The sequence below is a fragment of the Coffea arabica genome, chromosome 5e (genome assembly GCF_036785885.1).
Source record: "Coffea arabica cultivar ET-39 chromosome 5e, Coffea Arabica ET-39 HiFi, whole genome shotgun sequence".
Lineage (NCBI taxonomy): Eukaryota > Viridiplantae > Streptophyta > Magnoliopsida > Gentianales > Rubiaceae > Coffea > Coffea arabica.
The window spans coordinates 38,766,974-38,839,062 of record NC_092318.1 but is presented as its reverse complement, the minus strand read 5'-3'; the positions used below and the strand labels follow the sequence as shown (position 1 = coordinate 38,839,062).

General features: G+C 34.9%; 2 protein-coding genes, 1 long non-coding RNA gene and 1 other non-coding gene across 18 annotated transcripts; 3 read left to right on the top strand and 1 right to left on the bottom strand.

Moving 5' to 3' along the window:
* Positions 1 to 24,329: 24,329 nt before the first annotated feature.
* On the bottom strand, positions 24,330 to 25,009 carry LOC113687304 (3'-N-debenzoyl-2'-deoxytaxol N-benzoyltransferase-like). Its single transcript, XM_027204944.2, has 2 exons — positions 24,942 to 25,009; positions 24,330 to 24,843 (listed from the first exon to the last, which is right to left on the bottom strand). Exons 1-2 carry the CDS (start codon positions 25,007 to 25,009, stop codon positions 24,330 to 24,332), a joined length of 582 nt encoding a protein of 193 aa, XP_027060745.1.
* A 437-nt stretch (positions 25,010 to 25,446) lies between these two features.
* LOC140003952 (uncharacterized) lies at positions 25,447 to 32,094 on the top strand. 2 transcript variants are annotated; one of them, XM_072048643.1, is made up of 5 exons: positions 25,791 to 25,859; positions 26,548 to 26,611; positions 26,919 to 27,030; positions 28,778 to 28,885; positions 29,595 to 32,094. In XM_072048643.1, the coding sequence occupies exons 3-5, from the start codon at positions 26,977 to 26,979 to the stop codon at positions 31,854 to 31,856; spliced, it is 2,424 nt and encodes an 807-aa protein (XP_071904744.1). In that variant the 5' UTR covers positions 25,791 to 25,859; positions 26,548 to 26,611; positions 26,919 to 26,976; the 3' UTR covers positions 31,857 to 32,094. The 2 variants fall into 2 exon arrangements, with proteins under 2 accessions (XP_071904742.1, XP_071904744.1); XM_072048641.1 differs by lacking the exon at positions 26,548 to 26,611 and having other exon boundaries at positions 25,447 to 25,859.
* Positions 32,095 to 33,656: 1,562 nt separating this feature from the next.
* On the top strand, positions 33,657 to 33,759 carry LOC113719763 (small nucleolar RNA snoR103). The gene has a single exon (XR_003455018.2). It is a non-coding gene; the product is annotated as a small nucleolar RNA snoR103 (small nucleolar RNA).
* A 1,207-nt stretch (positions 33,760 to 34,966) lies between these two features.
* Positions 34,967 to 43,480, top strand: LOC113719704 (uncharacterized). 14 transcript variants are annotated; one of them, XR_011814209.1, is made up of 5 exons: positions 34,967 to 35,242; positions 36,533 to 36,661; positions 36,968 to 37,412; positions 38,194 to 39,055; positions 39,351 to 43,480. It is a non-coding gene; the product is annotated as an uncharacterized lncRNA (long non-coding RNA). The 14 variants fall into 14 exon arrangements; XR_011814208.1 differs by having other exon boundaries at positions 34,967 to 35,284; XR_011814207.1 differs by having other exon boundaries at positions 34,967 to 36,139.
* The last annotated feature ends 28,609 nt before the right edge of the window (positions 43,481 to 72,089 follow it).

Sequence of the window (72,089 nt, the reverse complement as noted above, 5' to 3'; positions counted from 1 at the left end):
TTGTCGTAGTACTATATAGCTGTCAATACTTGGTCAATGACGTTGATCGGTAGTTGATAATAGGAAGAAGATGATCAATACTTGGTCATTTTGAAATAAGTTTTATTAGGTCTAATGGTTGAAATTGACGAAAAAAGTTAAAGGTATTTGCTTTTAGAAGTTGAAAGACTAAAGTATACAATTAAGAGTTAAGATTGCTAACTGAGCAGTTATTATGGATATTCAATGCCCAAAGTCGTCAGTACCTCGGCAGTCATTATGGAGATTCTATGCCGCAAGTCATCAGTCAACAACAGTTAAAAGATTGCTAAAAATGTACAAACTAAAATTTTTTTTTTCTGGCTACTGTTTTCTTCTTCCTGAGCTATTTTAATTGTTTTGTGAACGTGCATTGAAAAGTCATAGCTTCAGAAGAATTCCCGGTCAAAAAAATCAGTAAGTACCGTGACTTGGCTGCTTAACGAAAATGGCTTTGTTCGGCAGACAAGTTTTTTTGCTAAGTTTGTCTGTTACAAGTTTTTTGAAAAAATTTAGGTAGAATAACTTCAAAAAAATTTTAAAAATTTTTAAACTATACGCTTCAAAATATTCAAAAGAAAAGCACAATTCAAAAAAAAAAAATTTTTAAAAAAACTTCTACAGTAAATTACAGTAAAATTTTAGATAAACACCCAAAAAACTCACTTACCAAACGGGCTCGTCAATCATAGTTTTAAAAGAAATTGGCAAAATTTTAGACAAGTGCTACAGAATCTGGAACACATTTATTGTTGCTGTAAATCCTAGTTTTAGCTTTGAATGCCTTGCCAAGCATAGCGCCAAGACTGTAAACCAAGTAAAGCTCAATTGATTACATACATATGTACATGTGTATTTAATTCTTTAATTACTTCGTCAATTACAGCTCAAAATTGTTCTAATTTTCAGTTCTAGTAAATTGTTTGGGTTTTTGATATTCCAGTTTCTGACTTTTCATAATTGCTTTGATGGGTCCAAATTGATAAATGAACATAAACCCAGAGTATAACAATTACAAGGAATATCGATATAGAGGCAAAGGGAAATTTTCTTCTACCATTCAACCATGCTGCAGCAACTTTCTTACGAGAACACCACCATGAACAGAGACTACTGACTTATATATAACACACGGCCCGAGGCTACTAACATAAAGCCCTTATACGACTAACTATTCTGACTTCTATTACAATTACTAATCATTAAGGGAAATAATTCCACGTGACCAAGAATGCAATTCAATCATGCAACCCAAATGTACTAGCCAACCAAATAGCGATGCGTAGCCACTAAACAAAGAAAACAAACCACTAATGCTTGGTTGATATTTTTCTACAGTTCAGTTGAATACTGTTCAAATTCTACATTGGACTGATTGTTCTAGAAGGAGAATCTAATCATCCTTTTTATCTCTCCCATTATTATCTCTAATTTTAGAGGATGAAAAGGAATTTTTTTAGAAAATGTTTGAAGCATAAGACCAACTCGATCATTGGTTCAGTGGGCGAATGCAACTCAGTCCTTTGTCTTCTTATTATTTTTAGTGGTGGTGATTAGAGGAGATTTTAGCTTTGACCTGACTCTTGATGGGTTGCTTCCGGCGTCTTGAAATTATGAAAATTATCCAATGAGTTCTTTTCAATACCAAGAATCTGATTATAAAGGTTTCCACTAGAGGTGGGGTAACATTTAGGAATCAAGGAAAGGGGGTTGATAAACTAGAAAATTTTAGTCATTTTTCACGTTTTCATTAGTTATTCCTGTAATATTATGAAATTTCGCTGAATTCTCGGATTGGTGCCTTTATATCAATAGTGTGAAACCCAACATGGTTCCACTTTTACCTTTGTTTCCGTGTGAGATTTCAAAATGCAGTAGTGGCTCGGATACTAGAAGTGGGAACAAGTGGCGGACCCACAATGATCATGAGCTTCAAAAAGTTCTATCCCAAAAGTTTGGCGTGTCGGATACGACTTGGCAGGGTGCAATTCAATTGAGCAGCTTGACCGGAACTCGCAAGTAACTGGCTAACGTTGAGTTGAGTTTGAGTTATTTAATTGAGGTTTCGAGTTAAGTTCAATCATGTATATCATATACTTGAAAGGTTGTCGAGCTTTATCCATTACTCGATGTAATATTTAATTATTATATTATAAATAATAAAATTACTTTTTTAGCTTGATTTGCAATATTTACGATCCTAACTGTTTATCGTTCAAGCTCGATATCAAGCTCACCAATTTTTCGAGCTCTATTGAGTCGAGTTCGAGCCTTCCTAATAATACGTCGAGTCGAGTTCAAGCCTTTCTAATATTACGTCGAGTGGAATTCGTGCTTTGATCAAACAACTCACTCGAGTTTAAATTCAAGTTCGAGTAGTGGTACTAGGTATAGAGTTTGAGCTATAATATATATATATATGCTTTTAAAAGTTGGAGGATTACAAATACACAAATAATAGTTGTTAAAATATGTAAACATAATAGTTTGAAGGCCAACAAGATATTTTGCTTTGATTAGCCCTTCGTTACTGGTCAATATAGGTTTACCACTTTTATTTATGGATGTAACAAAATGCAAGGAGAGTGGTAACACGCCAGGCCACCGCTAGTGTTTCCGTTAATATCATATCACATCATCGTATCTGATCTATCTAATCCATCTATATTTGCAATCAAAGAAGCCGAATGAATTCGACTGATATTGCAGCCAAAGACCTACTCAAGGCACGAGAACTCGTTGATTATATGTATCCTATTTCCTTCCTTGTATGCCATATGAAATTTCAAGGTTCCTCCTTATCCACTTAGCTATCACCAATGAGAAGCCAGAAAGTTTGGATTGCTATTTTTTGGAGTTTTTATATAAAAAAAAAATGTACTATAGCGATTTGATATATATGAGATAAAAAAATGATTGAAAAATATGTTTGTAAAAAATGTAAAAATTTTTTAGAGAAAAATAACTTTCCAAACGAGCTAGGTTGATCTCGCATTCTAGAATGAAGTAGGTAGGATTACAGTCCCCATGAAAATATCAAAGGTTTCTATGTTATAATCAACAAGTAAAATAGGATTTTTTTTGTACTATAATATGATATCTATAATCAACGAGTTATCATGCCTATAATCAACGAGTAAAATAGGATAAACGAGTTATCATGCCTTCGAGATTTTGACTAATGGGGCAGCATTACTGGGCAGCTTATTATACCCTGAAATGGGATAGATAATATCTACTTAGGGTCAATAACGAACCTTTGTTCTCCCGGGCATCCGACGTCATAAACAAAATCAGATAGGGTAATCTTGGCTTTGGCAGCACAACTAAAAAAGAAAAAAAGTGAATCGTGTTCTTCCGATTTGCAACCTATAGTGCCATTATGGAATGTGCCACAAAATTTAATTCTTCACAAGAAAATAATTAATGCGTGTTGGGATAGAAGATTATTGGAAATAATTTTTTTCAAAAAAAAATACTGCAATAATTTCTTCAATATGATGTATGTGAAATGAAAAAGTGGTTGAAAAAATAAAAAAAAGATTAAAAAATGTGTTTATGATACAATTAAATAACTATCCACACACACGTAATGAATTAGTCTTTTACATATACTCAAGTAACTTGATAATCACCCTCTAATTAGAATTAATTGACAATCATTCAAATCTTCTCTAAGATTTTTGGTAGCACTATGTTAAAAAAAAAGAAAAATTAAGTTAGACAACAAAATTTGTGAGAATAATAACAAAGTAATTTTGGCTACTAGCTTCTTATCTCACCTTTCTTAACAATTACGTGATTGGGAGGGGGGGGGCGGTGGGGAATGGTCGGAAAATGATACACCAAACAAGTCAAGTCCTTGGCAATTTGGTATTGCTGAGAAAGAGTGGTATTTTGATTTTGACTTGTATTATGCTGTAATAGTTTTTGGTGCTATTCCATAGTGAAATAATAAACTATTAACATGAAGATTTTCGATATTCATCACACAAAAATTAACCCCCAAAATCAATATATATATATATATATATATATATATATATATATATATATATATATACATATTTCTAGAAGTTCATGTACGCATTACATATTCTTTCAACTGCTGTAGGAATTGTAGCTGTCACTAATTTTTATTTTAGGGATTTTAGGTATCTTTTCCAGTAGGGTTCCACAGTATGATCCTGTTGGCCTAGACAGAAGCACTAAGATGGATAACGTTTTGCTAACTTTCATACTGGAAGGTTTCCCTCCAACACTAAGAGAAATATAACCTTCTTCTTGTGGCTGGTTTTGATTGTAAGATTTTAAACTTGCTTACAATCAAACTTGGATATTGTCTAATTTTTACCAGCAATATAAACTTGTACCATATATTTCTACCCTTTCTTTTTACGTTTTTTGGGTCAATCGTGCCTAACGTTAGAAGAAAAGATTCTTGTCGTCTGACCTTTTTTCACACAGTGTTACCAGGTTGATGTCTAGCCTCCTTAGCAAGAAAAGTGGATCCAATTGTAGGTGTTGTTCTTTTTTTTTTTTTTTTTTTAAATGTGTTCTTCCTAATTTAGATAATGTTTGGATTTTTAAGCATGTGCCCAAAAACCAAATACTGTGTGATGATAAAAAAAAATGTTATTTATATATGATAATATAATCCTTTTCTTATATTGAAGGTGTTCGTATTGCGTCTCATGTTAGATTTAACAGTGCTGATGATCAATTTATTAATTTCTATTTTTCTATAATATCTAATATTATTGTTTTTAAAATTTCCGTTTCTCATCTTTAAACAGGTCGAAGAAGATGTGGGAAGAGATGGGGCATCAAAAATGAAAAGATTTCACCACGAGAAATAGAAACGTGTGGAACAAAAATTATCAAAAGATGGTCGGTGAGACAGCAGAGAGAGTCAAAAACTCTAAGGCCAAGTTGTACTAAGCTAGTTGAAATTTGAAAATTGATGCATAATTGTTTATGATATTTCTGTTCCAAAGTTTCCTATTGAAACAGTGTTTGTCAACAATAGCCCTGTTTGGCACTTCGAGTTTTTTGCCAAGTTTGTCTGCTACAAGTTTTTTAAAAACTTTAACTACAGTAACCTCAGAAAAACTTTTCAAAGTTTTTAAACTATACACTTTAAAATATTCAAAAATTTACACACTTCGAAAATTTTTTTTTAAAAACTTCTGCAGTAACTTACAGTAAAGTTTTAGACAAATACTCAAAAAACTCACTTGCTGTTGTTGTTTAATAACTTCTGCAGTATATTTTCTGTAAACAATAGTTATTAAATAAATATTTAAAAAAAAGCAGAGGTCACACTTTTGTCCCTTTGAGTCAATATGACATAGATCATTCCGTTCTTGAAAATAGTTGTACTTATTATGATTTTACTCTTTTGCCCTTGAAAATGCTTTATTTATGGTTTGTTTTTAGAAAACTTTGGTCATCTCTTGGTAGGTTTAATCAAATACAATGGAATTTGTTTTTTTTTTTTCTCAAGTATTTGTAAGAAATCACTTTTTGAATGGAATTTAGTTATGTCCAGAGGTAGAGTCTATGTCAAGATGGACAGTTTGTGGTAAGACAAAGAAGTTTGAGTTCCAAGCTCTGGGGTGTTTCTTCTTATAATAAGAAGGATTTTTTTTTTTTTTTTTAGTGAGTTCATCTTTGCTGCTTTTGGTATAAGGACAACTAAATGCGACATTTTACTAAAGGAAGAAAAATTGCTATCTTATATTAATCACTCGAGATGTGTTCTTATGTTTTCTCATTTACGGTAAATAATCGAGAAGGCAACGCTGGTACACTTGAGCTCAGGTTGCCATTAGGCTGATTAAATCAGTTCATTTTATTATTACATGTCATGTATAATTAATTTCATGAACTGTCTTTTGACTTAATATCTAAATGAATGAAATACAAATTAGATTAGATAAAGAAAAGTAATCCATTCCATTCGTCAAAGAAGTATAGGTACGATGAAGGAGAACTTAATTAGAAGATTGGGGACCATAGCCAAGTTGAGAATATAAGGTTTGCATGTTTCAAATACGACTGTTTGGGATTCATTGAACTTGGACTCTAGCTTCTCTGTTTTGCTTCAAAAACTGATTTTTTTTTTTTTTTTGTCAGCAACGATACATTTGTATAACCTACTCTATCCTAATCTATGGGGGAGAGGGAGCCTAAGGAGGCTATGGTAGGGGCTAGTGGGCACAATCCTTCGATTTTTTTCGCTTCAGGTAAGATTTGAACCCTCACCTACAATCCAAGATTAAATCCCTCCCCGGTGACCACTGAGCCATTGGCCCAGTGGTTTGCTTCAAAAACTGATTGATGCGGTCTTTTTCAAGTTTCTCTTGCGTTGGACTCTTGGAGTAAGACTAGGTGCTACTTTGTTCTATTTCTTCTAGATGCGATTTTTTGTTGGCCTCTGACGGTCCAAACAGACGGAAGGATAAGAAAACATATGCTTTTAAAAATTGAAGGATTAAAAATATACAAATAATAGTTGTTGAAAGTATACACACAAATTAATTTGTGGGCCAACAAAATATTTTGCCTTGATTAGCCCATCATTACTAGTCAATATACCTCTCTAAATTTATTTAGAGTAAATCTCATATATACTGACTGTGCATATATTATCACCATTGAATTTATGATATAAATGTAAAAAATTGAATTTTAAAATCAAATTTTACATAATTATTATTCATTCAACGTTGACAGTATATATACTATCAGTATATAAAAAGATTAACCACTTTATTTATGGGATATAATATATTGCAAGGAGAGTATTAACTAGTAAGTAGTAACATGCCAGGCCACCGCTAGTGTTTCCTTTATTAATATCATGTATCACATCATCATATCTGATCTATCTACTCTATCTAGAAGAGCAAAAAGCTGAAATAACAGGTGTGAAACTGGGAATAATGGAGAATAATATTTATCACTTGATGCACACATTCAAGGCTAACTTTTGTCTGGAGCCTTTTTTTCCCTTTTTATTTTAAGGTTCATCCCATCTCATGAATGTGTTCATTTATCATTATACTAATATTTGCAAGCAATGAAGCGGAATAAATTTGATTGATTGTAGCCAAATTCCTTCTCTTTATCGTTGTATTTTGTATTTACCACATCTAGTTAACCCAAAGAAACAAAAAATTGATAGTTAGTTGAGTGCCATTGCTTCCGTCCATCACCTTTCTATCTCAACTAGTCAAATTAATGACCAATTTTTGGTTAATTTGTTGCGTCTGCCAGGATTAATCCAAGAATTGTATAGCAATTTTTTTTATTAAAAGACTAGACATGAGGCGATTTTCTGCTACCAATGGCCGTGATGAAATCATGAGGTGGTTCCAAGTCAAACTGATTGCATTGTCTCGAGTTCTCTGCCACTTGCAACTCAGAAAAAATCCCTTCTAGAGATTCTCGTACCAAATCCAGCCCAAATTATTATATGAGTAAATTACATATAACAACCCTGTGATTTTATATATTGTCACATGACCTTCTTAACATTTCAAAATAAAGTGAAAATTTGACGGAAAATAGCTTATAGAACGTTGTCAATTGAAATATCAATAGTGCTCTTATTAAAATGTTAAATTAATCGATGGCTTTACTACCTTGTATAAAAGTATAGAGAGATTACGTGAATAAATGTAAAAATCATAGAAGAATAAAAGTGAATATTTATACAAATCATAAGGAGGTTACATGAAAATTAAAATTTTATCACACACACTTTTTGAGTGCATTTGGTAGAGACGCTGTAACTAATTATGCATTCCGCCTATTTTTCACTTTACATAAAAGCATAGGAAGGTTATGTGGCTATTTTGAAATCTTAGGGGTCATCCAGCAGTATGTAAAATTACAGAGGGTTATAAGTAATTTACACTTATTATATCTTGTTCTCCGATTTCTGGAAGTTAGAACTCAAAACAATCCCTTCTAGATTCTCACACCAAATCCATCCCAATTTATTGTATCCGGTTCTATGATTTCTTCAATTTTTCGCATTTCAGTGAATCAGAAAATTACGAATACTTGTATTGGTGTCGGAGCTTTTGTACTAAATTCGTCATCTAATAAGCTGTTGTCTTGTACGTATCATTGGTGTTTTGTGACTAAAATGGAACCAGTGAGGTAAACCGTCCAGTTTTAAAAACACCGGTGATTAGAGGAGATTTTGGCATTAGCCTGACTCTTGACGGGTTGCTTCCGCCCAAACGGGTGGGTGAGTTGAAATTATGAAACTATCCAATGAATTCTCTAACAGCACCAAGAATTTGATTATATAGCTCAAAAGCAAGTCTATACGCCAGAAAATTTTTGTCACTTTTCACCTCTTCAGTAATGATATCTACAATTTTATGAACAAGTAACTTAAATTTATTTGCACAAGTAAAAGTAAAACCATAGCTTTCCTTAAAAAAAAAAACATAGCAAGGAAACTTGCTGTACATGTTTGACATGTTCAACCACCATTGCTCCTATGTTCGTCATTCCGCTTACATCATGCTAACATCATTATAATATTTTTTTTTATAAAAACCCAAAAAATAGGACTCTTTTATTGCTAGTTTGGGAGGGAGGAAACGAAAAGAAAAGAAAATTTTTGAAAGGATAATAAACTTTTTTTCCATTGTTTGGAAGCAAAAATGAGAAGGAAAAGAAAAAATTTGGAAAGATTTCACTCTCCTCCATGTTTTTGAAAACTTTTCACCCAAAGTTGGGCAGGAAAGGAAGGAACACATCGAAGTTTTAAGGAAATTTTCATATATGACAATATTACCCTTAAAATCCTGATTCAAAATATTTTAATTTCCAATGAATCCCTCTATTACAAAACCCTCGTCAAAAGACATCCTTTCGATAAGAAAACACATAAAGAGATGGTAATTTTTATTTGACAGAGAAAACACTTAAAGAGATGGTAGTTTATGCCTCCTAGTATTCTATAGTTTTCGTTAGATAGCAGCAAACGACCAAATTTCCATCAACTTTCACATTTGCTTATAAAAAGGGCATATTTGTAAAGTAACTTATTTGGATATCTTTTCTTTTTATTTTTCTTCAACTCCCAAACAAAAGAAAACTACTTACCTTCTTTTCTTTCTTAAAACTACTTAACAACTTAGACAGAAACTTGATTCTTTTCCATCCTTTCTTTTCTTTTCTAACTTATCCTTTCTTTTCTTTTCTTTTCTGTTCTAAACTCCCAAACTAGCTATTAGTATGCTTAGTAGCTAAGAATAAAAAGGACTGAGAGCCAGTGAGATGGCAACACAAGAGAAGTCATAAGATGTCAACGTGGGCTCCCACAATTCACGTGGGGGACTCGAAAGTCGTAGGTATAAAAATTGTGCCGGCGAGGCTTTGGTCTTTGGGTTGACTTCTGAGATTAGGTTTAATTGTTCAAATGTCGTTTCTCGAAAGAAGGAGGCTTCGGTCCTTTGGAAGCTTCTTGTGCAAATATGATACCTTAAACTTGATTAATTTGTTTACAATTCTATAAAAGGCACTTTAATTTGACGATGAAGCCTAGTCTGCATAACAATTAGTATACTTTGTGGCATTTGTTACTAGCAAATAGAAGTAATCGGATCAAAGTCATTGAAGCAAGCAAAAGATAGAGTTGAGGTAAAATATTTATTAAAGATGTTGCTATTATCATATTCATCTTCAAAAATCACTTGTCTTAATTTACGTATGATCGGTTAATGTATGAGTTTTACGTGAAAACAAAATTAAAATATACTTCGTTACTTGAATGTAAATGAAATATGCCACCATGTACGACTTAATCATTCATTATGCTTGTCTCCTCTTTTTTTTTCTTAAGAAACTACCCTTTGAATTTTTTTGTATAAATAAGGAAATTTTATTAATAAGATTGCTAGAAATCATCCAGCACAATTTTCTTAACAAAATTAAAGAGTGAGAATTGCTACAATTGGTAGATTTTGCATAGTTATTTTACTTTTCTTATGCCCATAATGCACAATTTTCAATTTTTGAGATTTTGGGTCATAATTTCGTTTGTTTTTTGTTTGTCTTTCTTAACAGGGGTGTAACAATTCAGACATAATGCTTACAATTAAAACTTAGACCATAGTACACAAAAGTACAAAAATAAACTAGAGTTTCCTAACTACGCATGAGCAAAAAAGCACTATTATATGTGTAAGTGAGTATATTATTCTTAATAAGGTTATTGGGTATGATAGTTATTAAAGCTTTTAACAATTATGGAAAGAGGTTGGTTCATTGTCTATACAATTAATCAACAAATTTGGCAATTAGAAGTATGCACAGATGCTCGTAGAGTTACAATTAGTTTATCTCATATTTTTTTAAAATGTTTTTTGAAACTTTCCAGTGAAATTTTTATATGTTTTTCAGATCTGCAATATCCATTTTTTAGATCTATTCTTTAATATCTGTATATATTTGATGATATAACTTCCGTCATTAGTGCAAATTTTAATGAAATTATGACGTTTTATCAAAAAAAAATTAATGATATGTGTGAGACAATAGCTTATTAGATAATGAATTAACACAAAAGTTCTTACACTAATACAAGTATTGGTAAATTTCTGATTTACAGAAATGCGAAGAATTGAAGAAATCTGGGGAACTAGAAGGGACCCTTTTGAGTTCTAAGTAGATGAGAACTCAAGACAATGCAACCATTTAGACCCGGAACCACCTCATGATTCCAACACAGCTAGCCATTGGTAGCAGGAAATCGCCCCAACAGTGCAATTAATCCTTAATCTTTTTTTTTTTTTGAAAAAATTAATCCTTAATCTTTGCCTTACCAGGCTTGATGTATTTCCAACACTCTTATGGGATGACGTCTGGAGCATGATTGGTAGAAAGATATTGCACTGTTACCAGTATCAAGTAAAATTTGCTGTTTTGCCTACATTTTTTATAGGAGACTTCAATGCTACATTGTGTAAAAACTTGCCGTTGGATTTCTGTGTTACTGCAAAATATTCAACTATGTTGGATCAAGTATTTCGTATTATATTTACTTAACAGTATGGTCCCACTGATTTCTGTGTTACTGAAAAATATTCCACGATATTGATCAAGCATTATGGTATTATATATATATACATATATATATATATATAAGTTTTTAAAATTTAAGTGGGGTCATTTGACCGGAATTGGAGCTCATTCCACACAAAAGTAATTGAACTGAACCCATCTAGAAGCTCGCCCCTCGGGGTCAGCTCGGCTGGTGAGCCTCGGGGTAATCTTCGGGGTGGCACAGGTTCGAGTCTGGCCTCACATACCGCCTGGGTGCTTTTGGGGGGCGGGGTACTTCAGGCGCAGGGGATTAGTCGGGCCGCCTTCGGGTCTTGACCCGGACACCCTGACCAAAAAAAAAAAAAAAAAAAAGAAGAAGCTCATTTGTGGTCCACGAAAATCCACAAGCGTACCATTTTCATTTTTTCTAATCTTTTTGCTTCACGATAAAACCCGAAGCGAGCCAAAACCAAAACGGCGTTCTTCTTTCTTTCTTTCTTTCTATCTTTGTTTAGCTACAAAGTTTCCTTTTCTCTTAGTGACTTGAGTGCTAGCAAATGGCGCTGGCTGCAAACACAAACTTCCTCCAGCAGGTTATTATTTTCCAGAATTGCCTCATTTGGTCTCTCAGATGCTATTATTTTCCAGAATCGCCTGACTTGGTCTCTTCCCAGCAGGTTATTTTTGTCTTCATTGTAGCAACTTTGCTCAACTTCCTCCAGATCATGTATCACCAAAAACCCGAATCGCCTTTCGAAACCCATCCAAAAACAATCTTCTTGGCCATCGGAAGTTTGCTCATGTATTGTTTGTCATATGATGTCAAGCTGAGACTCAGAGTCTCTGAAAATCATCACACGGCCAACTACTTTTTCCGTATATGCATAGCATTCTTTGGTGCCTTATCTGTGGCCTGCTTATTATCAATCCTCTTCCCTGAGTGGCTCAGCTTCCTGCTGTTTACCCTAGCCGTTTTATACACACTCAGTTACTTGCCTGGATTCTTAATTCGAACGATCTGGAACTGGTGGCAAGCAGTTACTCTTCTACTTCGGCGTCAGCAGCAACCAGGAAATTTGCTCCCTATTTGATCATCTGGTTAAATAGACAACCAAGTAAGAATCTTGACTCTCCTATGTGTATAGGAATTTAGCAGTTACAATAATATTCTGGCCATATTTGCTGCTACAATTTGCAGGTTAGCATTTGCTGCTACATTCTACCATATTTGGAGAAAGAACTATGAGTCAGTTTCAAGGAAAGTTACTGTCACGGGATACTGTTTGCAATCTGATCTTGCAAGATTTGAGGAGTTTCATTGCTAGGTGGAAGAATGTTGCTGAGCCTCAAAGCAACAGAGATCTTTGTGCTGAACTTGCTCTGCCAGGGGCCCTTAATTTCTTCTGCATAGTAGTCTATTGACTTGTGTATATATTATCCTGTTTTAGCCTAAGTTATATTTCTCTGTAATTTTTGCTTTGTATATAGGTTGTAAACATCTCTTGCGAGTTCTTGCAAATCAATAAAACGAACGGAGTTTACAAAAAAGAAAAAAAATCTGGCCATATACCCCATTTGAATTTGATTCAGTCAAATATGACTTTGTCATTTATGTATACATTTTTTTTTTTTGGGTTTCAACGTACACTTTTCAGGAGACCGTGAACGATCACTTGTAGGTGCTGTTTCTAATTTAGATCGTGTTTGTAATTTTAGCATGTTCCCAAAAAAAAAAAAAAAAGATAATATGTACGTACGCATTGCATGATAAGATGTACGTATTGCATGATTTGCAGCTCATGTTAGATTTTATATGTACAGATCTAGAAGCATCAATAAGTCAACCGTTCCTGGACAATTCTCGATCAATTTATTAATTTCTATTTTTCTATTATATTATCTAATATTTGTGTTTTTATAATTTCCATTTTGTTAAAATAAGTGCAACATTGACTTTATCTTGATCATTTATGATGAGATGTGATTGTTGAATTCACTTCATTGACAAAAGAATGTTTGCATGCATGGAATACTGAAGCAGTTGGCTTGTCAAGACAATAGACATTACTGATCATGGTAGTATGTTTGACAAGAGAAAATGGACAAATTGCCAAAGTCCAATTTCATTGCATGAACGTGGACAATTTTGACTGGTAATTAAAGATGTAAAGTGAGTGTTTGAGCAAATATGTCAAGAGTGAGGCTCTGAAAAAATTAGAGTCGATATTTTTAGGAGCGAGGCTTAATTTAGTAGTGTCTGGTATAGTTTATTTTGTGAGTGTTGTTATTGTATACATTTTGAGCGTAATAAAATTGTTCGTTTATCTCCTTTATTAATGGATTTAATCCATTAATTTGGTATCAAAGGCCATCACAATCCAAAATGTTTCTCATCTTTAAACAGGTCAAAGAAGATGCGGGGCATAAAAAATGAAAAGATTTCACGAGAAGTAGAACGTATGAAACAAAATTATCAAAAGAAAGTAATTTATAAAAACAGTGAAACGTATGAAAAGATAGTATTGTAAGCTAACAATTCATCGGAGAAATTGTAATCAATTAGTTGAAATTTAAGAATTGATGCGTAATTGTTTATGACATTTCTTTTCCAAAGTTTCCAATAGAAACAGTGTTTGTCACTTTTTCAGAATATTTTCGGTAAACAATAGCTATTAAGTAAATATTAAAAAAAGTGGTGAGAGGTCACACTTTTGTCTCTTTGAATCACAATGGCATAGTTCATTCAGTTCAATAGATATCCATTAATTCATAATAAACGAGTAGTTAGTTGTGACTAAGATAGGATTGAAAAAAAAAACTATCTGAAGTTGTGGATAGCTTTTCTTTTTTGTTTTATTTTTATTTTTGCAATAACTATCTGAAGAATAAAAACTCTCAGAGATTCATTTTTTTACAATTTGCACATGACAAAACATGACTATTTCCAGTAGAAATTTTTTTAAAAAAAAAAATTCATCAAGGGTATCAAATGTATTTTAATATTTTAACGTCAAATTTATTTTCATTCAAAATTGACACAAGGGTAAAAAATTTTCAGCATCCCGTGATTCCCCTTGCATCATGCAGCATGATGTAACTTGATAAAAAGTCTAATTTTATTGGCCAGCTAAATTCCTTGGTGGGCGGCACGGGGTGGGTTGGGGTGCGCCAACTTTATTGCTTTCCACGCTCGCTCCCCAAGGTCTATGCGCGTCCCCCCGCCAACCCGCACGCACGTTTTCAATCATTAGCAAATGATAGAAAAAATTAATACTCCCTCCGTCCCGTTTTGTTAGTCTTTGATTTTTTTTTTCACACAGATTAAGAAAGTGTAATTAATTTGGTTGGAAACATAAATTTAGATTAATAATTTCCTAAAATACCCTTATGCTAATCACGAAAAGTGCCAATTAATATCAGTTACAGCTAATGGGTTTGTATTGGAAAAGCTCAATGTATTCAATGTAGTGGGTTAGTATTTAATAACAATGTATTAATAACAAGATATTTAATAAGGGTATTTTTGACAATTTGAAAGATTACTACATTTCTTAATGGGGAAGTGGACTACAATTTGGGACACACGGAAAAGGAAAACAAAACTATCAAAGTGGGACGGAGGGAGTAATGATTACGACTAATTATCGTATAAAAAAAAAGATTATGACCAACTTACCGATCTTGACTATCTTGTTTGGAAAACTATATGTTTTTATACAAAGTTTTTACGTTGTTCGTAGAAATATTTTTTAATTACTTTTTTATCTCATATACATGAAATTATTATAATATATATTTCTATAAAAATTTCAGAAAATAGCAATTCGAATGGCCTGACGTGGTCAAAGTCGTTGGTAATTTGGCATGGGTGAGAAAGAGACTGGTGAAATAAGCCGTAATATTATCCATACATTTTGACTTGTATCAAGCCGCAATAGCTATTCCATAGTGAAATAATAAACTATTAACTTGAAGTTCATGTACGCATTACCTATTCAAGATGTTCGATTCATCACACAAAAATCAATTTATATTTCTAGAAGTTCGTGTACGCATTACCTATTCTTTCAACTGCTGACTCCAAACTGATTACTTAAACTGTCGGCAGTGTAATGATCAATCTGGAATTAATATACGGTACAATTTTAGAAACCTCCATTGAGGTTTATGACTATTTCATTGGCCTCTCTCTAGGTTTTAAAAATTACGTTAATCTCCCTTAAGATTAATTATCTTGTAGCATTTAGATCCAATCAACAATTAAAAAGTGATATTGAGAGAGAGAAAATAATATGATTTCATCGTTGCCCCTCATCTACTATATTATTTAATTAGTTTAATACCAACCCATACATCAAAGAAAAATACTAAAATTTGCAGTTTTTCACTAGGGATCAAATCATTTATAACATGAAAAAAAATAGTATATCAGTACGTCCATATAACTCCAGCACCCGCTTCTAGCCACAATTGAGCAATTATTTGTTGACCGATATTGAACAATCAACAATGTAAGGAACGGTGATCAATTATTCGCTTGACCATTTTTGGCGAGAAGAATTCGGTTTCCAGGTATTTGGGATTTTTGTCATGGCTTGGACCGCGAACATCCTTCATGATTCTGTTCAAAGACCTCACACATGATAGCATAAAAAAAATTATTCTTCAAACAAATTTTGGCAAAACAGAGATTTTAATTTTCTCAATAGATCCATTTCCACTGTCACCTCCATTGCATCGAGATTTTGATGAAAGGATTTCAATTTCTCTGCTGTTAGGAAAGACAATAAATAACTATGTAAAACTATGCATAAAACTTTACATTTCCTAGGAAGGAGTTTTCGGTCTCTCCTTTTGTGCTTTAAAGTGTTGTACGCTGTTTGATTTCACCTCTTTTTGCTTTGACGGGTTGTTGCCTTTTGTGGTCAGCAAAACCCTTATCCTTATCCTTGTTTCATCCGTTCCATCCCATGCTTTGCTTTGAACAGTTGTACTTTGATGCATGTGCCTCTTTTGTGCTTCTTTTGAATGGAATTTGGTTATGTACGTCCAAAGGTAGAGTCTATGTCAAGATGGACAGTTCGTGCTAAGACAAAGAAGTTTGAGTTCCAAGCTCTGGGGTGTTTCTTATTATAATAAGAAGGATTTTTTTTTTTTTTAGTCAGTTCATCTTTGCTGCTTTTGGTATAAGGACAACTACATTCAAAATTTTACTAAGAGAAGAAAAATTGTTATCTTATATTAATCACTCGAGATGTGTTCTTATGTTTTCTCATTTATGGTAAATAATCGAGAAGGCAACGCTGGTACATTTTATTATTACATGTCATGTATAATTAATTTCATGAACTGTCTTTATGGTATAATTAAATATTTTAACGTCAAATTTATTTTCATTCAAAATTTACACAAGGGTAAAAAAATTTCAGCATGCATCATGCAGCATGATGTAACTCTAAAAAGTCTATTTTCTTTGGCCAGCCAAATTCCTTGGTGGGCGGCATCGGGTGGGGTGCGCCAACTTTATTGCTTTCCACGCTCACTCCCCAAGTTCTACGCACGTCCCCCGGCAACCCGCACGCACGTTTTCAATCATTAGCAAATGACAGAAAAAATAAAAAATGATTATGACTAATTATCGTATAAAAAAAAAGATTATGACCAACTTACCGATCTTGACTATCTTGTTTGGAAAACTATTTTTTTTATACAAAGTTTTTACGTTGTTCGTAAAAATATATTTTAATTATTTTTTTATCTCATATACATGAAATTGCTATAATATATATTTCTATAAAAATTTCAGAAAATAGCGATTCGAATGGCCTGACGTGGCCATAAAGCCCACCAAGCAAATCACATCCTTGACCAATTGGTTATGATGAGAAAGAGTAGTTGATTTGTGTTTGGTGTTATCGCACATTTATTTTAAAATAATTTATTTATATTTAGACACACAGTCACAATAAATTCACTCTCTCTATTTAGGTTTTTTTATTCAAATTAATTACACTTTTCTCAAAAAACAAATATTTGAAACTCCTTTTAACGAGTATTGAATGAATCACTATCTCGTAGAGATGAAGTCACTGTGGTGGCATAAGATCGACCTTAGAGGTGACAAAAAAGCTTCTAGAGATGAGTTAGCCAATCAGTGGTTGGATTGGATTGCCGGCGGCGGGTGAAGTGCACAAATTCTAATGCTTTCTACCCTCACTCCCCACCGGCTTAGTTCAGAAAATACTTGTTATTAAAGATGTTGCCATTATGGGATTCATCTTAACAGTACCACTTGTCTTCACATTAAATCTGTCAGTAAGCACTATGGCCTTGTGTGCTTAAGGGTTTATTTCATCCTCGTATTTTGTCAAAGAAATTGGCAAATTCTTAAGAAGTGTTTAATGAATCTTGTCTTCTAACTCGAAAGTTATTGACAATGAGTGGAGAATCGTCACATTTTTAATACTTAGTTAAGAAGGTTTTGGTTAACATCTAAGGAATAATTTTGTTCAACGCCCAATCTCAAACGTAATTTGGATTGAAGAAACCAAGATTGACCAGGCAGAGATCAAAATTCTGAATCCAAGAACCTCAAATACACAACAAATCAACGACTTATGTTGACTGTGCATATGAAACATGAGCAATCAAATTCACTCCACGGAACCCCACCCCACCGCCCTTTTTTTTTTTTTTTTTTTTTTTAAGAGGAGACAATTCCTTGAACATGACCTTATCCAGTTGCCTGCATATGACAAGAAAATCAACCAAGTTGTACAAAAGCAAAGAAATCTAAGACCTCTAAATTTTTTGTTTGATCTGTGACAGGGACTGATGGAGAGGATTGTACATTAGATTTTGAAGCATCAAGGACCGAGGAGAGGAACCAGCTGCAATGGTTTTTTTTTTTTTTTTTTTTTTGATTGACGCAGGGGATGAAGTAGTAGAAATTCTAGAATAGATGGCAAAAAAGCCTCTAGAGAAAAGTTAGTCAAGCGATGCCCAACACGTTAAAATCTGCAAACCAGTCAGTAGTCCACTTGAATCAAATATCCATGAATTTTTGCCTGTTTTAATTACTTTTTGTTTTTTAAGCGAAAACGAAAAATTAGTAGTTTCTGTTGGACTTAAATTGAGAGGTAAATTTTAAAGTTCGAAATAGAATAGAAGGGAGAAGAAGGTATGGTCAACCGGAAGAAATCTTCCGATCAGGCTTATTGGTACAAAATAAGTGGAAAACGAAGAATCTTCCGATCAAGCTTACTATTTTAGCAAACAAAACTTCCACAAAATTAAATTTGAAAATCACAGCCACCATACTTTTCTTTTCTCTTTTGATAGCAACAGCCTTGACTTGTACGAATTCCATGGCCGGGTTGTAGGGAGTGAGGAAGAAGAGGTGGGAGGCGTAGAGAAAAAAACAACCTAGTCGTACTTCCTCTTTGGCTTGAAAAGGGTAATAATTAGGGATCGATTAAGAAATATGGAAACAACCGGCCATACCAATATGTTATCTATTTGATCAACTAAATTTTGAGGTGTAGAGCACCCATGTTAAACTAGGGAAGTTTTTGGTTCAAAAATCTTCCAGTCCAATAGAAATGTAACGAATAAAGTGAAACACTTAATTTTTCGATCTAAGCTAATGCTAGTAAAACTCTTATCAGTAGTACAAAATTGTTTGTCTTGAAGTTCGTGATAGGACCTCAATAGAACGCGAAAAATAAAATTCAAAACTCTTATCAGTAGTACAAAATAGTTCTTTTCTTGTTTCTTTTTTGATTCTGAAGTTGGTGCAATTTCTTGGATGAACATTTACTTTCATTCAGGTCACAAAAAGATTTTTTTTGCCTCACATAACTCATCTTGACAGTTTGATCTTTTTTTTTTGTGTGCCCTGAACTGCTAATTATTTGCTTAAATCTGCCCTTATATACGACCTATATTCGTTGTTCCTTTTGCATTTAAATACTCTTCATATTTAATTTCAATTTTTCAAAACGGGTCTGTCTAATGGGCACCTATTAGGATGTACTTCAGTTATTAGAATTTTAAAAACGCGACATTAACTAGAAAAAGTACATAAATGTAAGTAAGGATAATAATTATTAGTATATGAATATATGTAATAAATTAGGTGAAATTTGTTAGATGCAGAAGATTTGGATCGAACATCTGATCGAGTGTTGGACACAAAGAATTCATATTAGGCGTCCGATAGTTCCAACGACTAGTTTATCAACAACTAATTTTTTGATTGTTGGAAAGGCTTTTAGGGCAAAATTTCACCACCTACAAATACCCTCAAATATGAGAAGAAGAGGGAATTTTGCCTACACAAAATACAAGCTTTCAAGTGTGATACTTATATAGAAATATACTTTGATTATTGTATAGGTATGAAAAAATTTGAGTTTATAGGTTTTTTCAAAGAGGAGAAGTAAAACCCTTATGAAGGTGACCCTCACTTATAAAGTAGTTCTCAATTAATTGGGGTTTAATTTGCTTATATCTCTTGTTATTATGTGTGCTTGAGTGCTTATTTACTTAAGTTATTTTTGTTGAATAATTGAGTAAAAATTTGGCCTTTACTTGCTTTAATGTTTTCAACCTAATTCACCCCCCTTAGATTGCTTTGGACCTAATATAAGCTATTCAGAATTACCAAATTTGGTTTTCATACAAACTTTTACAAGAATTCTATTGGCCAAATATGTTCATCGTCATTTTTATGATTAACTAGCCACATATTTATAATGAAGATATAAATTCTTGTTCTAAAATTTTATAAATCAACAAAAAGGAAAAAAAAACGAAGAAGATCCTAGGTGGGAGGACTAATTAACCTTCTAGTTCCTAAAAGTCAAAATTTTGATAGCAATAGAAGTTTTAGATTGGAAAAGTGTGATGAATGTTAAAGTATTAGCTCAATGTAGTCTTAGTGTTAGTTCAAAATTTAACCTTTAACATGATACATAAGGTTTAGGGTCTTGTCCTTTGTTGGCATTTTAGACAGTAATTCTAAATAACTAGGTTCACTACATTGTATTTTAGAATTGAGTATTAAAATGCCAATAAAACATAGAACTGTAATTCCAAGAAACTATCTACCTTTCTTTGTAGTTCCTTTGATCCATATCAAGTGAAAGCTTGGTGATTAATTAGATAGTTCAACAGAGCTTTTTCAGTCTCATTCTGCAATAAATGATTCAAAATTGCTCTCATGACTTTATTTGTTAGTTATGTGAGAAGTAACTTATGAAGAGATATTCTTTGTGTATGGCTATGTATGAATGTAAGTTGTTCAAGAATCTTGTCTATCCTCCTCAATTTGGGGTTGATCCAATTGTTAGAGATGCAAGGGAATAAATGTCTAGTTAGAGGGGAATATTTAGACCTCTATGCTACTGAAATATTCCCAAATATACTGTCAATAAGTTACTGTTCAGTTGGGAGATTAGATGCCGAATTATGGATTTCTTTCTAAATCTTGTGTACTTTATAAGGGTTCTCTCCTTCACTTCTATTTGATGATTTTGAGATATAAAGCAAAAAAAAAAAAAAAGAAGAAAAAATTGCATTTGTAAATCAACTAATTACAAATTACCATATAAATCATTTATGAGTTTTGATCTTAACCATCTAATCATCTAAGGGTAGCAAAATTTTTAGTTAAATATTGGGGAATTAACTAAAAATAGCACAAGAAGTATTTTTCCCAAATAAATGAGGAAACTCATAGGGTGAGGACTTATGTTTTTCCAAATAAATAAGGAATTTTTTAAATTTTTTCCCATGAAATTCTTGAATAATTCAAGTCTCTTACAACTTTTGATTCTGGATATACTTGTCTTTAAATCCAAAATCTCCAACTTATAGTTCCGTCCCTCTTATCATTCAACCTAACCCTCATCTGATTATAAATATATACTAATACATATATCACATTTTAGATTTGTGTAACTTCGATGCTGTTAAGAAAAAAAGATTAAGAATTATATCAACCATTCAAAAGTAAATTGGGACAACATATTCTTTTACAATTTTGAGAGAAACGTCAAATACTAGATTTAAAAATTGAATATGATGGTATTTGAGAAGATATATGTAAGTAAAATCAATGATTCCACAGCAATAATTTAAAAGATTCATAATTTGACTATTATGGATAGATTTTCACTTGGAAGGTAAAAAAAAATAGTTTGCCTTTTTTACAAAAAAAAAAAAGTTACTTTTAGAAATCTAGGTACAAAACTATTATTTTTGTTGTTTTCTTTGTGACTACTCCACAATCCACTCTCCAAGTAGCAAATGAGTAGCCTGGACCTTGAAAGTTTCATTCATTTTTTCCTCTAGCCAAATTACCTACAACAAGTAGCATTGAGACCAAACAACTGTTACATTAACAGTTTGCAGTACACATGTAGATCATTTCAATGAACGAACACCACTTCTGCCGAAAAAGTTGAGAAAAAAGAAACCATTAGGAGTCTTAAGTTAGATTGTTATATTTCGTTAAAAAGTATAAAAACATGAAGGAGTTCCAGAAAGAAACAACGCTAGTAAGTTTCCTTACAATTTGGCAACATTGAATCAAATAGGTAGCCTGATGTCTTGATAGATTGACTATTGGAGGGAGAGAGAGAACTTATAGGAGGCTTAGTGGATGGAACATGGGCTTAACGTTCAACATATATTGCAGTCTTTTTTTTTTTTTTTCTAGTGGAAGAGGAGCTAGAGAGATGGTAGTGTGGAGTGACCGGTAGTGATAAAGGAATGGAGATGGTAGAGGTAATTTTGAACTTAAAAAATAATCCAGGAGGATGGTTTAGGATATTCACACCATTTTTTTTGCTTATCTCATTTGAGGTTTTGTTACCTAAAAAGTAAAAGTAAGGGAGATAAATATAATTTTTTAAATTTGAGGAGAGCTACCTGTAATTGTGTAAAGCTTTAGGGGAGGTTTGTGAAATTTACCCTAATTCTATGGATGAAATAAAAGTGAAAACATATGACAAATGACAGTGATGTTGGGTTGGGTGAGCTTGGGTGGGATGGATTTAACCGTTGGGTTTAAGTAAATAGCCATTAGACTATTTAATCATGGGTTATTATCACTTTACCCCCTTAAACTATATAACTACTGTCAATTTACTTCTTAACGTTATCTTTTAGCCACTTCATCCCCATAAATAATTCATCTCAACATGTTAAGAATTTTTGGACAGAAATACCCCTTTATTCTATAGCATTATCACATTGTTATTATCACTTTTTCTCTTGAAATTATAGTGATACAATCGCTTTAATTCCTAACATTATTTTCTAAATATTTTATCTCATCGATAATTTAACTAGTATGGTAAAAATTTTTAAATATATTTTTCTTTTTTATATGTAATTAAAAATAAAAAGTTGGAATGATTATTCTTCCTTATTTTTCACTTTAAGAGATCTTTTTCTCAAAAATTATTTTCACACTTATTAATACTAGAAAAAGAAAAGGAGATAGGAAAGAAGGAGACAGAAAATTAGATTTTGGAAGGAAAGAAAACAAAATAGAGTCTACCATTATCGTATTATTTTAAGATTGTTGGGATTATGATTGGAATTTGATGGTAAATAGAAAAGTGAAATAATTTTAAAATAATAAAAGTATTTAATTCTTTCTTATTTTTATTTTTTTTTAAAAAGAATTGAGTTCTTCTCTCTCTCTCTATCTCTCTCTCCCCCCTCACCCTCCCTCTCCCCATCTTTCTATTTTTTTAATATTAATAAGATTGTCAAGAAAAAAGAGATTAACACTTTGACTTTTTTCTTGATAATAAAAGGAGAAGAGTCACTCTAAATTTTTTTATTATTTTTCTAAAGTTCTTTAACTCGCTAAGTTGGTTTAATGGCGAGGTAAATTGCCTAATACATAACTCCAGGGGGTAAATTGATAACGAGGCTATAGTTTATGAGAGTAAAGAGATAGTAATTTTAAGAGCTAAATATGTCTTTCACTTCAATTAACAAATTTCGTTAAGTTTGATCGTTAATTTTGGAGTAAAACGACTAAAAGATAATAATGTTAAGAGAGAAATTGATAGTGGTACCAAACATTAAAGAGAAATAAAATGATAATAACCTTTAATCAATCCTAGCTCCAGTTGCGGGAAAATATACATGATTAAAGGTCTTTAACTCGTTAAATTGATTTAATGGTACGGTAAAGTAAAGTGATAATAGCTTTTAATCAATTCTGGCTCGAATATACAGGAGTAAGGTCCGTTTAATTGGACGGAAAACATTTTTTCCAAACATTCCACTGTTTGGACGCAATTTAATTTGGGAAAATGATTTCTGATGAAAAATAAGTTACACCGATTCCTTTAGTAAAATCAGACTTCTTTCACAGCCTTCAACGGAAAACCATCGATAAAAGACGATCCCTTCTGCGGCAGCGATAAAAGACGATCTCCAGCGACATCTCATAGGCAAACCAATCCCTTCTTCGGCAAACCATCTCCAGCGACATCTCATCCCCGTTCCTGCAACAGCATCTCCAACAAGGGTGAAGACTCCTTAAGTATTTCCAGAGGTATGATAGTCTCTTATTAGTTTTTTTCCCTCCCTTTTCCTTTGAAAAATTGTCTAGAGTTACTGGTGTAGATTCTTGAAGTTGGATTTGAATGAATTTTTGTGGGTTGCTTTTGTTTTAGTTTGTTCTTACCTGATTAGGGTTACATTTGATTTGATTGATGCCAATGAATTAATTTGGCTGCTGAGTTTTGGGGGTTTTATGATTCTTGGAATCTGATTACTAATTTCTGTGGCTTTTGCCTATTGGGAACTTGAACTTGCAATTCTGACTGTCTTTCTGGTTGTTTGATTGCTTCTCTCAATACTTTACTGACCCAAATCCTGTGTCATCAACACGTTTCTTAATTGGTATGATATCAGGATTTCAGTCCCGTAGCCATACATGCGAGTAGCTTTTACTTGTAAAATTTGCATTATGTTGATCTAATGTCTAATTGCAGAGAGAGTATTTAGCCTGTTGACTTTGATTTTATAACTAGACATACACTAAAAATTGTTCGCCTTCAACTCCCCATTTATTTGCGGGACCAAATGAAAATGTTGAGGCAAAAGGTCATTTGTCCAAAGACCCTTATAAGGTTTGCCAATTTCACCAAGTTGAAACCTCTTCAATTTGACGGGAACATAGACAAAGATAACAAGAAACCCTTCATTCAAAGGAATCCAGGCTCTAAATTCTTCAACTTATTCATGTCTTCTTTGAAACCTGAAACAGCATGTTCTTGCAAACACACAGAAAGTTTACAACCATCCTTTTCCCCTTCATTTGCTGAAGAATAGGGCAAAAAGAAACGGGGCTCAACGCTTCCAAGTAGGTTTCTTGACAGAGGAAAAACTGTAACAGGACCTCCCCAACCAAAGTCCACTGTGGAATGGCCTAAGTGTCTCCAATCAGTAATTCCACTCACCTTTGCTCCTACTGTGGTCCCTTCATGATAATTTAGCTCCTGAAAATCGATAAATGATCGAACATATTCATCAGATACATTGTATTTGCTCTTGTTGATCAATTCTGCTGTTTTATATATCGGTTGATCGACATGGTCTTCAGCCTTGGTCAGAATTCCCCAGTATCCTGCTGGTAGTGGTGGCTTGACTAGCTTTCTTATGTTGATTGCATATGCAAACTTCACTTTCTCATCAGAAGGGATCCCAGAAGCCTTAACTCTGTTTCACGAATTAAAGATCAAGTCAAGGGTAGGGACGGAATCAATTTTTGTGAAAATACATTTATATGGTCATGTAATCATGAAAATCATCCTAACAAAAATTTGTAGCCTTTTGATATAACCTCCAACATCACGTGTGCTTCCAAAATATATTCATTTGCCATTCCTTTCATTATAATTCAAAGTGGAGTGATTCTCTTACTGGTAGTATTCAATTATTTTTCTCTGTCTTTTTTTTTTAATCTGTGCTAGCTTCAAGCTATGTGCCGAATTGCTTGACAAGTCTTGGCCCAGTGATTTTGATGCTATTATTGTTGATCTTCTTAGCATGCAGGTAAACGGGGTTGAAGGTGCAAATGGAAGTTAATATTGCAACTGTAAGGAATGAAACTCCTGTTATAAGCATGTATTTATGAACTCATAATAGTCTATGACAATTGTCATATAGCTTACTATATTAAATCCTTTTCCTGCTGTGATTAATAAATGAATTACTCGTTGATGCTAAGTAACCAAACACCAGAATATTATGGAGAAGGAAGTGATTTTCCAGGAAAATGACTTCGATATGAAAGATATTTTCAGTCCAACCAAACGGACCCTAAGGCTTTTGGCTTTTCCTTTGCAGAGTTCAATTAGCGCTTGGGTGGAGAGCAGAATGGAGGAGGGCGAGGGTGCTGGGGTTGTAGGTAGCAGCAGTGAGTTCCATGCAGATGAGCATCCTATGGAATTGGAATCACAATTGGAAGAAGAACATGAAGTCGATGATGAAGGAGAAGGCACTACTGCTAACACTATGGCTAATATTGAAGGAGAAGAAGAAGATGATGATGATGAGGATGAAGAGGAAGAAGGGTATAAATTCAGGTTCAGTGATGACATGGATCCTCTGGCTTTTACCAAAGAGGACGCATCTGGGCTCCAGCCTTACGAACAATTCCAGCGCCTGGAGCACGACTATGAAGCTTTGGCTGCCAAAAAGCGCAAGGCCCGTCTCCAAGCCATACCCCAAGGGTACCCTCTCTCTCTCCTTCTGACTATTTGCTAATCAAAAGCAACTTGCACTATTTCTTCAAGTCCTTTGAATGAGTATTGCTAATAATACCAGAGGAAAAAGATAGCTCCTCTATTAGCGCGACCAATTCTTCAAATTTTTACAACGTAGGTCGCTCTTATTTAGTTCCGTCTTCTTGTTATTGTGATTTTGATTGAAAATTCATCGTTTGTTTCCTATCAAGAGCTTCATGCAAATTGTGTTCTGTTTGCTTCAATAAGACATGTTTAATAAATTTTGGAAACAATCAAGTCATCCGGCTGTTGATTTTGCTGAGGTTATAGAAGATTGCTTCTCTTGTTGTTGTTGTTGATGGAACTAAATAAGGGCGACCTACATTGTAAAAATTTGAAAGAATTGGTCGCGCTAATAGAGGAGCTATCTTTTTCCTCTGGTTTTATTGAAGATTTTGCTGAGGTTATAGAAGTTTACACACACTGGCATATATATATATTTGCAGTTTGACTTTGTTGTTTCTGTATCTCGTTTCTTTTGAATGTGCTACCTGGTTACTTCTTAACAGCTTCATTTAGCTGTCTTTGATCAGATGATCTAGCCTTTTTCTTCATTGCTTTATTTTTTGGAATCTTGGCGAGTTTCCAATTTTGAGTGGGTGGTAATGGTGATTTAGCTTTCTTTTGTCTCCAGCTAAAACCTGATATTGCCATGGCATTGCTGGGTCTCTTAGATGGCCTACCTAGGGAGGTAGAGAGTAAGTGTGGCTTTGTTTGAGTCTCCTATGTCAATTTTTGGTATCAGTAAGGTGGCATCTACTCACTGAAAACAATTGAACCATTGTGAAACTGTCTGTTCTCATTGTAATTTTTTGCACATAAAGGAATTAATGTTTTCTTATGTACCTAAAGAAGGAAAGAAAAATGAATTTTTTGGCATGTGATTTAATACTTCCCATTGGAATCCCCTTAAAAGTTTTTTCTTTTTCTCAAGTTTCCAACTTTTTTGCTCAATGCTCTGCTGATATTATGTTCTTTTCGTTTCTTTCATTGGTGGTGTGGCAGGGAAGTACCTGCAGCTAAAAAACCACGGCAACGACAAGAGGATGTTTCTGGTGCAACCATGGAAGAAATAATGGAACTCATGAATTATGGCTCTAGAAGAAGATCCAGGAAGGTATGGTATTCATGCATGTTCACTTTTTTCCACCATAGCTTTGTGCTTTCACCAATTTTTGCTCTTGCACTTGTGGCTAAGTTGGAGGATTTCGAGCTTAACTAGTCTAGACAATTTCAAAATCATGTCTTTTTCTTGTAACATTGTGCTGCATTCATGCATCTGCTTTATTATGAATGCATTGACTAAAAAAAAATAATTTCGCATTGAAAATACAACTTATGATTAACTTTTTGCACTAGCCAAGATGCACTGTGAAACCTAAAGGCTTAGTTTTCATGCTTCAATGTGGTAGGTATGACCTTTCAGTTGATGAAAAGGACGTGTCTTTTCATGTTGTTTCACTCTTGTAATGTGTTCAATAAAGTACAACGCCATATCTATGCAACCATGTTTTGGATTCACCCACGTAATTCTCTTTAATATAGTTCCTTTTTTTCATTTTTTTGGGGAAAAAATTACTCTTGTTGGTTCCTTTTCCAGTTTTCATTTTGAGTAAGATTTTTCTTGACCTTGCAACCTCTTTGGTGACAAAGTGATTGGCAATCCTGTGAAATGACCCCCTCCTTTTTGGCTGTTTCTTTGTTCTTTTGGACTTATATTAAAGAGCTTTTACAAGTATATGATAATTGGAGAACAGCTGTTTTAATAGATTGAGTTCAATTTTACCATAGTTGATAATGCTTCCTTTTTTTTGGGTTTCTTTGATCAGATTGTAGACGAATGGAATCTGAGCCATAGATATTCCTTTAACTGTTGAGTGACTTTTGCCGTGGACCTGTGGACTTGTTTTTTTAATTTTTTGCTCATTTTGCTCACCCGTGGCCCAAACATAATCTAGTCCGATTTTGGTAATGCTTAAGATTTTGAGAAACCAGCAAGAATGCGGCCAAGCAGCTTCCCTACATATGCAGTCTGATATCTGTCACCATTATATCAAAAGCAGCAGGAACAAGGCCAGCAGCTTGGCTCTCATGTTCTCCGTCAAGTATTTTAGTTATAAGCATTGCTGCCATCGTGAAAGGAAACTTCTATTGATAAAGATTTCTTAGAATAGTTAGTACCTTAACGTTTATATTCTGGGTGTTTCAGGGGAGCATATTCTGTTTCTGGTGCCACCTCAAACCATTGGTCTTCATATGCTTCATTTATTTATTTTAACTCATGTCTTGAGTGGACATATGTAAGTCTTTTCATAATGCATATATAGGAATTAATCCATGAAAACCTGGGTAAGAGCACACTAGCTAGTACCAAGTCTTTTGGGACTCACTCTAATTCATTATCAACACCTAAAACAAAAATATCACTGGACCTTGTCTCTACCAAATTGAAAGTCACAACTCAGACTAGTGTAAGTAACTTTTTTATCCATCTTTATTTGAGTAATTTGACAGTGTTTCAAGATGGAGATGGTTGCAAAAACCATTTTAATCTGTAGGAGACCTTTCTAAGAAGCTATCTTTCTCTTGTTTTTCCTGCCAAGCAGCCCAACACCTTAGCGAGATACCCAGCTTGAGGCAAAGACTGAGGAAAAGAAATTTGAGAGCCACATTCACATTCCTGATCTTTTTTTTCTCTGTTCATGACATTTTTTTTTGGCTTTGCGGACAAATAAAATTGGTTGGATTCATATTTAAGTTTTTTAAGGTTTTTTTTGTTGCATTATCTTCTGAAGTTTTATGCTACCCTATTTTTTTTTGGTTTTGGGACATTTTGCAAACTGCTTGTTTTTTACCTTGTGCAGTCCAAGAGAAGAGGTCGACGAAAGGGATCAAGGAATAAAGTCAGTCCTGAAGTGACTCGAAAACTTGGTGATGCTACTCTTCATTATGCCCATGGCCGCTATGGAGAGGTATGGCCTTAGCTTGCCTTATTTGTCATTCTGTAGGGCAATCTTTACTTGATTTACCATTTGGTTTTAACTATATCCATGCAAATTACTGCTATGGAAGGCATGGTGGTGACCATTCCTTAATTGTCTCTCTTTTTGGGTAAATTTCAGTTTGTTTACCATTTGCTTTGACTGGATATCTTGCATTTTGTTATTCATGGGCATCTACAATGATGTTGGCTGAAGAACTATTTCTTCATAAGGAATGCAAAATTACAGATCTATTCACTTTGTTAGCCTGCTTTGCAAAGTGTTGGTCCTCTCCTTTGAGTGAATAAGTTTCTTGCAGTTTGAATGCATTGACTTTGTTCTGGATATATGAGAATTAAGTCTTGTGCTAAGTCAGACCTTTTGTATTGAGGATCTAGTTATAATGGTTATAAAAAATAGCATATTTAGTTTTCTTTTAGGCACAGTGAAGTAACTGTACAAGCTCAGTAAAAGCCGAGTTATTTCTTATGAAGTTTTACTCGCACTTTTTGAGAAATTCAATACGATGGTCACTTTTTGTCTTCACATAGCACTTTATGTTAATTAGAACTGGTCGGAATCTCATTTTGACTTGGGCATTTTCTGGTTGTGTGCTTGGAATCTTTAGAAGGGCAATGTCTATAATGGTTGTTTTTGGTTATCAATTTTCTTGTTCATTGTAGATTTTCTGAGCTTGTAGGCCATAGGGATGTTTTATGAAGTGATTCGTCTTTCTCCCAATCTTCCTGATCCATATCATAGGCTTGGGCTCATCTATAATGAGATGGGTGATAAGAAGAGAGCCTTGGATTTCTACATGATTGCTGCCCATTTAACCCCAAAGGATGCATCTCTGTGGAAGCTTCTTGTGACATGGTCCGTAGAACAAGGTGATACAGGACAAGCCAGGTACTGCCTTTCTAAAGCAATAACAGCAGATCCTGAAGATATCAATTTGCGGTTTCACCGTGCATCTCTTTATGTTGAGTTGGGTGATTATTTGAAAGCTGCTGATTCATATGAGCAAATTTCACAGCTCTGTCCCGACAATGTAAAGGTACTACAGACTGCGGCCCAGCTGTATAAAAAATGTGGCCAATCTGAGCGTGCAGTCACTGTACTGGAAAGCTATCTCAGAAATTGTTGCAAGGAACCTGATTTAAATGTGGTTGATATATTGGCTTCACTACACATGGAAGGCAATGCACATCATAAAGCCCTCGAGCATATTGAGCATGCACAGCAGGTTTACTGCTCTGGGAAAGAGATGCCATTATGTCTACGCACAAAAGCTGGAATATGTCATATTCACCTTGGAAACTTGGTAAAAGCAGAAGCTCTTTTCAATGTTTTGAGACATGAGAATTTACATGATCATCCCCAGTTGATTATTCAGATTGGAGATTCACTAATGAATCACGGGCATTATGAATCTGCAGTAGAATACTATATGATGTTGGTAGGAGATGATGTTAAGAACAATGGTTGCCTGTATCTGAAAATTGCTGAGTGTTGCTGTTGTCTGGGGAAACGATTGCAATCAATTGATTACTTCTACAGAGCTTTAGACAAACTTGAGAATAGTGTTGATGCTCGGCTGGCTTTGTCATCACTTCTTCTTGAAGAAAATAAAGATGATGAAGCCATTTCTGTTCTATGTCCTCCTAAAGAATCAGAATCACTATTTAACTTGAACCTAAATGCAGCAAAACCATGGTGGCTTAATGGGAAGATAAAGTTGAAGCTTTCTCAAATCTATAAAGCTAAAGGATTGTTAGAGGCATTTGTAGATGTTTTTTTTCCTGTGGTTCGCGAGACATTGTTTCTTGAGACTATACAACAAAAGGTCAGGCCAAGGAAGAAGCTATCAAAAAGTGTTCTTTCTGAACGGATAAAAATACTTGATCATGTTAGGACTGATACTGTGTTTCATGGATTTAGACCTGTAGCTTCAGCATCAGATCTGTCTAGAGCGTCCAGAGCAAAAAAGTTACTAAAAAAGAAGGAAGCAAAAAGAGCTGCTGCTTTGGCTGCTGGAATTGAGTGGATAAGTGATGATTCAGAGGATGAATCTCCCCAACAAGCGCCAAGAGAGCTTCCTCTTCCAAACCTTATAAGAGATGCAGAACATCATCATCTCATTATAGAATTATGCAAATCACTAGCATCCTTGAAAAAGTATTGGGAAGCATTGGAAATCATCAATTTAACTCTGAAATTGGCCTCCAATGTTTTGTCTGTTGAAAGGAACGAAGAGCTTAGAACTCTGGGAGCCCAAATAGCATACACTATTGCTGATCCTGCTCACGGCTTTGAATATGCACGCTATATTGTTAATCAACGTCCTTATAGCTTTTCTGCATGGAACTGCTATTACAAAGTAATGTCAAAACTGGACAGTCGATATTCAAAGCATAACAAGTTTTTGCACACCATGCGAACCAAGCACAAAAGTTGTGTACCACTCACTCTCATTTTCGGGCACCAGTTTACCATGATCAGCCAGCATCAAGCAGCTGTTCGGGAATATTTGGAAGCTTACAAGCTGATGCCAGATATTCCCTTGGTCAATCTTTGTGCTGGAACTGCATTGATAAACTTGGCCCTAGGTCACAGACTTCAAAACAAACATCAGTCTGTGGCCCAAGGATTGGCATTTCTTTACAATAATTTACAGCTTTGCAGATATAGTCAGGAAGCACTGTATAATATAGCTCGAGCATATCATCATGTCGGTCTTGTTTCTCTTGCTGCTTTAAACTATGAAAAGGTTCTTACAATGCATGAAAGTGATTGCCCCATGCCAAACCTTCCAAATGAGAAACCAGATGGTCTGGCTTCTCCAAAGTCAGGCTACTGTGATCTTCGTCGGGAAGCAGCTTACAACTTGCATCTGATCTACAAGAAAAGTGGAGCAATTGATCTTGCCAGGCAAATCTTGAAAGATCATTGTGTCATATGACTGAATAAAGTATTCCCTGTAATGCAATTTCTTGTTTATGGAAAAGCCACATTTGATATGTCTTGCTTTGATTAGCAACACAGACATTTAACCTTAGAAATGGTAATTGTCTGTGTTTGCAAAGTATGTCTTTTGTTGTCCAAGTGCAGAGAAACACTGAATTCTTGAATCTTGGCAGGAAAGTAAAACGGTTATAGGTAATTTCAGTTAGTTCTTTGGCTACTTGCAACACAAATAAGCGGCTGAAAATCTAAACCTTGCAATTGCAAACTCCCTTCAGCATCTACTTCTAAAATTTTGAATCTTTTTGATTCAAAAAATTTGGACGGCGAAGATTGCTTTTGATTGAGATGTTCAGGCTGATCAGACAGTGATAAGCTATAGACCTGGAGGTGGAAGCTGAGGTGGCAGCAGACTGATTGGTCCTCATTTTGAACCCTCTTCAATCAATAACAACGATGCCAGTTCTTCTAATCTCCTTTTTTCCAGCCTCATGGCAGCGCCCGCTCCACTCTCCTCGTTCATGTCTAATTGTCATCTGTTTAAAAATTACATATCAGGTCTTGGGTTTTGTGGTTTCTGTCCATGTTTACCTCAATTATCTAGCTGTTCATTGCTTCAAGATTGGATTTTTGGTATGTAAAAGTACTGGTTTTTTCGTTTGTTTTTTCTGGGCTTATCGAGTTTTAGTTAGTATGTTAAATTTTTGATGAATTTATGCCTAGTTCTTAGATAATTTGGTGAACAGATTAGAAAATTTTGGGATTTTTATGGTTTGGTGTGTAAGTGAAGCTGTTTGGTGCTGATTCTGTATTTCGTTTTGTAGATTTTAGTTTAGTTTTGGGTTTAGTGCTAATTTTTTGGTTTTGCATTTTTAAGAAAAAGTTTTGCAGCTGATTATGGAAGTTTGAGTCTTGTTCTTGCTGGTTTTGATTGTTAAATTTTTGAATTTTGAGGTTTGGCGGACTTACTAGTGCAGGAAACATGGTAGCAGTTGTGTTATTGGAAATTAACATGGCCAGTTGTACGTGTGAAAAAATGTATAATCACATAGATATGTGCACAATGTATTTGTGGAAATTTGTTTTCTGCTTAATGTTTGGCAGGATATTTGTTTTTAAGAATGTCATTTTTCATTTTCTGCATTATGTTAGGCAAGGTATTTTTTTCCAAGGATGTTGTTTTGTGCATTATGTTCGGCAAGGAATTTGTTTTCCAAGAAGCATGTGTTTTCGCCTCTGTATCAAGTAAAACAGATAATGTGGTTGGATCATGGAAATCTTGTTCATTTATGTGTATGGAACCTTTCTTTTAGCACAGTTGAAGATGTGTTTATACGTAAATGACAGTTCTAAGGTGATTAAAAATTCTTGATTTTTGCAGCAGCACTGGGATGCAAGCCATTTATGTAGCTTATTGGCTTCTCTTCTTGCTTGAGAATAGTCTTGATTTGAGAAAGATGATATTGATTCCTTGATGAAGCTGATATTAATGTGCTTAGCTGGAGTTTTACGGGCCAAAATTTAATTGTTGAGTTCTCAACTTATTTTTTTCATTCCTCAAAATCAGTGTTTTCTCCTCAGACAATTTGGTTTGGGTACTCGATTCTTTTCTGAAAACATTCTTGGGGTGCTAATTATGGTATGCCCCTCTGTAATTCCTCTGCTTTCTTTGCTGGATAAAACCACACAGCTTTTGTTTCTCAACAGCGTGTATTGCTATTGATATCTCATTGTATGTAGTTACCCTTGCCGAGCCTGTGAGGGAACTGATTAAAATGTTCCTAATTCTTGGTAGTGCATTTAAGATGTGTATCTGCTGTAAATATGGAGATAACATGAGTAGGCTTCAGGTGGGTGTTTAACGAGTATCTTGTAGCCCATAAATTGCCCTACATACATGAAAGCTCCAGTAGATTGTTTTAAGGAGTAAAAAATGATGCTCCTTTTGAGGCCTGGCCTCCTCAAAATTGTGGTTTTCGTTTTCCTTATAATGATGAATATTGAGATCGCCGTGCTGTCTATCTAATCGCCACCTGCCACTCTGTATGCACTTGATTTCGTTACGACTTGGTGGTGAACAGCTGTGATCTCACTTTTTTACTTTTGCATCCAAGGATAGTTTGCAAAGGACTCTGCATGCATTTGAATTATTTTCTATTTTAAAATGGGGCAGTTGCATGGAACTTCTGCACCATTGGTTGAATATATAATGATATGTGATGTTTATTTTTTTCCGGTCGAAATGTTAAACCAACTTAATGCCCTAGTTTTTAGGTTGTAATGGACTTAGCAACCATTTTGTTAATTGCATAATCATGTAATACTCAATACTCAATCGTCACCCTTGTTTGTTAGGTCCATATTCTTACTTGTTCCATTGGGCTATTTTTGCTCTAGCTGATTTTTCCAATCTGTTCTTAATTTTCTATTGTATACTGGAGACACTCTCTTTGGGGTAGGGAACATATTCAATATACCAGGGACCAGCTGCTGCAGTTGGGAGAAGTATTCTTACCACATTGTTCCTTTGTTTTATTCTCAGTAATAAATATTCGGTTGGAGTTTGAAATATTTCAAAGTGTTGACAATGGCGAAATAGGTTTTACATTAAATACATCTTGTGTATTTAAGATGAGTATTGATCATTTGTCCCAGTATCAATCTTGATACTTGTGAAAATTGTATGATACAACTCAGTCACTTTCAGGTGAAGTGGTATACAATTTATGTCGTCTGTTGTACACTTGAATAGGATTGGATTTTTTATTTTAGCTAGATTAGATAGTAACTATTCTGTTCATGGTAGGAAGAAGCATAGTTCAGAAATTTGTTCTTTTATTTATCTGGCAGATTATCTACCAGACTAGCATATCTGTTGTTTACTTGATTGTGATTCACGGTTAAGAATCAAGACTCTTTTCTTTTGCTATTGAACTTCTTCATGTGGACTGTCTCGGACTGTGAAAATGTGTGTAGTTAGCCACCAGAAAAGGATGATTTTTGAAACTTCTGTTAAAGCTTTGAATGTATCTGATTGGGCTGTTTATCTTGGGGGTGGTCAGCATTGCAGAAAACATTCTGAAAGTCAAAAGAGAAGTTGAAGCTGAATTTTTTGGTGAAGATCCAAGCTGGAGTCACGTGGGAATCCTCTTGTCCTGTTATTGCCCTGGTTCTTTTTATAAACTCTTGTAGCTGTATTTTTGTTAGAAGTTCTTGTCATCTCTTAAGCTATCTCTCTTTGGAGCAGAAAGCATTAACAGAAGCCAACGATGCAAAAGTTGAAGATAATACATTGTTTAAAGATGGTCAAGATGAAGAGGCATTGTCTAAGTATGATATTGCTTTACCAGCTGTGTCCAGTATATCCAAATCTGTTGAATTACGGTCAGTATGCCATACAAATCATGCTGCATGTTAAATAAACTGGTAAGCTTTCATCTTGCTGAGTTGATACATGGCAAAATTGTACTTTTTGCATGTATTTCTTGAAAAGTTGCTCTTTAACTTTCTCTATATCTATGAGTTGGAATGCAGTTTTGAATGTTGTAATTGATTAGTATGGGTTGATCTTGGGTATCATTTGGCTGAGTAGTAAAACATAAAGATTGTGTTATAAAAAACTCTCTCTGCGAGAGCATTTGATGGAACTTGAGGCAAATTCTAAAAATAATATTGTAATAAAACATGTACATAGTTCATGTCTGAAACAAAGACTTTTTTTTTTTTTTTTTTTTTTGTTAAAGAGACAAGTGGATATTATTGCAACTGCATTGTTGTGAAAATTGTGAATGTTTAATTTAGTCTTTTTACATGATTATAGGTTTCCTTGAAGTTTCTTGACTGGTGACATTGTTATCTAGATATGGTCACATGAAGGCTGAATTTGAGTTATTATAAAGAAGATATATTGGCTCTGATAGTGATAAACGGCTAATACTCATTTTGTCTACACCTCTTCTTGCCAGATCTAAATAGACCTCGCTTTTATTATTGTTCCAATTACATTGGACAGCTGATAGATTTGAATCTTGACGAGTAGGAAAGTTGGCCATGGCAACGTGCTATGCCTTAATCTGTATGTAATCTCCTTAATGTGTCAATGGTGAACATGGAAGAAAGTCTGTTAGCTATGTCCAAATAAGGTTCCTCGAAGATCTGTTTTCATCAATCTGAGCTGTATCCCTTTCAATTTGATTTGAACTATCAAATTTGGATATCAATTCTCTTCAGCTCATAGGGGCAGACAAGATGTGCTTATCCTTAATCTTTGGAGAAGCGAAGGTACTTATCTTAGTATTTAGAATTTTTCCTAAAACTATAATTTGTTGTCCATTAACAAGATGTACTTATCCTTTATCTTTGGAGAAGAGAAGGTACTTATCTTAGTATTTAGAATTTTTCCTAAAGCTATAATTTGTTGTCCATTAAAGTATTCTTTTCCCATTCTTTTCCCTGTGTTGGAGAGGACCCATACACTTAGCCTCCTCACTAAGCATCTTGGTGGTGGTTGCCGTTACAGCAGCCTCCATTATCTGTTGCTAATACCTGTTGGCTGATTGGCAAATAACTCCTAATGTGATATCATTATTTATATGCATTGTTATACATATGTCATGCATTGGTAAGTTTTTGACTGGATTTTGATGAAGTTCTTTTTGGTGGTTTGTTTTACAGAAAAAAAATATGATGATGGTATTAAAGAATGCACAAAAGCATTGGAGCTAAACCTTAACTACATAAGTGTTTTGCTAAGAAGAGCAGAGGTGTATGAAAAGTTGTAACAATTTGAAGAGACTATAGCAGGTATGTCGGTGTAAGAATTTGAATATTTTACTGTCATTGAGCAGCTGCTGGCAACTTCTAGCACAAACTTGTGCTTATAAGAAGACTAATCTATGATTTGTGGTGGCTTTATTATATGTGTAATGGCTGCAATCTTGCTTGTTCTCTCTCTCTCTCTCTCTCTCTCTCTCTGTCTCTCTCTCTTTCTCACACACACAAAAGCACACACACACGCAAAGCCAATGGCATTCATTAATCTTCTCATATAGTCCATATGGCTTTTCACAATTTATTGTTTCCTATGCTGGTGTTCATTACAATATGCAGATATGACAAAGGTTTTGGAAGTTGACCCATCATATGATCAAGCTAGAAGACAGATTGTTCGCTTGAAGCCATTAGCAGATGAAAAACGTCAAAAGATGAAGGAAGAAATGATTGTTGACCATTGGTGGTATGAACTTCTTTGGGTAGTTGCTGTTAAATGATTCTTTTTTGCTCTTCACGTGTAAATATAGGAATGCTTCATTTTTGCAAAAGAAAATGTGTTCTAGGGGAGAAGAGTGGAGGAGGAGGAGAGGATCTGGAATTTTTGCAAAAGTAAAAGGAGCTAGTGTGAGCTGAGGTGGCTAGTGCATTCGGAAGATTCTGGAGGAAGGGGAAGGTTAATGTGAGCAGATAAAGCTTTGCTTCAGGTGCTGCTAAAGAATAGATGCTTGTGGAAGTGGACAAACGATTACTGAGATTAGCAAAAGGATGGTTTAAGGGAAATGTAAGCACTTCCATATATGTGAACTAGAGTGAAGGTATTTCTTATGGTATGTGTTACTGTGCTTGTGCAATTGAGCGTGCTTTTGTCTGCTTTTCCTTCATAACATTTAGTGCCTGAACAAATTGCATTTAGTTAAGCTGAGGTAGTTCAAGAATGAACTACATTTGTTTCTGTCATCATATCCTGTGATGCGTGTTGAAGTGATGGACTCATTTTGTAGTGAAGTATTTGCAAATTATTAATAGCCTGGCAGTGCTTGAAGTTGTAGAGGGCGAATTTGTTCAAGCTGTTCATGGTTTATCTTTGCTGCATTTGGAGATCATGATTAAATGAGAATAGATTCTTGTACTTTCCTGAACCCAAGGTGTAGATTTTGGAAACCATACTATGCTGATAGAACAACTCCAATCCTTTTGTTTATGTTTTTATTGAACTTCTGATCTTGGTTTGTCTGCATATTTTCAACACGCCTTGTGCAGTTGAGTCACTTTTTCTGAGTTCATTGGCAGCCAACATTATTGTTTGTGACTTTATTCTTACATTCTATGGGTTATATCTGCTTCTCCTATTCCTTTTTCCCTATTTGGCACCTCAAGCAAGGAGAGTTCATTTTGTTGAACCCTGGACAATTGCAGCAAAATCTGCTTAACTTTGTCTGCTTTACTTGGATACGGTTGATGGTGAAAGTATTTTAGGGTATCAATTATTTCCAGTTTATATGTGTGTTCAATTGCATATGATGATATCTCTCACGAAGTTGAATTGTTTACCTTTTGATCAGGTAAGCTGAGGGAAATTGGAAATTGCAATTCTGGTCAATTTGGAATGAGCGCTGACAATTTCAAAGCTGTGAAAGATCCAAACACTGGTTCATATTCTATTCCATTTCAGTGCTAATATCTTTTACAAACTTCACATATATTCTTTAGTTTCTGGAGCTATGGATCAAATGGACTGAAATCTTAAAGAGGATGAAGCACGTTTCCTCACAGTGTTGATCTCAGTCGTATGATTATGTTTTTACATATAACTTGAGAAAAAGAAATTGATGTGGTTTTTTGCCATAATATGTTATAAACAGACTTAAAGTTTCACTTTACTGGAAGTTTCTTATAGTTGCTTTAGTACTTTCCATTTCTTCGTGGTGTTGTCCATGGTTTTGATACTGTTTTGGAGGGCATCTGAAGGTGCAGCATAATTTATGCTATCAACGTCTTTGTCATGATCTGTTCGGAGAGTAGCATAGAAATGTAGAACCTTGCACGCAAACAGGGAGAGAGTCCACCTCCTCTTCCCACCCATCCCAAAAAAGGGTAAATTCTGACTAGATATCATATCATAGCCACACTAAAAGTGTGTAAGCTCGGATGAACACTGAAATGGTCTGGTTACTCCGTAATTTTCATGAACTCTGGGGGTGTTTGTTGGTTGCATGATTTTTGGGCGGCTTGGGGATATGTGGGCGCAGACAGCCTCATTGAATCGGGTGCACACTCCTTCCTTTGCCTTCTCTCTCTCTTCCTTGCTCTTAATTTCAATCCTTGCTCTCTTCTAATTACCACTTTCTTTCCTGCTCTTCTAATTACCGGACCAATTTCTCCCCTTCGCTTGCTTACACCTTGCAGCACAACTCAGGAATCAAGGTAAATCTCTCTCTTCTCCTAGTCACCATCCCTCCTTCCTCCTTCCTCCAGACTCCAGCCCACCACCCTTGCCGCCCCTTGCTATGTTTGTTACCAGCTTTTGTTTCGTGAGATTCGGTTGGACTTGGTTTTTGGAGCTTAATCCCCTCTCATTCCTCTTCCTCTTCTTTGCTTACATAAAATTCTCTCTCTCTCTCTCTACTACAATGAAATCGTTTATGCTTTTTTTTCTTGTGGATTTTATTTCAGTAGGTTTCCATAAATCAATTTGTACTTTTTTCTTTTTTGCCAACAGTTAATTCTTGAAAAATTGAAACTTGCGGAAGAAAGGCAAATGGAAGGAAGGGACTCACTTTGGTATCTCTGAACAGGTTTATATCAATCACTTTGCCTTACAATTGTCCAAGGTTAAAGGAATTTAGTTTCTTATATTGCAGTTACGAGTACAATGATATATGATGACGTAGTTATATATGGGGCTGTTGATAAAACCATAAAAGTGGGTAGGGCAAACTGCAGTTTAAGCCAAACAATTTAACTGCTTTCAAACATTGTACTCGCCTCAATTAATATACTTGATGAGTAGCTTCAAATTTTTTTTTTTTGGGGTCAAACGGCTCTAAGTTGCTTCATTTGTATATTGTATAGGTATTGTATAAAGCTTCAGTGGCTGCTTTGCTTTATTAGGGTCTAAAGTTGAAGTGGATGTTGCATCATGAGTTTAATGGTCCAATTAAATTTCTTAATTTAAGATTAAATCGTTGCTGGATGTTTATATCTTCTACACCCAAAGGCTGCAAATATTTAGTTTTCAAAATTTTCAAACATATACTCTGATGTACTATAAAATTTACGATTGTTAGTACCTGATCATTGTTGATGTATGTGAAGAATATTTTCTTGAAGTTTGAGCATAAAAGTTAATCTTGATTTCTTGGGCTTTTGGTCAATAGAGATTGCACTGACGTGGGCTTGAGTTAAATAGGCATCGATTTCTTTCCTCCACCTGTATCCCACATGCAATTATAAACATCACTTTGAAGGTCTATTTTCGGTTTTCTACTTATGTTCCAGAATTCTCTCCTCTCATTCGCAGCTCTTCTTCTTTCTTTGACTTACCCTTCTTCTCGCCTGCTCTCATATACTTAAAACTCACAGTTCTTTTTTGGTCTTTCAAGTACAAACCAGGCACTTTGCTTCTTAATTCTTTTCATGGACAGATGATTTTCTCATAATTTATTTACATCCCAAGTTAAGTGGTTATTTATTGCAGTGAATTGCCTTTTGTGACAATATTTTTTGGATTCAATCCTTTAATAAATCAGGTGGTTGACTACAAGGTCTCTTTCTGCATGATTAAAATACATACAAATACCAATAAACTCTTGACAATGGAAAGACGTAACTGACGAGAGGTACTGAGGGAGAGGTTGGAAAGAGGAAGCTCTATTGAATATTCCACCCAATTTGTAGATTGTAAGTGCCATGTGGCAGCCCCAGGCTCGAGTTGATTATGTTGGTGTCACTGAACCTCCATGGCCTTCCTCCTTGTGAAGCTAATGCTATTGAATCTTCTCTCTTTTGGTTTTGGTCATTGATTTCAATTTGAACTGTGTTTTTTAGGTAATGTTTTGGTATTTATGCTTTATTTTGTTCAAAATGGAAACTTTGAAATGATCTTTGCTACAACCTAAAATATTTTGGGGTCGGGATTATCCAGGAATTTAACCCTTTTCATATGAGTTCAATTTGAGGGAATTTAACTATACATTCCATGCTTATTGTTCAACCTGCTTTGATGTATACTTCATTTATAATATGGGAGAGCTGCATTACCCAGCTATTCCACTTTGGATTGGGCAAGGATGAATGGACAGTTGATAAAAGCCATTTCTCCACGAGTTATGGAAACATATTGATATGCAGCATTACGGTATCTAGGTACTCCTAAGAACGCTTTTCATGTCCCATATGCAGTTTTGTGCTCTTGATCTCATTTTATTATGGCCCAACCTGCAATTCTATTTTGTTTTAAAATTGAGTCAACATAGTCCAGTTATAGTGTAAATGAGAGCCATTTTGGGGCTGTTTTATTACCATTTCAATGAGATAGTGGAGTTAGTCTTGAGTTGGTAGGAGCTATTGGATATCCTTGCCTTTCAATGTTGGACATTGATTTTGTTTGTTAAGTCCGTTAAAACTTAAAACAGAGCATCAAGCTCTCCTGCTTATAGCAATTCCTTACTTATTTTAGTGCCTCTGTTTTCCATCTTCTACAGCCTTCTATCTTGTTTCTTTGAGGAGACTACCGATGTATTTCTTTCCAAGAAAACATGCAACTCTAAACTCTCTTTCCTGCAGCAAAAGAAAAAGACAACTTAGATATCTAGAGAAAAGATTATTATTGGGAATTGAGAAGTTTACCACCCTCTGCTGCAATCTCCTCTCTGAGATATCGGTGAATATCTACATTCCTCTCTCATCCCTCTTGAATATGCTGGAATATAGCAAACCATTTAGGTTTTTGATCTATTTCAGTCATTGTATTTTCTCTATGTATTCAGTAGCTTCAGTTACTCAGTTAAATCGGCTTTTGGTAATATTCATTTGATTGTGTATTAGGTCCAGTAAAGAATGCTATTGGTGTAAGGATGATTAAATCGAAATCTTTGTGTCGCTTTCATGTTCTTAGTATCATTAGTAATAATTTTTTGTCCTAATAGACTTTACGAATCCTGTTTTTCTCACTCGATTCAGCCATTAATGTCCTTTTGCACTAATTTTGATATTTTAGCTTGAGGTAATTTTGTGCATCGCCTTCCTGTTCATTTTAACTTGATTTTGCTTAGTCCTTTAATGAGATAAATATTTCTAGCAACACTGGAGTTAGTCAAGCACGCAAGAAGTTTATGTGAAAAGTAAACTATTGCAACATCTCATTTATTGTTACTTCCTTTTCTTGGATATATTATTTCATGTTACTCTATTGGTTTACTGATTTGAACTTGATATTTAGTTGTAAATCATTTATAGTCTTTCCTTGTGAATCCGCTTTTACTTGATTTCATTTACTAGAACATTAACTTTGCAAGTATGCAGGATTCATAAGAAGAATTTAGCGTCAATTAGGATTATACTCTGGACTTACTCTTAAGGCTTTTCCCTGTTCTCTGAGTTAGTTTAGAACTTTATTTAGTTTCTAAGGCATGTAATTTTACTTCTATAGAGTAACTTGACATTTGTATTTGTTTTAATGCCACGGATACGTGGGAATATCTTAAGTGGTTTTTGGTGTTTCTGATTTCTTATGTTACTGGCCTGCAACAGTTTGAACTTTTTTTTTTGTTTAAATAAATATTAAATTGCTTATCTTAGTTCTTTGATGTATAGACGAAATTTTAACATTGGATGAGTTTGTGCAAATACTTCTTCATTGAAGCATTGGCTTTTGTTGAGGTTGTTTAAAAAACAAGGCTATCGCACTACCCAAATCTGTCCAATTGGAAGCTCGAATCGGTCAAGTTCTTGGCAGGAAGTAAATTCCCGTTAACTTCACTAAAGTGTATCTCTAGAATTAACTTCAATGTAACAACAGTTAAGGTTTGCTTATGATATTTTGTGCAGCTATGTACATCGTGATTTCGTATTACTAAGTTTGCTTTCCTTTATACTATTTGTTTATCGCAATGAATTTTCCTGCATGCTTGTTGATTAAAATTCTCTGTTTCTGGTAAACAAATGAACCTCCACATGCTTTTCTTGTCCAAATTGAGTACATGATACTAATATTCTGTAATTTACCTTGGCTCCCTTCTGTTTAAGTAGCTGTAATCCATGATGTCATAGCTAATGTGTTGTCCTTTCAATGCTTCCTCCAGCCTAAAACGTTAAGACCTCATGAACACGTGTATAGTTGTCTTCAAAATTGGACAATATATTGGCCATCAGGTCTGGATGGCATTGTACTTAGAATAACATATGACGATGTTATTTGAAGCTTTTGAACTTCCTTTAGTAGTGCTGGGATACCTGTAAAACTCATATCAGGCTGTTTTCAGTTATCTAATCTTGTTAAGGCTATCATATTGTCTAGAAGATTGAGATTTCCATCCAAATGTTAGGATGATTTTGGAAGCACACGTGATGTTGGAGGTTATATCAAAAAGCTACAAATTTTTGTTAGGATGATTTTCATGATTACATGACCATATAAATGTATTTTCACAAAAATTGATTCCGTCCCTACCCTTGACTTGATCTTTAATTCGTGAAACAGAGTTAAGGCTTCTGGGATCCCTTCTGATGAGAAAGTGAAGTTTGCATATGCAATCAACATAAGAAAGCTAGTCAAGCCACCACTACCAGCAGGATACTGGGGAATTCTGACCAAGGCTGAAGACCATGTCGATCAACCGATATATAAAACAGCAGAATTGATCAACAAGAGCAAATACAATGTATCTGATGAATATGTTCGATCATTTATCGATTTTCAGGAGCTAAATTATCATGAAGGGACCACAGTAGGAGCAAAGGTGAGTGGAATTACTGATTGGAGACACTTAGGCCATTCCACAGTGGACTTTGGTTGGGGAGGTCCTGTTACAGTTTTTCCTCTGTCAAGAAACCTACTTGGAAGCGTTGAGCCCCGTTTTATAATTCATTGATAGTCTAAATAATAGAGAAGCTTAAGTAGTACCGGTAATTGCAATCTTCCTTGTGGGATCGACCCTTAATACCCTATACTAGCTCACGATTCGTATACTTGCGATAAATCGCGTGTGGGGTATTTAGGAGTTTATAAATGTAAAACTTGATTAGGATGAGCTTAATTGTATATGTATACTCCGCGCACGTCAAGTTTTTGGCGCCGTTGCCGGGGAAGATTTGGCAATATCGGTGTGAAGAATAACTTTATTAGTTTAGACATTTTATTAGTTATTGTGTGAATGTTATTTTCTGTCATTTTAGTATTTTTTATGTGTATGTGTTTTATCACCTATTCTTCTTACTAATTTTGCTCTTAAGTTGTTTAAAAGCAATTTTAGGTGATGAGAAGGGTAGGACAATTTGGAGGACAATGCTTGAGAAGTGGAAGATTGGTAATGGATGGTTACCAAGTGCAAAGCTCCTTTAATAGAGGTAACCAAGAATTTACTGAATGTATATCTTTTGAAGATGGTTTAAGGTGCTTAAAGGCAAAATTTGATGTAATTAAGTTACAAGTTCAAATGGACACCATGATGCATGAAATTGAGCAAGGGAGGAATGTTAATGCTTTCAATTCTTATCATGTGATTTGTGACTTGTGTGGAGGTTATCATGCTATTAATACATGTATGCAAGCACAAAATGTGGATTATTATGATGAATTAGAGCATTACAATCCTTGTTTTGATCAATATAGTGCTAATTGGAGCAATTCTCCTGCTTATGGTTGGAATAATCAATGTACTTATAGTGATAATTCATATTTTTATGATCACCAACCTGAAAGTGTCCAATATGAATCAAAACCATCTTGGGAGTTGGCAATAGAAAGAGTAGCTAATGATTCTAAGCCATCTTGGGAGTTAGCTTTAGAAAAGCTAGCAAATGCAACTTCCGACCGTTTTGATAGGATTGAGGAAAGAATAGATGAATTAGCTTCTCACTTTGGTAGAATACATGAGTAATTGAATGTATTGTGTGAAGTTATTTCTTCTAATAATTTGCAAAATGATCCTAGCATGAATCGTGGAAATGTTGTATGTGAAAATGGATTGCATTTGGATGAAAATGATGAATCTCAATTATATTTCAATGAGCAAATATCCATTTCACATGATAATACCTTTGAAACTAACTTTGAGCCTCAAGAGGTGAGTTTTAATGACTCATTTTTCACCCCTCTTGAGGAGTGCATTGAAAGTATAGGTTCTAAGGGTATTGCTGCCCAAGATACTCTCATGACATTTCCTTTGGTAAATTCTCAAGTGGTGCATATTCAAGGTAATATCTATGAAACACTTGGAATAGGTAAGTCACTTCCATTTCTCACATCATTAGTTCATGTGGCTTTTTCTATTAAGTCACCTTACAATGATCCACCAAGGCCTAAAATGGTGGATTATTCGTTAACTAAGCCTCCTTGAAAAATGAGGTGATATAGTCAAGCTATTGACTTTAAAGAAGCGCTTATTGGGAGGCAACCCAATGCTTGTTTAAGTTGGTGTTACTTTGGAGTGATTTTATGTTTAAAGTATAAGTTTGAGTTATTTTGTTATTTTTCATTTGTAGGTTTTGGAAAAAGATGCAAAAGTGACCAAATGAGGTGAAAAAGGCGAAGTTTGATCAAAGATCTCAATACCTCAAATTCAGTAATTGTGAATTTTGATGCATTAAAGAGGTTTAGAATGCATGTTTAGATCATTTTACATGTGCGTGAATGATTTATTTTGACATAGAAATGATCTAGGGTGTATTTTGAATAATTGAGGTCAAACTGAAAATTGCAAAAATTCTGCAATAAGTGCAGATTCAATGGATCCAAGGCCTCGGATCCATATGGATCCAAGGCCTCGGATCCACTTCTGCAATCAGAAAAACTTCGAGCTTCTTGATCCGAGCTCGGATCCATATGGATCCGAGGCCTCGGATCCACTTCTGCAATCAGAAAAAATTTGAGCTTCTTGATCCGAGCTCACTTATCATGATCCGACCTCGGATCCTTTCAAAAACGACCTCGGATCCTTTCCAAACGAAGCCTCGGACCACTTTTCTTCATTCTTCCCTCTTTTTCCTCCTTCAACTCCACTTTTCTTCTTGTTGGTTGCAAGCTTTTATTCTTAAGAATTGTATTTTTGTTTTTTTTTTCAAGGTGCATTAATTGAAGTCTCCATTCTTTCAAGTAAAGTTGGAAATTCATCACTTGGACATGGATTCGGATTGCGCAAGTCATAAGGGGAGTATTTTCTTTTACTCTTTCTTTATTTTCCTTTTCTCACATTGAGGACAATGTGAAGTTTAAGTGTGGGGGAGGAAATATGTGAACTTGCATTCTAATGCTATGTGATGATATTTTGTGGATTTAAATGCTTAGAAATATTGGAATTGTGTTTGAATTATTTGCCATGTGGATAATTTGCCTGAAATTGGGTTTGTTGGCAGGGAGTTTTCTTCCATTTATATGGGGAAACTCCGTCAAAATTTGTCTAACATCTTGTCCAATATGTCACTATGGCCCAAAAGTTCTTCAAATTTTTGCATTTTCATTCAAAAAGGGCTAATTTGTTCCAACTTTAAATGTTTTTATTCTTCCAATTGTTGAAACTTTATGTGTATTTTGGAAGGTTTAGTCCTCATTTAACTTGGAAATAGTTATTATGCAATTAGAATTTTTACATTTTAGAAAGTATATTTGGTAAAGTGAGGAAAATTATGCCTATAATTTTACATGTTTAATGAGATTTCTTCTCTTTACTTAATTTTGCAAGTAAGTGATTGACATAGTTGATAAAAGGTTATACTCCTCCTTTGATTAGTCTTATATATTTTCTAAGAGGGAATATCTATTTATTGTCCTTTAGTAAAAAAAAAAAAAAAAAAAAAAAAAAAAAAAAGAGAAGAAAAGAAAGAAAAAATTATTCTACTCCAATGATTTTTGTACCGAGTAACCGGGGGTTGGCATCTACAAATGTCGATTTTCGCGTAAAAAGGTACTTGAATTAAGAGTATGCATTGCAACTTGAATAAGTGAAATGTTGAGTAATCGGGAATCTTCACCTAAAAGTGTCGATTTTCGCGTAAAAAGGCATTCTCACTAATTAAGTAAAATTAGTATGAATAAATCCCTCTTAGATGTAAAATTTTGAGAAAAGGATGATTATAGGAGGAGGAAGGCTATAAATCGACTATGTGGGTTGCTTATTTGTGAAATTAGGTTAGGGTAAGAGATTAAGTTTAACTTGTTGAATTTAGGGTATAATTATCTTTCCTTTACTTGATATTATGAGTATTTAGTGTAAATTGAATAATTATATAATGATTATTTTCCAAGTCTTGAGGAATTAAATTGGACAAAGTGCATATATTGTTTCACCTCTTGAATCATTGCATTTGATTATGTGTGAATTGCTTGAGGACAAGCAATGATTTAAGTGTGGGGGAGTTTGATAAGTGACTAATTTACGTAATAATTGTATGACATTTTATATTATTTTTAGTCACTTTGGTTATATTATTGGAAGAATATGAATCATTTTGGCTATAATTGGTGAAAAATGCTTTTAAGTGATTAAATGAGGTTTTTATCACTTTTTACTTGGATTTTGTGTATTTTGACAGTTTTGACACATTTTCGTATTTCGGCTATAACTTGAGTTAAAATGATCGGATTGGGATGATTCTTGAACCCATTTGAAGATAAGAGATAGATCTACAACTTTGGTGAAGACATCTAAATCCAGTTTGAAGGTTTTCCAGGTCAAAATGCCGAATTACAATAGCAAATTTCTACTGGTCGAAACTGGAACAGGGCAATGAGCAGGCAAGGGTATTTCAGTCATATCTCAGCCTACACAGATCCAAATGAGGTGATTCTTGATGCATTAGAAAGATAACTCAAAAGGCTACAACTTTCGTGTTTTAGACATGAGCTGGTTCAGCCTCTAACATCAAGAAAAGATTGGTTGAAGTTGGGCCAAAAACAGAGCAAGTGATCCACACTCGGATCCACTATTCATCCGAACCCTCGGTTGTTTCTGGGTTAGTGGATCCGAGCTTGGATCCATACGGATCCGAGGTACTGTAGCAGCTCGGATCACAGGTCAGAAAAGGCTGCTCTGTACGCGTAAAACTCAATTTCACCTCCACCAACTCACATTGGATGCTAGACATGTGAGAAACATTCCCAGCTGTAAAAGGGAGATGTAATCCTCATTTCTTGACCACCTTTCATCATAAAAGAGCCAAATTCATTGCAAAAAGGAGATTGGAGAGATGGGGAGTCCATAGCAGAAAATAGAGAGGAACATACGGGAGAAGCTTGAAGAGTGCAGAAATGTAGTTCTTCCATTTCCTTAGTGTAGGATAGTTTAGCTAGTGTAATTCATCCACTCTTGTATATTGCTAGACTAGGATTAAGATGGAGATGAAGAAGGCAAGGTGATGAGCTCAAGTGACATGGGTTACATTCCTTTTCAACTCTTTATCTTTTGTACTTGATTCCAAATTTAGTTAATATGCAAGTTCTGGATTTTATGTTATTTATGTGTCTCTAAAGTTTATGCCTTGGGTTTGGTTGAACTTTCTATGATTGTTAGTGCTTATTATTTGGCTATTTAACTGCTATGATTTGAGCAAGTTATTTAGCACTTTAGCTCTTGAAATCATGATTAATCTGGTACCATTAATTGTGATTATCTAAGGTGTTATTTCTGCAATGAAAATTGAGATTTAACACTAGTTCAAGAAGTGCTAAACATAGGGAGTACACTCACGAAAGTAGAGGTGCACCTATGTGGTTTTTAGTGATTCATTTCATGTAATTTCATTGAAGAAATGAACTTGTAGCTAATTTCATAACCATGAGAATAGGTATGGATTAGTTATAAGTATAATTGATTCACTACGAAAGTAGGATTCAAATGCATAAGGAAATTACACCATAACTAGCCTAGATGTAGTAATTAATGATCCAAATATAGCACTTGCATGAGTAGTTAGGGATACCACAACCCAAGGAGCTTTTATTTGCTATTTTCTTGCATAATTTCAGTAGGTTTTAATTTGTTATAATTCATTGATAGTCTAAATAATAGAGAAGCTTAAGTAGTACCGGTAATTGCAATCTTCCTTGTGGGATCGACCCTTAATACCCTATACTAGCTCACGATTCGTATACTTGCGATAAATCGCGTGTGGGGTATTTAGGAGTTTATAAATGTAAAACTTGATTAGGATGAGCTTAATTGTATATGTATACTCCGCGCACGTCACTTTTTGCCCTATTCTTCAGCAAATGAAGGGGAAAAGGATGGTTGTAAACTTTCTGTGTGTTTGTAAGAACATGCTGTTTCAGGTTTCAAAGAAGACATGAATAAGTTGAAGAATTTAGAGCCTGGATTCCTTTGAATGAAGGGTTTCTTGTTATCTTTGTCTATGTTCCCGTCAAATTGAAGAGGTTTCAACTTGGTGAAATTGGCAAACCTTATAATGGTCTTTGGACAAATGACCTTTTGCCTCAACATTTTCATTTGGTCCCGCAAATAAATGGGGAGTTGAAGGCGAACAATTTTTAGTGTATGTCTAGTTATAAAATCAAAGTCAACAGGCTAAATACTCTCTCTGCAATTAGACATTAGATCAACATAATGCAAATTTTACAAGTAAAAGTTACTCGCATGTATGGCTACGGGACTGAAATCCTGATATCATACCAATTAAGAAACGTGTTGATGACACAAGATTTGGGTCAGTAAAGTATTGAGAGAAGCAATCAAACAACCAGAAAGACAGTCAGAATTGCAAGTTCAAGTTCCCAATAGGCAAAAGCCACAGAAATTAGTAATCAGATTCCAAGAATCATAAAACCCCCAAAACTCAGCAGCCAAATTAATTCATTGGCATCAATCAAATCAAATGTAACCCTAATCAGGTAAGAACAAACTAAAACAAAAGCAACCCACAAAAATTCATTCAAATCCAACTTCAAGAATCTACACCAGTAACTCTAGACAATTTTTCAAAGGAAAAGGGAGGGAAAAAAACTAATAAGAGACTATCATACCTCTGGAAATACTTAAGGAGTCTTCACCCTTGTTGGAGATGCTGTTGCAGGAACGGGGATGAGATGTCGCTGGAGATGGTTTGCCGAAGAAGGGATTGGTTTGCCTATGAGATGTCGCTGGAGATCGTCTTTTATCGCTGCCGCAGAAGGGATCGTCTTTTATCGATGGTTTTCCGTTGAAGGCTGTGAAAGAAGTCTGATTTTACTAAAGGAATCGGTGTAACTTATTTTTCATCAGAAATCATTTTCCCAAATTAAATTGCGTCCAAACAGTGGAATGTTTGGAAAAAATGTTTTCCGTCCAATTAAACGAACCTTACTCCTGTATATTCGAGCCGGAATTGGTTAAAAGCTATTATCACTTTACTTTACCGTACCATTAAATCAATTTAACGAGTTAAAGACCTTTAATCATGTATATTTTCCCGCAACTGGAGCTAGGATTGATTAAAGGTTATTATCATTTTATTTCTCTTTAATGTTTGGTACCACTATCAATTTCTCTCTTAACATTATTATCTTTTAGTCATTTTACTCCAAAATTAACGATCAAACTTAACGAAATTTGTTAATTGAAGTGAAAGACATATTTAGCTCTTAAAATTACTATCTCTTTACTCTCATAAACTATAGCATCGTTATCAATTTACCCCCTGGAGTTATGTATTAGGCAATTTACCTCGCCATTAAACCAACTTAGCGAGTTAAAGAACTTTAGAAAAACAATAAAAAAATTTAGAGTGACTCTTCTCCTTTTATTATCAAGAAAAAAGTCAAAGTGTTAATCTCTTTTTTCTTGACAATCTTATTAATATTAAAAAAATAGAAAGATGGGGAGAGGGAGGGTGAGGTGGGAGAGAGAGATAGAGAGCGAGAGAGAGAGAAGAACTCAATTCTTTTTAAAAAAAAATAAAGAAAAGAAAGAATTAAATACTTTTATTATTTTAAAATTATTTCACTTTTCTATTTACCATCAAATTCCAATCATAATCCCAACAATCTTAAAATAATACGATAATGTTAGACTCTATTTTGTTTTCTTTCCTTCCAAAATATAATTTTCTGTCTCCTTCTTTCCTATCTCCTTTTCTTTTTCTAGTATTAATAAGTGTGAAAATAATTTTTGAGAAAAAGATCTCTTAAAGTGAAAAATAAGGAAGAATAATCATTCCAACTTTTTATTTTTAATTACATATAAAAAAGAAAAATATATTTAAAATTTTTTTACCATACTAGTTAAATTATCGATGAGATAAAATATTTAGAAAATAATGTTAGGAATTAAAGCGATTGTATCACTATAATTTCAAGAGAAAAAGTGATAATAACAATGTGATAATGCTATAGAATAAAGGGGTATTTCTGTCCAAAAATTCTTAACATGTTGAGATGAATTATTTATGGGGATGAAGTGGCTAAAAGATAACGTTAAGAAGTAAATTGACAGTAGTTATATAGTTTAAGGGGGTAAAGTGATAATAACCCATGATTAAATAGTCTAATGGCTATTTACTTAAGCCCAATCATTTGTCATATGTTTTCACTTTTATTTCATCCATAGAATTAGGGTAAATTTCACAAACCTCCCCTAAAGCTTTACACAATTACAGGTAGCTCTTCTCAAATTTAAAAAATTATATTTATCTCCCTTACTTTTACTTTTTAGGTAACAAAACCTCAAATGAGATAAGCAAAAAAAATGGTGTGAATATCCTAAACCATCCTCCTGGATTATTTTTTAAGTTCAAAATTACCTCTACCATCTCCATTCCTTTATCACTACCGGTCACTCCACACTACCATCTCTCTAGCTCCTCTTCCACTAGAAAAAAAAAAAAAAAAAGACTGCAATATATGTTGAACATTAAGCCCATGTTCCATCCACTAAGCCTCCTATAAGTTCTCTCTCTCCCTCCAATAGTCAATCTATCAAGACATCAGGCTACCTATTTGATTCAATGTTGCCAAATTGTAAGGAAACTTACTAGCGTTGTTTCTTTCTGGAACTCCTTCATGTTTTTATACTTTTTAACGAAATATAACAATCTAACTTAAGACTCCTAATGGTTTCTTTCAAACTTGAAGTTGAATTAGCTAAGTAGTTTCTTCAGTTAATGATGACAATAACCAACTTGTACAAGTGAAAGCTCATTCCATTACCCTAAAAATCATTAGTTAATCCAAAGAGTTTTACAACTCTCATAACTAACTACAAATTGAAAATTCATCCAATTAATTGAGAACTACTTTATAAGTGAGGGTCACCTTCATAAGGGTTTTACTTCTCCTCTTTGAAAAAACTTATAAACTCAAATTTTTCCATACCTATACAATAATCAAAGTATATTTCTATATAAATATCACACTTGAAAGCTTGTATTTTGTGTAGGCAAAATTCCCTCTTCTTCTCATATTTGAGGGTATTTGTAGGTGGTGAAATTTTGCCCTAAAAGCCTTTCCAACAATCAAAAAATTAGTTGTTGATAAACTAGTCGTTGGAACTATCGGACGCCTAATATGAATTCTTTGTGTCCAACACTCGATCAGATGTTCGATCCAAATCTTCTGCATCTAACAAATGCATCCGAAAGGAAGTTAGAATGTATCGATCTTTACTCTCAATGGTGCATCCACTAACATTCATTGTTCCTTTTGCATTTAAATACTCTTCGTATATAATTTCAATTTTTCAAAACGGGTCTGTCTAATGGGCACCTATTAGGATGTACTTCAGTTATTAGAATTTTAAAAAAGTGGCATTAACTAGAAAAAGTGCATAAATGTAAGAAAGGATACTAATTATTAATATATGAATATATGTAATAAGTTAGGTGAAATTTTAATGTGTTAATGAGTGCCTAATGGCATCCGTTAGAAAAATTATTTCAAAAATTAATATATGAGATCTATCTTCATAGGCAAACATTAATAAATGTGTCTACTATTAAGTTAAACATCTTTTTTTTTTAAACAAACGATACCAATTATATATATATTAACACTTGAAATTACAAGAGTTAATTACAAAACGGGGTAACTACCCCCAATATCTTTCCTAGCTAGTTCTGATAACCAAGATGGGAATGATCCCTCCCATTCAATTATCCTAACTGACTTAACTGCAAATTGAGCCAAAGCATGGCTACAAGTATTAAGTTAAACATCTGCCAACCTCAATTGTCCATTTATCTCATGAGATTATTATGTTAGGGAAAGAGAGCATGTCCATGTTCAGTTTTCCACTTCTCGAGCATCCTATGATTATTATAAAAACCTAGCAAAGAATTTGTACTTCATAATTTGACAAAGTATATAAGGAGACTTTGTTGATGGTTTCCCGAGTAACTTCATTTTGCTGGCCTTTATGTAGCTTGGAATATGTTGATGAGACATCGGTTTAATGATTAAAGTTAAGGTTTTAGAAATTAATGATCTTTTATTCTAAGTATATGTTAGTCTTTATCATACTATTTGTGGGTTATCACGTGTAATATTGTTTCACTTAATTGTTTAGTTGTAATTCAGGTGCATTAATCCCACCAACATGGGTTTTTAGTAAGCATGCCAAAAATAAAATACTTCAAACAATAGTTTTGGAATGTGGGTTACATATAATCATATAAACGTACGTCATTGGAAAAGAAACTAGTAGTTCCGAATTTGAGATCAGTACTTACGCCTATCATATATAGCATCAACTCATGCTAAGTCCAAGCCAAACTTCACTACCTAACTTTGTCAAAAAAATATATATATATTCACCACCTAAGATTTCATAATCTACAATTGGATTATCTCATATGGAAAAAACTGCACAAAACAACCCTCATATTTTGTGTTTTAACTTTTTATTTTATCCTTTGCTTTTAAATTAGGCATGCATTTATATCCCTCACAAAAGTGAAACACACTGATTTGTCCCAAAATCTGATTTTGCTCACTTTTTAACTTGAAATCATGATGGAATCAACGCGGTAACGAATTTTATAGGATGAAAAGGACGAATCAGGGATTTTGACCTACCCATGACTCTAATTTTACTTTTTTCTAATTTTAGTTTATCCTAAACTTCTAATCACTCGAGTCATATCGGATCAAGTATAAAGTTAGAGTCATGGATCGGTCAAAATCTGTGATTTGCCATTTTACTCTAAAATTCATTAGGTGTCGATCTGGTGATGGATTGCAATGAAAAAAGTGATGGGAATTGGATTTTGGACCCAGATTGGCGTATTTCACTTTTAGGAGGGATGCAAATACATCGTTTTAAATGTAATAGATAAATAAAGTAGAACTGCAAAATGCGAAGGACATCCCGTGCATTTTTCCCACATCATATTCCATGAGTTTCATGCATAACAAATTCTGAAGTGATTGAATAAGAATGTGTATCATATCCAAAAAGTGTCATAACATAATCCTTTCAAATTCTCTATCTTTACATAGGTTTGATAAATTTAATACTAGTTTCAGGTCTTTCAACAAATATGGTCATTACGAAGGTGGTAGTAAATCAACTTGGAGATGTGCATAATTCAGTTTGTACAATAAGTTATTGATAAGTGTAAATTGCTTAACTGTTTGTGTAAGTTGATCCAATGTCCACATATCAAATGTTAACCAAAAATGTTAAAAGAAAATTGACCATGTGTAAGAACTTCAGAAAATTCCGGATGCTAAAGTCATCAAATGTACTACTATAAAATCCCAGACTTTGAGTTTTAAATTGCTACATCAAAAAGTTCAATCCAAGTTATTACTTATTAGTAGACAAATTGTTAGTAGCCCTAACCAAGATGTTATGTACCAATCTATATCCTTTCTCCAAACCTATGTGGTGCATTGGGTGTCAGAGTTAACCTTTTAGAATCTTGCATGGCATGATGCTTGTTGATCCATCACAGCCTTTGAGAGCTGACCTATATGAACAAAACAGGCAATTTGCATTCTTGAGTGTTGAGACCCTTCACAGTGTTGATGCAACTAATTGAATGGATCGCTGGGCGGTATACAATGTGATTTTCCTGGATACTATATACCATTAGGTGCAACCACATTCAGGGTAAGAAATTTTGTTGAGGGTCAGCAGCCTGTGAAGATGTTCTATTGAGGCCAGTAATCAGCTCAATCCAACCCCTTTTCCCGTAAGATTAATCAACACAACCAAGAAGGTGAGGATGAATAGTTGCACCAAGAAATGTTTAAACCCCATATCCTTGATTTGGTGTATATATTAGGTTGGTGCAAATTGCGATTGCTCCTTACCAAAAGGATCTGACTGTCAAAACCAAATAGTTCACTTGACTACAGAACTAATAGAAAATCTGATTCAGCTTCTAAGATTTCATCCCAGTGTTGCCTAGCTATTCAATTGGCCTTACCCTGGAACGCACTTATGGATTCTCATTTGCTCTTTTGACTTCCTGGATCATGCTGGTAAGTCGTAACATGTTGATTGAGTAAATGCGACTCTAGACTGAAGATGAAGTTTTACTTGGTGAGATGACTCGGCAAATTAGCATTGCAGATTTCATATATAGTTACGATGTTAACTAGTAAATTTTCATTCATAATTCAATAACCAACTGCATTGCATTATTAAGTTAAATAAAAGATTTTTAGGCAATTTTGTTTTCCTACTTTCTTATTCTCGAGTGCGTGTGATTGAACAAATTAAGCTACATGGTTGAATATTACTGTGGGAATTTCATGATGGACTAGAACGAAAATATCAGGAAAATCCACCAATTTGAAGTAACAGCACCTAAATTTTAGTTGTAGATGGCACCATGACATAGCTACGTCATTGGCATAGATAACTGTTCCCTTCTAATTATCTTCTGCAGAAATTTTTACGTGAATTATTGGTTTAAGTATGGTTTAAACCCCACTGCCAAAATGGCACCTACTTCTCCTCCCGTTTCATGTACTAGGAATTATTACCAGTACCTCGATCTGGCTTGATATCTTGATTACCAATTCAAGGTGACACCTACACAAACTGATTCTTGATGCCCTACACATTCAAGTTAAGAAAATCTTTTGAAAGCTCAGTCATTGATTTACAACTTGAAGTACTGCTTCTCAGCTGCCACTTAGGATGGAATTCTAAATTAAATTGACAGAGGGAACTAAAACAAGAAGGTTAAAATTGATCCTCTATCAACAGTAAAATAAGATCATAGACTCGGTCCTTGGGTACAGAAAGTAGCTGCTATCCGCAGAACTTGACTTCTTGTTTAAGTATTGGCTTTTTATGATTTTACTCAACAAATTAAAGAAACCTAAAGATGAATTTCCTGCAAAGTTATTCAATCGTTCATCTTTTAAGCTATCAATGTTCCCGCCTTTCTCTAGCACTAAAGAAATAGCAAATGCTGAAGTCACAATATCAATCAATGTTGAGCTAAACTAGATCTACAACTATCCAGGACAATGAAGGTGTGCTTTTTAGTGGGAAGATTAATTACCTTCCTGTTAAGTGGTATGCTGCAGCCAATCTGATAATTGGGTGGCAGCCTGTGTTTGATATCATGAATGCTCTCAGGAATCAGAATATTCAAACAAATCCAGTGACCTACAATTGAAAGATGATTTCTTGAATATTAGATTTACCTTCACTACTCTAAATTCAGAAGAGTTCATTTGTCAAATAACTTCACAAATTTTACAAGATATGCTATACTTCACAGTTCAAAAATACCTCTGTTAAAGTAATTTCAGCCTCCTACGCTACATAGTTTTAGCTGTATTTTAAAAGGCCTGGATCTTTTCCTTCTTTTGAGAGAAGGACTAGACCTAGGGCCTTCCTTCCTTAGTTTCGTTTCCTCTTTTTTTTACTGGGCTTCTTCTTCCTGCTTCGTGTATAATCTCTTCACAACACACTTTGCCCCACAATCTGGAAAATTTGTGAGATCATAATAACGTGGTGCAATTTCAATCAGCCACTGTCCATCAATAGCAGTTACCATGCGGATAAAATTCCTTCCAGTTACCATCCGTTCGTTATACATAAGCCATTCTAAGGGTCCAAGTGAACCTTTTGATTGTCTTTCACAGTCAAGTAATCCCCACTGCACTCGAGGTGACCACCAACATGGAAAAAGCCAGCCAACATGGCTTTCGGATACTAACATAATAGTCATGGCTGCTGTTAAACAGATACAGCGGAACGGAAGAACAAACAAGAACAAGCAAGAACAAATTTGGGAGAAATCAAATTTTTCTATTAGGGTTCGGAATGTATCAGATATTTTGTACAGAATGGATATAAGGTATATATATACAACCAAATAACCAAAACGGACTGGATCCAAAAATTAGGCCCAAAAACCGAGACCCAAACTAAAACGGATACAATATCTAATATATACTGTAAGCTCAGCGGAGGTCGAAGATCTGATTCAAGGTATTTCAACAAGTCTCTACCTTGACTTGAATCTTCTCGGAAACAGATGTAGCAGACGCACTGATGAAGTGCCAGACGTACTCAGAGTCTTCTTTTACCATCAGAATTGTCTCTAAGTACCATCAGAATGCCCATAAGGGCTATCAGAAACTTAGGACATTTAGCAAGTCCAAACAGTGTTTGAACTTACTATGAGGAACCGGCTTGGTGAACATGTTAGCAGGATTATCAGCAGTGCCAATTTTCTTCACCTTGATCCTTGTCTCAAATCTCAAGAAGTGATATCGGACATCAATGTGTTTAGTCCTCTCATGATGAACTTGATCCTTGGCTAGACATATTGCACTGAGACTATCACAATATATATTAGCCTGATCCTGATGTAGGCCAAGATCTCCAACCAGCCCCTTTAACCAAATTCCCTCTTTAGCAGCCTCCGTCAGTGCCATATACTCTGCCTCAGTAGTGGACAGAGTCACTGTAGGTTGTAGAGTTGGTTGTATTAGAATGACAAGACTTATGTATTGAGCTAGTATTAGTTAAGTTTGTGATTTTGTTCATTTTACTCACAAAAGTTATGTGTTCTTATAGGGTGAAATGATCAAACCTCAATTAGGAGTGAAATGGTGGATTAACCAAGTGATATTAGGAAGATTGAGAAGTCACTACAATGACTAAATGAAGCGAAGCAACCCAAACACTTGAAAGGATGAAGAACGGAAAGTGAGAAAAAATAGGGGAAGAGAAACTGCAGCCGAATGCTGAGGATTCAGCCGGTTTCTATCTACAGTTTGCAGGCAGCAAGTTACCTTCAATGATCAAAAATAGGGCACTACAAACTCTAGCAAAAAATCATGCATGGATTGGCAATCCAGGCACGGTTTATATACAATCCATGCATGGATTCTTTGCAGTTGCAACTTGGCAATTTGCATGACTTGCTTGTTCACTATCTATCCTTGATGTGACATATAGGGTTGTATTGCATCAGTATTTGAGGCTCAAGGAGCTTCTTTTGTTGACTCTTCTACAAGAAGAAAAACAAGAATCAAGAGAAGACATAACTTTAGTTTAGTTTTAGCTTCAAGAACAACTTTTTCTCTAGTTTTTTCTAGCTTGGCTTAGTTTTACATTTTCTTGAGAAAACTTAAAGAACTCCTGATGCAATTCAATAATTTGATGGCAATGAAGATGATGAAGCTTGGAGAATCCTATCTAATTTTAGCTTCAAGAACAACTTTTTCTCTAGTTTTTTCTAGCTTGGCTTAGTTTTACATTTTCTTGAGAAAACTTAAAGAACTCCTGATGCAATTCAATAATTTGATGGCAATGAAGATGATGAAACTTGGAGAATCCTATCTCTTCACTTGAATTAGCATTTTCTTCGTCCCCAGTCTCTTTATTGTTAGAGTTTTTGTTTAGTTACATTAAAGGCTTGAACTTGGTTCTTGCATCTACTGCGTCTAGCTAGATTTTTTTGTTCTATAAATAGATGAAGCTATGTGTGCTTGATTATTGCTATGTCTTATACTTGTTAGTTCACCTATTCTATCTTTAGTATTGTGAATGCTTGATCAACATTTGCAAATCATTTTAGTTGTTGTTAATCTATGAAAATAATTAGCAATGATAAAAACGGAATAGATGAAACTTAATGAATAAACATATAAAAGTAGTGGTACACTTAATTAGAGAAACTAGATCTTAAGTAGTGGTACACTTAAATAGGTGGATGTTCTTGGCATTTTTAGATCTAGATTAAATCTTCAATTGTGATTTTACCATGAAAGCAGAGAAACTATAGTCATGACTAAATTCGGTTCATTAGCAAAAGTGAGTCCCGAATGCTTGAGTGAAATGCATCCTATGTAAGACAGGTGCAATAGTAATAAATGACCATTTCATCCATAGGTGCATTAATGGATTCTATTCCCTAGGACATTTGTGTTTAATTGAGCTTTTTCAAGTAATTTTCCATTACATTGTTATAATATCATTGTTGTTTTACTTTTGTTAACTTGCAAGTTAGTCTAAATAATAGAGTGAGTTAAAAGTTTCAGTAATTGGTAGTGATCCTTACGGGATCAATCCTAACTCCTCTTATACTACAACAATAACCTGTATATTTGCAATGAACGAGGAATTAAGTATAAAATTTAATGCGTAGGTTCAAATCTCATCAAATTTGGCTCTATTGTCGAGGATCAAGGCAAAATTGAGGCTAAGCAAATTTTATTAATCTAGACATTGTATTTTATGTTATGGATATATTTTGACTTCGTAGATAGTATAGTTTGATAATTTTATCATTTGGCTTTGGTTCTTATTAATCTTTTGATTTTTGGGTTGATTATAGTGTTTCCATGGAGCTTTACGAGTCATTGTTCTATTGGATCCTGAAATTGAACGGACTCTAAGAAGGCAACAAAGGAGTGCACTACAAGAGATAGTAGAGGCTCAAGGTGAAAGGGAAATAATAATTGAACTCCCACTAATTGAACTGATGGCTGAGGAGGCAAATAGAGCATTAAGGGATTTTCCGTTACCTGGAACTGGAACTGGCTTACAAACAAGCATTGCAAGACCTACAACAAATGTTAACAATTTTGAAATTAAACCTACATTAATTCAAATTGTGCAGCAATTTCAATTTCGAAGTTAATGCAACTGAAAACCCTAATTCTCATTTATCAATTTTCTTGGAAATTTGTGACACAATTAAGCTTAACGAAGTAAGTGATGATGCAATTAGGTTTAGATTGTTCCTATTTTCATTGAGAGAAAAATCCAAGGTTTGGTTGCAATCATATACGTTTAACGCATTCACTACTTGGACTGATTTGTCTTAAACTTTCTTAAATAAGTACTTTCCACCTGAAAAATCTGCCAAACTTCACATGCACATAACCAATTTTTGTCAACAAGAATGCGAGACATTGTATGAAGCTCATGAGCAATTTTAGGAGTTGTAACAAAGATGCCCACACCCTAGTTCACCCAATTGACTCATTGTTCAAACATTCTATATAATAGCCTCACATATCCAACAAAAACTCATGTAGATTCTGCAACGGTGGAGCCTTGATTAGCAAATCAGTCAGAAAATCTCAATAGTTAATCGAAGAGATGGCTGCTAACAACTATCAATAGGTTAAAGAGAGAGATAATCCTGAGCAAACTGCAAGTATTTACAAGATAGAGTCTATCAACATGTTGATTGGAAAATTGGATAATATGGTTCAAATGCTTAATAAACATGTTGTTGTTGGTTCTAGTTCTAATTTCAATGTAAGTATGGCATGTTATACAACTTGTGGAGATGAACATGAAGATTCTATTTGTTCAAATATTGTGCAGGTCTAATTTGTGAAAATTACAACTGTCCACCCAACAATATCTATATTCTAACACATATAACCTGGAGCAGAATAATCACCCTAACTTCAGATGGAAGGAACAAGGGAACCAACTTAGACCACCAAATCACCCTGTTTTCAGCCAAGTCCTGCACCTGTGAAGACTAAACTTTCTTGGGAGTTAGCCATCGAAAGACTAGTTAGTAACACAAATGAGAAATTGGAGAAGTTTGCTTGTAAGACAGATAAGAAGATCGAAAAGTTTAATAATACCTCCGTTGAAAGGTTTGAGTGAGTTAAGGGTAGACTAACCAAATGATGAATATGTATGGGAACATAGAAGTCAAAATTGGTCAAATAGCTAATGCATTGAACCTTAGACAACCTAAAAAGCTACCAACTAAGCCTAAGATGAACCGTAGAGAGTGCATGAATGCAATCACTCTTCGTAGTGGTAAACAAGGAGAGGAACCTAATCTTGGTATGCAAATGGAGCAAGAAGAGGAAAAATTAACAAGGAAAAGGTTAAGCTGATGGAACAAGATCATGATATTATTGATATTAATTTACCTTAAGCTAATATTTCTCTCAATAATGGCTCTAATAGTGTTGTTCCATTTCCCAACAGGTTAAAGCAAGATAAGAAAGAGAGGGAGATTGACAAGTTCTTAAAGATTTTCAAGCAATTATACATTAGCATTCCATTTATTGATGTTATTTTGTAGATTCCTTCTTTTGCTAGATTCTTGAAAAAGTTGACGTCAAATAAAATAAAACTTATGGATAACGAGATAATAGTATTAACAGAGGAATGTAGTGTGATTATACAAAACAAATTTCCTCCAAAGTTAAAATATTTAGGGAGTTTCTCCATTTCTTGCACTATTGGTAGTCTAATTTTTTCTCATGCTTTCTGTGACTTAGATACGAGTATTTCGTTTATACCTCTATCAGTGGCATGAAAGTTTGGTTTGATAGAATTGAAAATTACCAACATCACATTGTAGTTGGTGGATAGGACAATTAAGTATCTGATAGGTATTTTGGAAAATGTGCTTTTAAAAATTGCACATTTCATTGTATCTGTTGATTTTGTTGTCTTAGACATAAAAGAGAATATGAACATACCTATCATTCTTGAAAGACCCATTCCTTGCCACTGGAAGTACCCTAATTGATGTCCAAGAAGATAAGCTTATTTTCGTATTAATGGTGAAACTCTTGAATTTAATATGTATAATGGAAGGGGATGTTGTAGACACTATTTTATTTTTATTTTTATTTTTATTAAATGATGGTTAGTGTTATCTTTATTTATTTTTTAAGTTAGGTTTATAATTTCATTTTTTAAGATATTTTTGCATTAAAATTTTGAAAAGGAAAATTTTCATAAAACATATTCGATTACTTTAAAATAAATGAAAAATGTGTTTTTGGGGGCAATGTATTTTCTATTAGGAATTAATTTTGTTTTGTATAACCCAAAATTGATTTGGAAAGCAAAAACAAAAAATAATAAGGAAAAAAAAGGAAGGCGCGCTACTTCTTCTCTTTATCGTACAACCAGTTTGAAGCTACAGGACTAAAAATGCAGCCGCGATTTTCTAGCTTTTTCTCATTCATTTTTTTTTTTCATTTTTTGGCTCCATTGGATCATTTTAACTTCAAGCCACCTAGCTTTCATCCAAAAACTAAGAAGGATCTAGAATGGAAGTCCATCTAATGGCTTATAAATCATCATGAACATACCAATTCAGTCGACACCATTAGATGATAGGGTTAGGGATCTTTGTAGCTAGAAAAGGAAGAGAATCAGTGGAAAAGGGGAGCAGGAGTGACGGCTAGAAGAAGAAAAAGAGAGGCGGCTGAGAGGAGAAAATAAGAGAGGAAAAGAGCAACAGGAGAGAAAAAAAAGAAAGAACTAGAAACCAAGAGAGGGAAACCTACGGAGCTGAGGAAGGAACCAAGGGTTTCTGGGGGCTGAAGGAGATCGAGAGGAGAGTGAGAGGGGGGAGACCGAAAGAAGAAAGAGTGAGAGAGAAAGCTGGAAGGAGAAAGACAGCGAACGTTTCTGGAGGAACCCACGGCATCATCAGCACCGGAGTTGAGTTGTTTCCAGCACAAGACCTGCTCTTTCCGATCATTTCATGGCTTGCTTTGCCTTTTAAAAGGTTAAAGGTCATGTTTTCCACCTTGTTTGATAGCAGATTGTTGGATCTGCATTGAGAGTCATGACTGTTTCTGTTGTTTTTATTTCTTTGTATATCTTGCCGTGAATTTGGGAGAAAATTCTTAAATTGTGATGAAAAAAAAAAGTTATTCTACAAAGGGGGTAATTTTTAAAGCTGATTCCAGACTTGTGATCTTCGCATTTGTGAAATGCGAGTTCAGATACCTCGCATTTCACAAATGCGAGGTAGGTGCTTCCAGAAAAAAAGAAAAAACAAGATCGCATTCTCCAAATGCGAGCTTGCAAGCTCGCATTGGTAGAATGCAAGCTTAATATAAGCTCGGATTTGGAGAATGCGAGATTGAGTACCTCGCATTCAAGAAATGCGAGGTACTGTCAATTTGAAAACAATTAGACAGACACCAATTTCATCTTTGGTGTCTGTCTCACTCTCCCTTCACTCTCTCCGTGCAGCCAAAACTCCTCACTCTCAAAATTATCTTGGTCACCGCTTTGTCATCGGAAATCTCTCGGCCTTCTCCTCGAAAGCTCTTCAAATTTGTAGAGCCGCAGTATTTCTGGTCCGAAGCTCTCATCGGAAGCAACGGAAGCTCTCGACCATTGCAGAGCTTCCCCTTTGGGAACCCATCACTGCTAGCTAGCTGTTCCCTCACTTTTGAGTCCCATTTGCACTACACATTTTATTTTCTCTTGGCATCCGACTTTCTCCATTTGAGTCCTTTCACCAGAAACAGTATAAGAGGTAAGAATTAAATTTTTTTCTGAGTTTAAATATTATTCTGGGATTTTTTGTTTTCCGAATTGAAGTGGCTTTTCTGATATGGCAATTTATTGGACATTGTTGTTGTTGTCGCTATTTATTGGACATTGTTGTTGTCACAATTTATTGGAATTGAAGTGGCTTTTCTGATATCGCAGTTTCTGCAATTAGTGCAAAGAAAGACAGATCCAAACTCGGATCCAATAAAACCCAGTTGGATCCGAGGGCTCGGCTGATTATCCGGAGGAACGGATCCGAAGCCCATGGATCCGAGCCCTAATTGAACCAATCCGATCTCGGATCGGTTGGCGATATGAACGGAACCGAGGGCTCGGTTCCTCATTTTCCAGCTTTCTTCTGACCGCAATGGTGAACCAATATAATAATTGTTGGGTTACCAAATTTTTACTTGAATTATACTTGAATTTAAGCACCCTTATCCTTCCAAATTTTTAAACCCTATATACGAACTTTATATTAAACACCCCTTACTAAAGCTAACATTTGTGGAGGTAAAGGCAAGGTTTGAAGTGAAAATGCTTAATATTCCCACTCCACTACTTTTGTCTTTTATACCAATCCTATATTTAGTATCGCTATTTGGAAAAAAAAAACTTGTTGCTAAAAACATTGGGAAAAACTAAACTATATAAGATTTGACAATTCCAGTTATTATTAATTCCCTAAACACCCATTTCCTCGATTTTTAGTCTTCCTACGTTTACCTCTGATTAAATTATCCTCATCATTCTAACCATTATATATGCCAAAAAAAAGAAGATAATAAAAGTAAACCTACAAAAAATGGTTAATCTAATAATTATTGAATGCTAACATCTCTCTTGGAGCAAATACATCTCTCTCTTTAAATGAATATTTTAAGAATATTTTTATAATTTAGGGGTGAGTTTGTTACAAAATATATAATTGTAGGGGAAGTTAGTGATATTTTTAACATTGCAAGAATGTTAAGTGGGTGACACAAGCACACATGGAAATTCACACACAAATAAAAATATGCGACCACACAATACGCGATCTCATAGTCGCATATTATTTGTCGCATTTTCTTCGTGGTTAGTGTTTCCGAAAAACATCATAAATGTTTTGGGAAAAGGTGAAAAGTTTTAGATATGCTGACTACATCATTCGTTTACTAATTTGTACCTTAAACGCACATTCAAAATGATAAATATATGTCCTTTGTATCACAATTTAAACAGTATAAAAAAGTAGGGATTGTTATTTGTTATATAGTCTTGTACTACATGAGCTAATTTTTTTTATTCCAAAATAGGGATTCTTTTCACACATATGTCTATAGAGAGACATCTGCGAGTGTCTCTTTATTGGGGAGGTAAAATACACTATGAGGATGGGTCAATTCGTTACTGGCCTCGTACCTCCAACTGTACATTCTCATTACGATCCAGAATTGGATATGATGAATTGGTGGATAGAATTTATCAATATATGGGGGTCGATAGGGGGCTGTTCAAGTTGAATATATTTCTCCACCAACCTTGTGGCCGGACCTCTTATAATGTCTCCCCAGTGGTGGATGATGAAACTCTGGAGATAATGTATGATGTATGGAACGAAATTGTCCCATACATCGCAGAACTTTATATTGAGAAGGAGGAAATATTCCAAAATCCTCGAGTCAGTAGCACATTCATTTCACCAAATGCCAATTGTGGTCCGATAATGTCGCTTGTCCATGCATACATGGATCCAACAAGATTTCGACCATAATCTAGTACAGCAGTACCAGAGACAGCATCGGTATCACAATTGCAACATGGGGATTGTGTTAGGGACTCGGTAGAGCCACTTCTTACATCAGGCTTAAGGACAGATGTTGAATCTGTTGAAGGCCTTGACTCGATTCAAAGTTATAGAGATCCAGAATCGCCGGATCATGTTGGTAGTTATGGCTTCGATTTCACTGCTGGTCCAAGTCATTGTAACACATTTCTAGCTGATGATTCGGAGCATAATATAGAAGATGTAGAAGAATCTGAGTCGGTTGATATGTCAGGCAGTGACTCAGATGGCGAAATTGAATAACGTGGAGTCCACCAGGATCTCGAGAACCAACAGCCCTTTGATGCATCTGACAACCTCTCATATGCTCCACAAGGATTCAAATTCTTCTCTAACCTTGGAAATATAGATGATGACGATCAACTCACTGATGAAAGTGAGTTGGAGTGCATTGTGACATTCAGTGAGGAGAATAATAATATAAGTCTGCACATGAGATTTGAGAGCAAACAACAACTGAACAGGGCTATTAGAATATGTTCTATCAATCATAATAGGGGGTTCAGGGTTGTTGAGAGCAAGAGTAACACTTGGGTTGCCAAATGTAAATTTGCATTTGAAAGGAGCACTACCACTACGGCCGACGTATCTATCCTCCATGGGACTGGTGTGTCCGAGCAGTGAAAAAAAAGACTCATGGATTGTGGCAAATAACCAAATGGGTCAACGACCATAATTGTGTTGGTGATTTGATGAGTAATAGCAATGCTAGCCTTACATCTTCGGTTATTGCTAGACACATAGTTCGTAGCATTGAAGATGATCCTGGGTTTAAAGTAAATAATATAGTAAGCCATGTTAAGGAAGTTTTGAAGGTAGATGTCTCTTATAAAAAGGCTTGATACGACAGATGCAAAGCTATTGAACTTATATTTGGTTCTTGGAATGCCAATTTTGTCGAACTACCAAAATATATGGATGCACTTATGCAATCAAATCAGGGATCTGTGATCAGGTGGTTGCACCATTTCGATAGTACGGATCGTGTGAAGACATTTAAGTATGTCTTCTGGGCTTTTGGACCAGCTATTGATGCATTTCACATGTGTCGACCGGTTATATGTGTTGATGGCACTCATTTGCATGGCGAATATAAAGGTAAACTACTTCTTGCAGTTACGCAAGATGCCAACAACAAGATTATTCCGATAGCCTATGCCATTGTCGACGAAAAAACTATTTCTAGTTGGTCTTGGTTCATGGAACAACTAAGATATAATGTGGCCCGTGATCGGTATCCTATTTGTATAATTTCGAATCGGCATAATGGTATCATCCGTGACACATTATGACTATTGGCAAGAACCTTTGGCTTTTCATAGATTTTGCCTATGACACGTTAGGAGTAACCTAATGACTCACTTCAAAGGCTTGCACCTTAAAAGGTTGTGTTGGGTAATGGGAAGAGCCAGACAATTGCGCAAGTGGCGGGCATTCAAACGAGAATTGAGGAACATGTTTCCAGATGCATGGACTTATCTGTCTAACATTGGAGCTGAAAAGTGGTGTCTAACACATGACGGTGAGAACCGTTGGGGTATTCTTACAACCAACATATCCGAAAGTTATAATAATGTACTTAGAGGAGCACGTCATTTTCCTATCCGGGCTTGTATTGATATGACATTTCATCGGATAGTTGAGTTGTTTAAAACCAGAAGAGAGGATGTTAGACATTCCTGTAATTCATTTCCTCCAAAAATATGGCGGCGATTTAAGAATTCGGACCTGAAAGCGGGAATCCACAGAGTTGTTGAGTTCGATGGCTCATCGGGAGTGTACAAAATTGTGACTGGCCGACGTATGGATGACAAAGGGGGTAATACACAAACGGTCAAGTATTTTGATAAAACATGCTCTTGTGGTAAGTGACAGTGTTACAGACTTCCCTGTTCGCATGTGATGGCTGTGTGCAGGCACCGAGGTGATAATCTTGGAGCACTTGTAGATCCCTAATTTACAAAAAGGCGGTGGACGGTGCAGTATTGAGGAAAGTTTAGCCCTTTGCCACATCCGGATACTTGGTTCCAACCAGATTGGGAGCTACGAGCAGATAGTAGTAAATATGTTGCACGTCGGGCTGAAAAGGTACGAACTAGAAGAATTCGGAATGAAATTGATGAGAGAGACCCAGAGAAACCAAGAAGATGCACAAATTGTCATCAATCGGGTCATAATAGAAGAAATTGTCCAAATTTTAGAGCTTGACATCATCCGTTTTAGGGATAGGAACCAGTGTACTCCGATATCCACCATTTTTTGGATTATGGAATTAATATGATTTATGAGATATATTTTGTTGATCAATATTTTACTCGTTATATTTTTGTGTCGTTTTTAGCAGCTCTGTATTTAAAGTGTTGCATTAGTTTTAGAAACTTATATTCCACTATTCAAATGTGTGAAGTCTTATATGTTACATAATGTATTTGCAGCTATTATTTTTTGTATGACCGACATTCCTACACAGGCAGCCTTGCATCCGGACTCATTTGTGTATGATATAATCTCAGCAAGCACTGCACACCGGGCACATTCTATATTTTACGGGCACATTCTAGGTGATCAGCTTGATGTCAGATGATGTGATAGGCATTTTTGGGACCATACACCTATCCTTGAGAATGTTCGGCATTATATTCGATTGGCTGGCTTTGAAGGGGTACTTGACTGTGGATATATGATGTTCGATCATGCTTTGATCACTAGTTTAGTGGAGCGATGGCGGCCCGAGACTCATACATTTCATCTTTCCGTTGGAGAGACTACTGTTACCTTACAGGATGTAGAGATTCTGTAGGGTCTACCCATAGATGGTCCTCCAGTTATAGGGATAGATACATCTCACAGTATTCAAGAGTGGATGAATATATGTGAGGAGTTGATTGGTTTATCTCCAACGATGTCAGATTTTGATGGGCAACGGCTCAAGTTGGGGTGTTTATCTAGAGTATTAGATACAGAGTTGGCACCCGATACTTTGGATGTCCAATGTAGACAGCGGGCCCGCGTATACCTGCTCCTGCTATTAGGCGGTCATTTATTATCGGATAAGTCCGGTAATAAAGTTTCGCTGTTGTATATGCCATTACTACGAGATTTGAAAACTGTTGGGCAATATAGTTGGGGTAGTACGATATTAGCAACTCTGTATCGATCATTGTGTAGCCACATCTCTCTCTAGATCGGCCATTGCGGGACCATTAGTTTTGCTCCAGGTACATTTGCCTCATTCAACGTGTCTAAATTTAACTATAGAATTATTACATGATCAATTAATATATTCAAATATAATTTAATTACAGCTATAGGCGTGGAAATGTATACCAACAATGCACCCTGATCGAGTGCAGCCGTAAGAGCACTATCCTGGTCTATATGGAGCTTGGTATGTATATCAAATATATTTCTATAATACTAATAGCAATCAACTATCTCCTTTAAGACACAGTATTCGGAATTCGTTCCCGTAGGTGGAATGTTGAATTTGATGTACACAGAGTGGCAAGACATGTGGTATCTATATTTCGAGATCAGTTGACGGGCTTATGTGCCTGAGAGGTACACTAACTATCCTTTGATATCATTGTGATTGCTCTTTGCCGTTATATCTGAGTAAGATGCTTAAAATTTTCGTATATGTTGGTTGTATAGCAACAAGATTATGCTTGAACATCGTCAAAATGATTTGATTGGCAGGAAGTTTTCGTCCAGTTATAGGGGAAATGCTGCCCAAATTTTCTAAATTCTAAGTGTAATGGAGGATAATTATTGTGCACTCATTTGTATGTATGTCATTGAATAATTATTGGTCTTGCAGTTCATATGGCAGCCATACTCGGACGATATTCTCACTTCTCTGCCTGCATATTGTACTGCAGGACACGACATTTGAAGATCTGTCATGTATCTCATATGTTGGGAAGTTGTCGATCCACATCTTCCTAATCGAGTTATGAGGCAGTTCGGATATCATCAGCCCGTGCCTGATCTAATAATGACTGAAAATCTACAGGCACTGCATTCTCTTGATCGTCGTGGCAAGGGGAATCAAGACCGGATAACTACACATGGAGTATATATTGATGTGTGGACTGATCGGCGTATGCATGTGGAAGACGGTGTTGTAACTGAAGATCCTACATATCCATCCGATAAGTGTCGTCAATGGTATCGCGAGCGGACAGTGCTATATATTTCAAATCCTACTAGGCATCCCGTTTTTCCGGAGGGCTTTCAGGGTGATAGCGCTAGAGCACAATATCTAGTAAGGTTTCCTTACAATTACTGAAATAGATTCTGAGTTCATCCAATTTGTTAAGATTTAACTCTATTAATCCTTATTCATTCCAATATTTGCACTCCAGATGGATGCTATGTCTCAGGTATATTACATGGCTGAGACTTCTCTAGCACAGAGTGACGAACAACACACGAATTATTTTAATGCAATAAAGGATTTTGCATCCATGACATTGGAAACTGTAGGGGAATCATCCCGACTTGCATTTCACCCTCCATGAGTACCACAACAAATTCCACAACCAGCTGACCCACGCCGCGTTGAAAGAGCTCCTAGGAATGTTCACGGAGGTCAGCATGGTGGTGGACGGCGTCGTAGACTCCGGTCACCAGAACCCACCGTCCAAACTAGATTTGATGGAGGGTCATAGGCTACTGAGTATCAGGGCACCCCTAAGTCCATTGGCCATTCTAGATCCCCAGTGCCTATGGCGGAGTTTACGCCCAATACAGACTTACATTATGGCAGTGGTGAACAACATGTAGGAGGTACAGATGCAGGCCAAAGTACCCAAGCACTTGATGCTAGACCTGAGTCACAGATTACTCAAGTCGATATAGTGATGCCAGCCCAGCCACGTCGAACACAAAGAGTACACAAAGCCAGAGGATGTGGCACTCATGGAAAACTTAGACATCATTGATATTCGAAACTTTAATTATGTGCTCGTGTTATGAATATTATTGTAAGTGTAGGGGAGGAAATGTGTGGGACTTTTAGTAGTTTTATGTTTAATATTTGGACAAGTTGTTGGAAATATTGTCTAGATTAAATGTTGTCTATTTTGGATTTGCTGGCAGGGAGTTTAGTCCACTTTTAAGGGGAGATTCTGTCAAAATTTTTTCAAAAAAAAAGTAAATGTATGTATATATATATATTTATTAATCATAATAAATTACAATAAACAAATAAAATTTGGAAATGATTATTATGTTGGATCTTTACACATGGAGCATTTATAGCAAAGTATATCTTGTACTCTATAACATAAATAATCACGTAATAATCATTTGATTAAGAAATTTAACTTTTTCAATATATAACAATGCTCATGGACTCATTTGATGTGCATTTAATGCCTAAAAATGCCATTTTTGTGTAAAAATACAAAAATGATCAAAGAACCTCATCCCTCGATTTGCAATGTGGATGTGTTTGATGTGTTTTGAAAGGTTAGATATTGTGTTTATTGTATATGACATGTGCGTAGGAGGTTGGAATTGATAAAAAGTTTGTCCAATGTGTATTTCTCAATTGGCCGGAAAAGGGAGAAAAAGTTTGAAAAATTACAGTTTTTGTAATTAGTGCAGAGAAAGAAAGATCCGAGCTCGGATCCAAGTCAATCCAGAAGGATCCGACCCCGGATCCATAAGAAACGAGCTCGGATCCAAGTCAACCTAGATGGATCCGAGGGATCGTCTGTGTTTCTGGTGAGACGGATCCGAGCCTTGTCGGATCCGAGGACATCCAGAACCGATCCGTGCTCGGATCGGTTCGCGATATGTATGAAACCGAGGGCTCGGTTCTTCATTTTCCAGATTTTCTCTTCCTTCTTCTCACCGAAACCTTAATCCCTTCCGCCAATCTTCCATTTCATCCATAAAATTTTCAATTTTTCACAATAAAAACCTTCCCTAACCTCTTGCGAGCATTAACCCTCAACGATTTCGAGGCCAAAACATCAATTTTGAGGATTTTCATCGTCAAAACAAATTCGGGCAACACCTAGTTTTTTCAAATTTGAGGTTGAATTTGGGCTTGTTTCTCTTCCATTTTTGCATCATTATCACCTTCCATCATCACTCTACACATTTAAGGTAACTATTTTCAACTTTCTAAGGAATTTCACATTTCTCAATTCTTCAATTTTTGTATTTTTCTATAAATTTGGGAAATGCATAAATTTTGGATTTTAATGCTTTAATTTTGCTATATTGTGCTAGTATATGTCAATAGAAATGCTTGTTTGCTTAGAATTGAGAAATTTGTTAATATGATGATAAATTTTGTATAATGTTTCTCATGAACGCACATTATACTTTTGTTTCTTTGTATATGTGGCATTTGATTGTTTGAAATGAAGTTCATTTTATGCAAAGTGATGATAAATTGTAGTAGGTATAGTGGATTGTTATGCATTGCTTTGAGGGAAATAGACAAAAGCTGAGAATTGTTTGAATTGAGGATGTTTTTCGTAATGCATGAGGAGATGTTGTGTTCAATTGATGATTAAGGCTTAACTTAATAGCACATTGTCTTTGATAGTCCATTTTACTTTGAGATAATATTCTATGCTTGCAATTGGTTTTAAATCTCACACATTTGGATTTATCATGTGAGAGTTAATTTCCTTATAGAAAATATATCTTCTCAATGTTAAAAGTGGATTTGAGAATGTGTTAAGTAGAGTATTTGTTTCAA

Coding starts and splice junctions, on each gene's coding strand:
- LOC113687304 (XM_027204944.2), bottom strand. CDS start 25,009: ATGGCAAATGAATATATTTTGGAAGCACACGTGATGTTGGAGGTTATA. Junction 24,844..24,941: donor TCAAAAGGCTACAAATTTTT/GTTAGGATGATT, acceptor TTCGTGAAACAG/AGTTAAGGCTTCTGGGATCC.
- LOC140003952 (XM_072048641.1), top strand. CDS start 25,504: ATGGAGGAGGGCGAGGGTGCTGGGGTTGTAGGTAGCAGCAGTGAGTTC. Junction 25,860..26,918: donor CTCCAAGCCATACCCCAAGG/GTACCCTCTCTC, acceptor GTGGTGTGGCAG/GGAAGTACCTGCAGCTAAAA. Junction 27,031..28,777: donor CTAGAAGAAGATCCAGGAAG/GTATGGTATTCA, acceptor TACCTTGTGCAG/TCCAAGAGAAGAGGTCGACG.